The sequence below is a fragment of the Budorcas taxicolor genome, chromosome 5 (genome assembly GCF_023091745.1).
Source record: "Budorcas taxicolor isolate Tak-1 chromosome 5, Takin1.1, whole genome shotgun sequence".
In the NCBI taxonomy this organism is placed as follows: Eukaryota; Metazoa; Chordata; class Mammalia; order Artiodactyla; family Bovidae; genus Budorcas; species Budorcas taxicolor.
In genome coordinates, this window is record NC_068914.1 from 49,306,439 (window position 1) to 49,378,527 (window position 72,089).

Here is a 72,089-nt window from a genome sequence, read left to right on the forward strand (position 1 = left end):
ATGCAGCTATGGTTTATTCATCTGTATTATTATAAAACATTCCACTGTGTGAATATTATGGGTTTTCCAGGTGGCCCAATGATAAAGAATCCACCTTCCAATGCAGGAGATGCAAGAGACGTGGGTTCAATCACTTGGATAGGAAGATCCCCTGCAGGAAGAAATGGCAACCCACTCCAGTATTCTTTTTTTTTTTTTCCACTCCAGTATTCTTGCCTGGAAAATTCCATTTACAGAGAAGCATGGCAGGATACAATCACTGGGGTCAAAAAGAGTCAGACACGCCTAAGCATGCATGTACATGAATGTTACGAATGCGCCACAGGTGTTTTGTCCCTTCCCTTGTTTTTATATACCTAGCTTGTAGCTAGATTTTTGACACATGTAGAATCCTGATGCATGTCTGCAACAGTATTTAGTAGATAATTATCCAGGTAAGGAAGCCCAAAAAGAATAGGAGAAGCAATGCTGAGCTACAGGGTAAGGACACTTTCAACTTTATTACATGTTGTAAACTGTCCAATTTATAACACAAATTATGGTCCTGCCAGAAGTGTAGAAGAGTTTTCTCTGGTGCCTATCTTTACCAACAGTTAATACAGGCATACCTACTGAAAGATATTTCAGTAGGTTTCAAACCACAGCAATAAAGTGAACATTGCCATAAAACAAGACACTTGAATTTTTTGGTTTCTACCTTAAGTAAAAAGTACCTTCCTGGTAAGATTGCTCAACCTTAAACAAGTCATGATGCTAAATCAAAGATTACCTATCATGAATCACCATAATAAATATAATATTAACAAAACACTTAAAATATAGTGAGAATTATCAAAATATGACACAAACACAAAGTAGGCAAATGTTCTTGGGAAAACAGCACCAATAGACTTGTTTGATGCAGGATTGTCATAAACCTTCAGTTAGCAAAAAAAAAAAAAATCATTATCTGAAACTTGATAAAGACAAGCACAACAAAACCAGGTAGGCTTATATATTCAAACCTTTAATTATTATCAAACTAGTGGTTATTGCTAAAGGTAAACCAAATTGAACACTAATTAGAGTGATGAGACAGATTTATATATTTATATATATATGCATATATAAGAACAGATTTCAATCAACACAATACTATGGCAACAGGGAAGAAACTGTCCAGTGTGAACTGAACTCAATTTCAACTTGTAAAGAGAAGAATGGGCATTATAAAGGAAAGATGAAGGAATGGGGAGGCAGGTGAATGGAGTTTCCGTAAAGTCAGGGAAGTGAGAATTATGAAAAGCAGGAAGGGCTTGTTGGACCCTGTGAAACCTATGTGCTAAATAGCATTTATCTAAGTTAGACTGGCACTCTGCCAAAGAGACTGGGAGAGGGGATGTTATCTTCTCCAGTGTCCTCTGAAACAAACAATCATTTCCTTTGGCAGCTTTGAGTTTTCTCAGGCAAAACACTGTAAGGGGGACTAGAGTCATCCTAGAGATGTGGCCTTGAGCTGTTAGAAACTATGTTAGAATAATGGATCAGAAACCCTGCTTCTTTTGGAGTGAGAAACTGCAGTTCTAGATCTTGACTTATCGGCTGTGTGAACTTGGGCAATTCTTAAGAACTGTCTGAATTTCAGATTTTTAGCATAAAATGGGAATATCATATGCCCTTCAAAACTCAAAGAGTTGCTGCAAAAGTCAAATGAAATAAGGTGAACAAAAGTAAATTATCAACACAAAAATATTTTCCAGTTTTAATAGATTGTCTTTCTTATGACTACAAATATGCGTGGTATACAAATATGCAATATGGAATACAAATACAAATATGGAAATAAAGAGTTGAAGAACAACAAGGAAAAAATACTAATATTAAAAAAATAAAACCTTGTTTACATGGTGATATAATAGGAATGAAATGAATTCTGTAATTATTTTGCTACTCTCTTGTTTTCAGTCCACAGTTTACATATTGCAATTACATATAATTCCTATTTCTGTCAGATTCACAGATGGGTGAGATTCTTGGCCCAGTGTAAATATGAATGACATTTTTTGGCATTTAAAATTGGAAGCGTCAACACAGTTTCACTATCATATAGCTTAATGTTTTCCTCCTAGTAGCCTGTGGGCCTCAGTTTTGCAGAATGTAAGATCTCATTTGCATTTAACTTTTCCCACAAAAGTTGGAACACCAGCTAACTTGAACTCTCAATCCACCTGGTAGATCTTATAACTCAGCATTAGGTATGGGACCCATTTCTCACTGGGAAAACAAACTTCAGAAGCAGGCTATCACCAAGCAGAGTTTTTATATAAGAAGACTTTTGTTTCACTTGCTGTTTTTGTGTGTTTGTTTGTCCAAATTTGCCCAGTGAAGCTAGGAATCAGTACACCTACCTCTTCTATCACCAGTTGGTAGCAAGAGAGAGAATACTATACAACCTCTTGTTCCATCCATAATAATTAAATATATCATTTACTAAGTGCAATTTTTGTTTCAAGCATTGTACCAAAAGCTTACATATTTGCTTTACTTATTTTATTTCTAAAATTCCTCCTTTTCATTAGATACTATTATGAGGTTTGATAAAGTTCACATAGTTTCCCTGGTAGCTCAGTGGTAAAGAATCCGCCTGCAATGCAGGAAGATCCCCTGGAGAAAGGAATGGCTGCCCACTCCAGTATTCTTGCCTGGAGAATTCCATGGACAGAGGAGCCCAGGAGGCTACAGTCCATGAGTTCACAAAAGAGACAGATATGACTTAGCAACAATAACATCAAAGTACACATAAGCAGTAAGTGCGAAAGACAAGTTTTAAATGTAAATCTACATGAATCCCAAATGCATTTTTCTTCCACATTCCTCTTTAGCACCTCTTTAATTTGGCAGACACAGGAAAAAAAAAAATTGGAGAAAGTAATTGCACTGACTGCTTGGCACTCTCTTCATGAAACCCTCCAATTTTCCCAGCTGGGACTACTTAATTCCCACCTGCAAACTCTGTCCCTTAGCACCTGGCACCACTATTTAAAAAGCTCTAGGCCAACAGTTGGTTGTTTAGTATTTCATATTATTAATTCTCCTGGGTTTCTGTATCTCAATAAACTTAATTACTGAGCTGCTTAAGTTCCTTTCCATCTATCCCATTGATTGGTCACTGGGTCCTAATGGAGAAGGATAAGAGGATTATGGGAGCTTCCTGATGGTAGACACTGACTGAGGAGGAAACTGGGTCTTGTTCTGATGGACAGGCCATGCTCAGTAAATCTTTAGTCCAATTTTCTGTTGATGGGCTGGGATGTGTCCCTCCCCGTTATTTGACCTGAGGCCAAACTACAGTGGAGGTAATGAAGAAAATGGTGACCTCCTTCAGAAGGTCCCAAGGCAGACACTGCTCTACTCAGTGCCCCAGCCCTGCTGCAGGCCACCGCCGACCCATGCCTCTGCTGGAGACTCCTGGTCACACACGGGCAAGTCTGGCTCAGTCTCTTGTGGGGTCACTGCTCCTTTCTCCTGGGTCCTGGTGCACAAGGTTCTGTTTGTGCCCTCCAAGAGTCTGTTTCCCAGTCCTGTGTAAGTTCTGGTGGCTCTATGGTGGGGTTAATGGCGACCTCCTCCAAGTGGGTTTATGCCATACCCAGGTCTGCTGCACCCAGATCCCCTGCCCCTGTGGCAGGCCCATACCCCCTAAGGTGACACCCAACCACAGTTCTGTTTCAGGCTCTGTGGGGTCTCTGGGTCCTGGTATACACAAGATTTGTTTGAGCCCTTTGAGTGTCTCTGGTGGGTATAGGGTTTGATTCTAAATGTGATTTTGCCCCTCCTACCATCTTCCTGGGGCTTTTCCTTTGCCCTTGGACATGGGGTATCTCCTCAAAGTCACTCCAGTGCCATACGGCTGCCACTCCAGTGGGATGAATGAAAACCACAATCACAGAAAACCAACCAATCTGATCACATGGACCACAGCCTTGTTTAACTCAATGAAACTATAAGCCATTCCATGTAGGGCCATGGTGGAGGGTTCTGACAAAACATGGTCCACTGGAGAAGGGAATGGTAACCACTTCAGTATCCTTATGAAAAGACAAAAAGATAGGACAGTGAAAGATGAACTCCCCAGGTCTGTAGATGCCAAGTTTGCTACTAGAGATCAGTGGAGAAATAACTCCAAAAATAATGAAGAGATGGAGCCAAAGCAAAAACAACACACATTTGTGGATGTGACTGGTGATGGAAGTAAGGCTGATGCTCTAAAGAGAAATATTGCATAGGAACCTGGAATGTTAGGTCCATGAATCAAGGCAAATTGGGAGTGGCCAAACAGGAGAGGGCAAGAGTGAACATTTTAGGAAACAGCGAACTAAAATGGACTGGCTGCTGCTGCTGCTAAGTTGCTTCAGTCGTGTCCGACTCTGCAACACCATAGACGACAGCCCACCAGGCTCCCCCATCCCTGGGATTCTCCAGGCAAGAACAATGGAGTGAGTTGCAATTTCCTTCACCAATGCATGAAAGTGAAAAGTGAAAGTGAAGACAGTCATGTCCGACTCTTAGCAACCCCATGGACCACAGCCTACCAGGCTCCTCTATCCATAGGATTTTCCAGGCAAGAGTACTAGAGTGAGGTACCATTGCCTTCTCTGAAATGGACTGAAATGGGTGAATTAAACTTGAATGACCATTATATCTACTACTCTGGGCAGGAATCCCTTGGAAGAAATGGAGTAGCTATCATAGTCAGCAAAAGAGTCAGAAATGCAGTGCTTGGATACAATCTCAAAAATGACAGAATGATCTCTGTTCATTTCCAAGGCAAACCATTCAATATCACAGTAATCCAAGTTTATGTCCCAACCTGTAATGCTGAAGAAGCTGAAGTTGAAAGGTTCTATGAAGACCTACAAAACCTTCTAAAACTAACACCCAAAAAAGATGTCCTTTTCATTATAGGGGACTGGAATGCAAAAGTAGGAAGTCAAGAAAAATCTAGAGTAGCAGGCAAATTTGGCCTTGGAGTACAGAATGAAGCAGGGTAAAGGCTAATAGAGTTGTGCCAAGAGAACACACTGGTAACAGCAAACACTCTCTTCCAACAACACAAGAGAAGACTCTCCACATGGACTCCACCAGATGGTCAATACCAAAATCAGATTGATTATATTCTTTAAAGTCGAAGATGGAGAAGCTCTATACAGACAGCAAAAACAAGACTGGGAGCTGACTGTGGCACAGATCATGAATTCCTTATTTCCAAATTCAGACTTAAATTGAAGAAACTAGGGAAAACCACTGAACCATTCAGGTGTGACCAAAATCAAATCCCTTACAATTATACAGTGTAAGTGACAAAGAGATTCAAGGGATTAGATCTGATAGACAGAGTGCCTGAAGAACTATGGACAGAGGTTCATGACATTGTACAGGAGGCAGTGATTAAAACCATCCCCAAGAAAAAGAGATGCAAAAAGGCAAAATGTTTGTGTGAGCAGGCCTTACAAATAGCTGAGAAAGAAAAGAAGGGAAAGGCAAAGGAGAAAAGGAAAGACACACCCACCTGAATGCAGAGATCCAAAGAATACAAGGAGAGATAAGAAAGCCTTCCTCAGTGATTAATGTAAACAAATAGAGGAAAACAATAGAATGGGAAAGCCTAGAGGTCTCCAAGAAAATTAGAGATACCAAGGGAACATTTCATGTAAAGATGGGCTCAACAAAGGACAGAAATGCTATGGACCTAACAGACGCAGAAGATATTAAGAGGTGGTGGGAAGAATACACAGAAGAACTATACAAAAACGATCTTCATGACCCAGAAAATGATGATGGTATGATCACTCACCTAGAGCCAGACATCCTGTAACGTGAAGTCAAGTGGGCCTTAGGAAGCATCACTACGAACAAAGCTAAGGAGGTGATGGAATTCCAGTTGAGCTATTTCAAATCCTAAAAGATGATGTTGTGAAAGTGTTACACTCAATATGTCAGCAAATTTGGAAGATTCAACAGTGGCCACAGGACTGGAAAAGGTCAGTTTTCATTCCAATCCCAAAGAAAGGCAATGCCAAAGAATGCTCAAACTACCGCACAATTGCACTCATTTCATATGCTAGCCAAGTAATGCTCAAAATTCTCCAAGCCAGTCTTCAACAGTATGTGAATGTGAACTTCCAGATGTTCAAACTGGATTTAGAAAAGGCAGAGGAATCAGAGATCAAATTGCCAAAAATCCACTGGATCATTGAAAAAGTGAGAGAGTTCCAGAAAAACATCTACTTCTGTTTTATTAACTATGCCAATACCTTTGACTATGTGGATCACAACAAACTATGGAAAATTCTTCAAGAGATGGGAATAATAGACGATCTGACCTACCTCCTGAGAAATCTGTATGCAGGTCAAGAAGCAACAGTTAGAACTGGACACGGAACAACAGACTGGTTCCAAATGAGGAAAGGAGTTCATCAAGGCTGTGTATTGTCACCTTGCTTATTTAATTTATATGCGGAGTACATCATGAGAAATGCTGGGCTGGATGAAGCACAAGCTGGAATCAAGATTGCCAGGAGAAATATCAATGACCTCACATATGCAGATGACACCACCTTTATGGCAGAAACCAAAGAAGAACTAAAGAACCTCTTGATGAAAGTGAAAAAGTTGGCTTAAAGCTCAACATTCAGAAAACTAAGATCATGACATTCGGTCCCATCAGTTTATGGCAAATAGATGGGGAAACATTGGAAATAGTGAGAGACTTTATAATTTTGGGCTCTAACATCACTGTTGATTGTGACTGCACCCATAAAACTAAAAGATGCTTGCTCCTTGGAAAAAGAGTTATGACCAACCTAGACAACATATTGAAAAGCAGAGATATTACTTTGCCAACAAAGGTCCATCTAGTCAAAGCTATGTTTTTTCCAGTAGTCTTGTATGGATGTGAGAGTTGGACTATAAAGAAAGCTGTGGTAGTTAGTAGTTTGTTGCTCAGTCGTGTCCAACTCTTTGTGACCCCACGGACTGTAGCCCACCAGGCTCCTCCGTCCATGGGATTCTCCAGGCAAGAGTACTGGAGTGGGTTGCCATTTCCTTCTCCAGGGGATCTTCCTGACCCAGGGATCGAACCCGGGTCTACTGCATTGCAGGCAGACGCAGCTGAGGGCTGATGAATTTATGCTTTTGAACTGTGGTGTTGGAGAATACTCTTGAGAATCCCTTGTACAGCAAGGAGTTCCAATCAGTCCATCCTAAAGGAAATCAGTCCTGGATATTCATTAGAAGGACAGATGTTGAAGCTGAAGCTCTAATACTTTGGCCACCTGATGCAAAGAACTTACTCATTTGACCCCGATGCTGGGAATGATTGAAGGTGGGAGGAGAAGGGGATGATAGAGGATGAGATGGTCGGATGGCATCACCAACTCTATGCACATGAGTTTGAGTAAGCCCTGGGAGTTGGTGATGGGCAGGGAGGCCTGGTGTTGGTCAGTCCATGGTGTCCCAAAGAGTCAGCCACAACTAAGCGGCTGAACTTAACTTAGGTCCTAATACTCTTCTCTCTTCTAACCGATACTTCTGAAGCCTGCAGGCTCTTTTTCCTTTCTTTTCTTTTTTTGCTTTGTTTCGTTTGTTTGTTTTAGCTTTCATCACCATTGGATGTCTATTAATTTATTCCAAATTTATCTGATACTTACAACTTAGTCTGGATCCCTTTGAGGCTGTTTCTTGACTCCCTATACTATGTTTTGCTACCTGTTGGAAAACTATCCGTATCGCACATTAGCTTTTCCAACACCACCATTCTGGGTATCTGGATTGTTGTCTCTGATCATGTTCTCTGAAACCTATGCCTGTCTAAAACCTGTATAGTCAGCATTGTCTTCTGTCAACTTAGTCAGTTAATCCTTGTTTCCATCCCAGGGTCTGCCAGTTTATCTTTGGCCCACCTTTGCAGACAGCATGTACCCATTCTGACAACTTCCATCTGTGTTCAATCCTTCTGTTAGTCTTTTTAACGACAATTTCCACTTTACGATCAACATCCAGCTGTCCCAAATTTAATTGTCTGTTAAATGATTGAACTGTTTCTCTACCTTCTATTTATTTATTAAATGCAGTCCTCATGTGATATATAGAAAGCTCAGGTTCACAAGAATAACTAATGAGTTAACACTGTTATAAATGAAGATCAAATATATACATATTTATGTACATAATCCTTTGCAGAGGTTTTATTTTAATTTTGTATTTTGATATAATTTTAAACTTACAGAAAAATTTCAAGAATCATCAAAGAATGCCTATATGTCTTTTACAGAAATCAGTCAGTTCTTAATATTTTGACATAGTTGCTTTGTTTTTCTCTCTACGTACAAATATTTTTAAACTTTTGATAGTAGGTTGTGGTCCTCTTGCTCTGTGACCCCACTATACTTCAATGTGTATTTTGAAATAACAAAGATAATCTCTTGATCACAGTACAGTTATTAAATTCAGAAATTTTAACATCAATATACTTCTATCTAATTTTCAATTCATATTCCAGTTTCAACAATCATTCTAGTAATGTTCTTCATAGCAATTTTTTTCTGGCATAGGAGTTTGTTGGGGGTTTCTACTTTCAAACTTGACAATTGTAGAAGTATTCACAGGATGTAGAAAAGCTATTATGTTTACGCTTATAGTTGATATAAGCTTTTGGGTGTCTCTTCCATTTGAAAACCATTGAAATATGCAGAAAAGAACATATTAATCATGCTTGGAAAAAAACAGGTATAAATTGAGATATATTATCCCTTTATTGCTATTAAGGCCATGGCTAAATACAAGTAGTAGTCATAGGGGTTAAATCTAGGTTAAAGATAAATTTATTGGTGGCAAAAATCTAGTTACATTCATCTTTATTTCTTCATGTTGAAAAAACATGCTTCATTCTTTTTTAAGATTCAATAGGCTGCAATCAGTTAATTTTTCCACTGGACATATAGCTAAGATTGTCAAGAAAAAATAATGTGATGCTTTCTGCTAACCAAGAAAAATATTGTGACAAATAGAAATGGGTGTTTTAGAGGACACAGACAGAAAATTAATCATAATAATGCTGGTGTGTACTTTATAATTTACACCATGTAAATTCAATTTATTGCAACAAATATTATTTATCAGTCATAATTTTCTTCTTAAGATGAATAAAACAGTTAGGATGAGTATAACACAATTCCCTGCAACAAACATGTAAAACAAGCTTAGCAGCAATCTTAACCTCAAGGGTAAGATTTAATTCCACCCAAATAACTATTGACTTTGGTAGTTAAAGAAGAATGTACAGAACTTTTCACAGTATTCATCAAATAAAAAATTAGCAAAACAATCCTTTATATACTGCTTACACTGGGCAGGTTCTGTTCTAAATACTTTATCACCATCAATCTTTTGAGGTTTTTTATCTCTTATTTATTCTGTTTTTATCTCCATTTTATAGATGAGGGAACTAAGGGGTAAAGAAATCAACCAACTTGCTTCAAAATCATAAAACTGGTTGGTGGTGAAGCTAGAACTCTGCCCAGGCCGTCTGGCTGCAGTGATCTTGTGCTCTTAACCACTGTGCTTTCTAGTTCTTTCTAACTGCCACCTTTCTATTTATAGCTTGTCAAAGCTCAATTTTACTATCACAAGGGGTACAGAATGCATAATTCTCTCATAAACACTGCCCTCGGGATTGTCAACACCCTCACTACTCTATTTATTTGTTGTGTTTTTATGGCACATGATTTGTAAATATTTTTCAACCTTCTTTTTTGATGCAGAAGAGGATAATGATGATCCCCTCTTATGCATTCTCAAAAGCACTGTGTCAACATTATATTCTGCTCCTTCTTATTTTTCATTATAGTTTTGACTATAATATTGATTAAGAATAAAACTATTTGGAACTACAACTTTCTATTTCCACACCTACAATGTTTACCTCCAATGTTACCTTTGGTTAAATTTCTATATGGCCTTGATTTCCACTGTGGAATTCATAGTACTTATCTAAGTTTTGAGAAGAAAAAGTAATAAACCAATACATCGTGACTATCAAAGTATATCAAGATGTGTGTGTTAATTTCCCAAATGTAAGTCATATAATGCAGTGAAGGAAGGAAATATACTGTCTGTAAAACCCCCATGAGTTCTGTTTGTCCAAAAATTATGTTTGCTTATTTTTAACTCTTCAAATAGAGAGTAGAAACCAATCTGCCAAAACCAATTTGCCATTGAATAACCTCAAATTTGATCATTTTTGCCCAGTAGTTGTATAATTCATCCAGCGAAGCTCTCCCCAAGATGTTCCTCAGAGCTGTTCTGTAAATTGTGGTCAGACTCTTTTGTGTCCATCTTTGTGATAAGAGTTAGAAGATCTAAGGATTCTCAGACATTCACAACAACACTACAGCAGAGAGCTGAAGAGTGTAGGCAAAATACGAACACTGACAGTAAAAACAGAGTAAAAGTCCTGTGACTTTTTTTCTATATTTATTTGTTCTGAGACTACTATCTCATTACATTTAAAAGAATCCAAGAAGGCCTTACCCAGAAAAGGGAGTTACATCTAATCCTGGTAAATCTAATGTGCTACCTTTGCAAAGACTCTATTTTATTAGGTACATACCTCTACTGAGCATGCATGTTGTTGTTACAGTTGAAACCCATTCTGTTTGGTTGGTATTTAGTGTTGCGAGTTAATAAATTATTTTTACTCTCACTTATTTATCACTATTGAGAGGGTAACTAAAAACTGTTTTTTTATTTTGGCATTTGAATTTGGTTGCAGTGTACTTCTGAAAATTTCATTTCAGTGTAGAGTTAATTAAAACTTAGCCAAAGGAAATGAAAACAGGGTAAAGGCAAGTAAGATGAATTTCCTGTATAAGGTGATATTTAAAAACATATATAATAGAAAGAAAGTATATTTCCAGGCACAAACAATATTTCTGAGAGCCTGTGCTATTCAGGTTATTTTCTAAAAATAAATAATTGTTGCAGGGTACCCAGTTGGTGAGGGACAGGAAGGTTGGCATGCTACAGTCCATGGGGTCGCAAAGAGTCAGACATGATTGAGTGACTAACCTGAACTGAACTGAGGGTGCCTATAGCTATTTGAACTTATGAAGGTCCTAATTAGATGATCACATCCAGAATTTTCACTGGAGGAAAGGGAATTCTAAAATTATTTAGAGGGATCTATTTGGCATTAAGTGCTGCACTCAATATGCCAGCAAATTTGAAAAACTCAGCAGTGGCCACAGGATAGGCAAAGGTCAGTTTTCATTCCAATCTCAAATAAGGGCACTGTCAAAGAATGTTCAAACTATCACACAGTGCTATATAAAAGGATACAATTCTCTGAGTAGTTTTGAAAACCAAATTCTTTGCAAATTACATCAGTGGGGGGAAAAAAAGCTGTTTCAATGATACCACACAACAAAATTTTCAGCTTCTATGAAAGAGATAAGGGAACAACATGTATGCTATGCATTTATTTTGATTCAAGATGTAGCATAACCATTTAAAGAATAAAGTAGTTATTAAAATAATTTGTGGTTAAGAACAATATTTAACTTAGAAAATAACTTTACCAATAATCAAGCACTTATTTGCTATGAAAAATTAGACAACTCAGCATAACTTTTAGAGCACAGACTTGGAAGCAGCCTGCTTCAGCCTCTGAATCCTAGCTGTACCACTCGCTAGATGTGTGACCTCAAAATCTCTTAAATATTCTGTGCTGCTGCCTCTGTTTCCTCAACCATAAAATACGGCAGATGAGTACTTATTTTGTAACTCATTATGAGGAATAAAGGGTTTAATGTTTGGAAAATACTCTGGACAGTACATAACACATAGCAAGTTCAGTTCAGTTCAGTCGCTCAGTCGTGTCTGGCTCTTTGCAGCCCCATGAACCGCAGCACGCCAGACCTCCCTATCCATCACCAACTCCCAGAGTCTACACAAAGACATGTCTGTTGAGTCGATGATGCCATCCAGGCATCTCATCCTCTGTTGTCGCCTTCTCCTCCCGCCCTTAATCTTTCCTGGCATCAGAGTGTTTTCCAATGAGTCAGCTCTTCACATCAGCTGGCCAAAGTATTGGAGTTTCAGCTTCAACATCGGTCCTTCCAATGAATATTCAGGGCTCATTTCCTTTAGGATGGATTGGTTGGATTTCCTTGCAGTCCAAGGGACTCTCAAGAGTCTTCACCAACACCACAGTTCAAAAGCAGCAATTCTTTGGTGCTCAGCTTTCTTTATAGTCCAACTCTCACATCCATACATGACTACTGGAAAAACCATAGCCTTGACTAGATGGACCTTTGTTGGCAAAGTAATGGCTCTGCTTTTTAATATGCTGTTTGTTAACTGTTACTGTCCCATATACGGCTTCCCAGGTAACTCAGATGGTAAAGAATCTGCCTGCAAAGCAAAAGACCCAGGCTTGATCCCTGGGTAAGAAGATCCTCTGGAGAAGGGAATGGCAGCTCACTCTAATATTCTTGCCTAGACAATTCCAAGGACAGAGGAGCCTGGAAGGCTACAGTCATAGGGTCAAAAAAAGTTTTACATGACTGAAGCAACTTAGCATTGTTCTATATATATACCACTTCTCACATTTCAGGAGAAAAAAAAATTCAAACAGCAGACTAACATTGAAAGTATATCCATATTTGTAATCACATTTTCAAGAATATAAAGACTAGCTTTAAAGACAAAACAAAAATCACCGTATTTTTCCTTTGATTACTGTACCAAAGTGTATGATCAGAGTCTAACTAAATGGAGAATTCTGCTTCTATTCCTGCTACCACATGATTTTTTTTTTCAATTTGCAAAGAGTTTGATTATTTAATTGCCATAATTTTTTTTCAGTTTAGACAAATGTGGTACATTAAAATGAACATTTCTTTCCTAAAATAAGCTGTCAGAAATCAGAAGTTATAAGGGCCCTTAGGGATCATCTAGCCCAATATTTCTTAAAATTTGCTCATCGTCAGAATGGCATGGGAGGAGGTTTTTTTCCCCAGACCTCTGCCCAGAAGATCCCGATCCAATAGATCTAGAATATGGCACAGAAATAAAATTTGTCCTAAGCGTTTCATGTGATAAGTCACATATGACTTATCAGCACAGATTTGCTCCATTTGCACGGGGACAAAGTAATAAATTTGGGATTTAAAAAAAGTGCTGTATGTGCTGTGGGTTTCCAAGTGATTAAGACTTGCTTCTCATTAAATGTCATTTTTTTAAAGTTTGTGAGAAAATGAACACTTTGCAAACTCTAAGGCCATATATTTTTTTTTTTTTTTGTAAAAGAACCCTTAAGTCACTTGTCTAACATAACCAGTGTATTGGCCAAACTGGGAACATGGGAAAATAATTGCTTTAGATGGAAAAGTAATTGCTTTAGATATGGACTAGTATATAGAGGGTGGATAAACATCAAAGTCCTACTGAATAGCACAGGGAACTATATTTAATATTGTGTGGTAGATAATAATGGAAAGGATTATGAAAAAGAATTATATGTGGATAGCTGAATCATTTTGCTGTAAAAGAAGAAATTAACATAGCATTGTAAATCCACTATTCTTCAATAAAATATAAAAACAGAAAATAATTGCTTTAAAATACTTATTATTTTATGAAATATTCATATTATTTTAAATATGAATTTTTCCTTGTTCATTCAGATAATTATTTTTGAAACAAATTTAGATGATTTTTCAGTAAATATATTTTTAAGAAAAAGCTTCAAATTCATCCATTTGACAAATATTAACTTTTGTTTTCTGATCAAAAACTTCATGCAAATCACTGTGGTAATATTTATTTTAACTTATCCTTGGCAGCATTACATTATTGTTCCCATATTTTATTAGCAAATCTGGGATCCTAATACAAAGTTTTCAGCTTGGAAAGCTGAAACTGTGCTAAGTGACAAAGCAATGCAATTTAATAATAAATTCAGTCTTCACAGGTCAAGATTGGGGGTGTCTACCCAAGTTTTTTTATCTCATTCTATAGAAGGAAAAAATAGCTCTAGAAGAGAGAAGAGAAAAGAGAGAAATGGCTATAGTCTTAAGGAATACAAAGGAGAATATTAGGCAAGATTGATAGATGCGTGAAATTTTGAAGACTAAATTTTCTAATGTTTTATCACACTCTGTATTATAAACACAAGCCACCACCCATTTCCCCTGTCTTTTTATTTCTACCTTTATGTGCGACTTCAGTAAGCACTTGACATTATTTTCCAGTTTGCAGGGAGTCTAATATATATTTCTCTGCAATGTGGTACTTTGCACAGTTGTGCCCTTCAAGAGTGACCTTGAAAGCAAAGATTTATCTTTAAAAAAAAAAAAAAAAAACATACAACAAATTAGCTGCTTCGTAGATGGTCCCCTGGAAAAGAATCCACCTGCCAATGCAGGAGACTCAAAAGACAGGGTTCAGTTCCTGGGTCGGGAATTATCCCTGGAGTAGGAAATGGCCACACACCCTGGTATTCTTGCCTGGAAAGTTCCATGGACAGAGGAGCCTGGCAGGCAACAGTCTGTGGAGTTGCAAAGATTTGGACATGACTGAGCATGTACAAGCTTATTTTTAAGTGCCATAAGTCCACCAGCCTTATCTATAACTCTTGAATGTCAAACAATTGGATAAATATTGTTAAGAGTTTGACCAAATATTCAGATGTTTTCTTTCCACTGTTCCAAATACAGGAACAGGATTTTTGAAATATTTTGCAACATTTTCCCCCTCATCTGTCATCCAAATGTTCAGTGTTATTCAAACACTCAAATCCCAATAGATAGTTTAATGGTCAAAAGTTATCTGTTAAACAGGCTTTTTAAGAAATGGCTCCAACATAAGTACAATTAGTGGAGTGTCCTTGACCATTCCTAATAATGCTTAGTTCAGTCTTTCTAGTTTTACTCACAAAGACAGATCTTCAGGTCCTAAAGTATGTCTGTTCGTGTTCCACATGCATTCTAAAGGCTCTGTGAAGCAAAGCACAGGATGCGGGGTTTATTAAAAGGTGGCAATTAAAATGGGTATGTTTTATGAATTTTTGCTTGTCTCCAGTAAATCAATTTGCATAAATCTATTTAAACCAGTAACTTTATAATCATAAAGAAAGAAAAAACTGCCATCAATTCCAAAACATGTTGTTGGATTGCTCATACTTTTAGGTTATCTCTATTAAAATGCATATGCAGCAATTTAGTGAGTGATATAAAATTTTATTGCAGAGAAGTTTTGAACATAGAGATTGGCTATACACATTCGACTCCTGACTTTTCTAAATTTGCATAGAAATAATCAAAGAAGGAGAACATATAGTTGAAAGTGCCTATTAAAAAACGGTATAATGAACAAGTCCAATAAGTTTAGAAAGTTTTACAAGTATAGGAAAGATGAGGCCAGCTCATTCTAAATTAAATTGGGAAATAAGTGGGCAGAATCACAAATCACAGGAGAGTTCCTCCTAAACCCCATGACTGGAGAAGCAAAAACTGAGGATAAGAATGAGATTTATACGAGTCAGTTAGAGTAAAATCTAAATGCTGTAAGAGACTTCAGGAGATGCAATGGAAACCAACACTAGATAATCAATCTTTCTCTTATCTAGGTGCAGAGTATACAAAATGTGACAGGGATCTTATCATGGAGCTTCCCTGGTGGCTCAGATGGTAAAGAATCTGCCTGCAGTGCAAGAGACCCAGGTTTGATTCCTGGGTCAGAAAGATCCTCTGGAGGGGAGTGGCTACCCACTCCATTGTTGCCTGAAGAATTCTATGGATACAGGAGCCTGGAGGGCTACAGTCCATGGGGTCACAAAAAGTTAGACACAACTGATCAACTAACACACACACACACACACTAAATGTGACAGTCATCTTATCATGGGAGTGGTCCAAATCTCATGGTCTGAAATTGCCTATCTTGTTTTATCTATCCACTGCCTTACAGTGTTGAACCTATTCCTAAAATTTATTATTTTATTATGCATATATAAAGAAAGAGTAGAAGAGAGCTTGGCTGAAGAGAAAAGAGGAGCACAAAAAGTAATTGTTTGAGTCAATATAGATGATAAAGAACTGAGAAAAAAAGAAAGAACAAGACAATGTATAAAGTGACAGAATATTTCATGGTTTTGACAAAAAAGATTTAGGACTGGGGGGATGTGAAAAAATAGGAGAAAATAGAAAAGAGTGTTTAAGAAATGTTAGGATTATGACTTGCACCCCTCTTTAATGTATTTCTCAGTATGGGAACAAAATTACAATTTTTTTTTTTTGCTTTGGTGTAATAAAGTTTTATTAAAGTATAAAGGAGATAGAGAAAGCTTCTGACATAGGCATCAGAAGGGAGTAGAAAGAGTACCCGCTTGCTAGTGTTAGCAATGGAGTTATATACTCTCCAGTAAATCAAAAGAATGTCTGGAGGTTGTAAAGACTTCATCAGAGCTACTCCCACAATTTACATTTTAAGATAACGGAATTAGCCAGAAGGTTTAATCCAGAGACTGTCCTCAGGCAGAATACACTGTTGTTATATAATCCTAAGTAGAGAAGGAAAAAAAAGTTTGTCCTTTCTTCCTCCTTGAGAATTCCAGACCCTTCTCTCCTTGGGGACCCCTAGACTTCTTATCAACCTGCCTAGGAAATGACTCTCTCATTCCCCCCTTTTCTTTTAGGAGAATTATGTTGCCTAGGGAAAAGGGGCGTCGTTCTCGTTCCATAACTGCTTCCGAGCTGAGAAGGGCCATTGTCCCTAAATTGGCGAGGCAACATATTCTCCTAATTCTCCTATTGAGGATATCTCATCCAGGGGCCCCAAATAGTAGTTGGAGGAAGGTGCAGCAGTAGCAGGAGTTTGAGCAACCATTTGTAACTTGAAAGCTTTCATGAGGCTAGAAATGCTGAACAAGCACAAATTAGAAATGTGGTTTTACAGTATTTTTTAAATTTAAAATTTAGATATTAAAATATCAAATTAGATACTGCTCATGAATCAAATAATGTAGATAATAATCTACTTTTGAGTGTTAATCCAGGACTTAATGCATTTTCCAGATAAAAATCATTAATGCCAAATGAACATCTGGATTGCTGACATTGTAAGGAAACATATATCCTTTAAATAAGAGGCATCAGTTCAGTTCAGTCGCTCAGTCGTGTCCGATTCTTTATGACCCCATGAATCGCAGCACGCCAGGCCTCCCTGTCCATTACCAACTCCCGGAGTTCACCCAAACTCATGTCCATCGAGTCGGTGATGCCATCCAGCCATCTCATCCTCTGTCGTCCCCTTTTCCTCCTGCCCCCAATCCCTCCAAGAATCAGGGTCTTTTCCAATGAGTCAACTCTTGGCATGAGGTGGCCAAAGTATTGGAGTTTCAGCTTTAGCATCAGTCCTTCCGAAGAACACCCAGGACTGATCTCCTTTAGAATGGAGTGGCTGGATCTCCTTGCAGTCCAAGGGACGCTCAAGAGTCTTCTCCAACACCACAGTTCAAAAGCATCAATTCTTCGGCGCTCAGCTTTCTTCACAGTCCAACTCTCACATCCATACATGACTACTGGAAAAACCATAGCCTTGACTTGACGGACCTTTGTTGGCAAAGTAATATCTCTGCTTTTGAATATGCTATCTAGGTTGGTCATAGCTTTCCTTCCAAGGAGTAAGCATCTTTTAATTTCCTGGCTCTCGTAGCAATTGTTCAAATAGTGTCGAAAATACAGAAACTTCCCTGGAGACTTCCTGAATTCTGGGATAAAACTAATAGCATGATTGCCTGGACAGTGGATGATTTATTCTGAGAACTAAAGCTACACAGCTCTAATATAAATCTGTTTCATGAAGAGATGTTGAGTATTCAGGGGGAATATTTAATAACCACATATATCAGTTTTCAAGTTCAAACAACTACTGCATCCTAGTCAACAGTGAGGAAAATAATATTTTAGTTTCAAAAATATAAACTGAATTCCAAAGAATAAGAAATTAATATACAATATTGGACATCACTTCTATTCTCAGAAGCCATGGCATTTTAAATAAAGTGAACCTGAGGAAAAGGTGTAGATGGATCAAATGGCAAAATGTGGAACAAGGTGACCTTGGAAATTCAGACCTAAGGCTTTAGGGCTAATTTAAAATGTTAAAAAACAAATGGGGATTATCACTTTATTCAACAATAGGCAAAGATCCAATGGGTAGGAAAAAAATAGAAAGGTACACAAAATATACAAAAGGGGTAAAATGGCAAAACAGTAGAAAGTCCACAAAAAAAAAAAAAATGAAATGGATTCAAATATAAACTTACCAGTGATAAGAATAAATCTAAAAGAGAAATCTATGGGAAAATGGAACTAAAATATAGTCCTAAAATATAATCAAAATGGGAATTGAAATTATCTCCAAACACTTAACATACATTAATTTGACTATATTTTGCTTTATATTCTGCAATAACATGATCTTACTAAAACCAGGGCATTTTTGTCCAGTAAGATAAAGCTGCAAATAACTTTAGTTTCATTTCAGGAACTTTGTAACATTCGCTTATCCAAACAACAAACTATTCAACCTGCCCTCATGAGGATGCCATCTTCTCCATTTTCAGAACAATCAGTCCCTGAACTGGACTTAACAAACAGGTGTTTGCTTGTAAATGCTCTCAACAAAATTGTCACTTTGCTGCGTGCACCCAACTCCAAGTATTATATTACGCTTTTGTTCAATCTCTATGATGTTTCCATATTGAAAACGCATGTTAAACTGGGCCCCCAAAATGGTGTCACACCCCTGATTTTCACTTTTTGTTGCACTTCTCTGACTGTCAAAATAGTGTTCTCCTTAACTGCAGTGAAAGTAAAGATATAAAAAACAACGTATAAAGAAATTTCTAGAAATAGTGATTACACTTCTGGGTATATAGCTGAAGAAACAAAAACACTAAATTGAAGAGATACACACAACCCAATGTTCATAGCAGCACCATTTACAATAGCCAAGATATGGAAGCACCCAAAGTGTCCACCAACTGATGAATGGATAAAGAAGATGTAATTTTATATATATATATATATATATATATATATATATATATATATATATATATATGTAGTGGAATACTGCTGCTGCTGCTAAGTCGCCTCAGTTGTGTCCGACTCTGTGCGACACATAAAAATGGAATTCTATCATGTGGAACAATGTAGATTGACCTAGAGAGTATTATTCTTACTGAGATAAGTCAACCAGAAAAAGACAAATAATCTATGAATGTGGACTCAAAAAAAAAGAAAAACATAAATGGATGAATATAGCAAAACAGAAATAGACTCACGTGTATAGAGAACAAATTACTGGTTACCAGTGGGGAGAAGGAAGGAAAGAGGGGAAAAATAGGGTGGGAGATTAAGAGATACAAACTACCTTGTATAAAATAAGCAACAGGGATATGTTGTACAGCATAGGGAAATATAGTCATTATTTTGTAATAATTTTAAATGGAGTATAATCTATAAAAATATTGAGTATGTTGTGTACATAAAACTAATATAACATTTTAGACCAACTATGTCCCGATAAAAAGAAACTTCTTTAAAAATGGGAGAGAAACACAAAACATACAATTAATGCAAAAGTAGTATCAGTTATAGAAGATTCAACATAATTATAAACTATTCAGTTTATCAGGAAGAAATAATTCTGAATGTGTCTGTGTCTCTCTCTCCTTATAAAGACCTAGAGGAAAAATCCAGAGAAAACACTGAAATTTCACCTGAGATATTTCAAAAAGTGAGATATTTCAATATATACCTTTAATATTTACTAGATCAAATGACATGGAGCATTTTTGAACTCTACAAGTAAAATCTTGGTTTATTACAAATACAGAGAAATTGAACACACATATTAGGGAAGATAAATTTTCACAATCATATATAGAACTTTCACAAAATTGATATTTCAATTCTAAAGCAAATCTCAATAAATTTTAAAAAATCAGTAGCATACAGAAGTTCTTTTCACCTAATGTAATTATATTTAAGACCAATTACAGACAGCAATAATACCTGGAGAGAATGTACAGAGCAGCTACTTTAGCACCCTGAAAAGAAAATAACAAGGAGCTTTGGAAAGAATGCCAGAATTTGAAAGCCAGTTTACCACCAAACTGGTAGTGAGTTTAACATATCTTTTCCCTCACATCTTCATACCACTTAACCCTGGATGCAGGGGTAGCACACAGCAGAATAATATAAATAGAATCCCCAATTTATAGCTGGATGAACAAAAAAGATGGGAACCAGAAAGTAGCAGAAAATACCAGTAGGATTGAGAAGAGGACTTGGGAAAATTATCTGGAAAGTAATATGAATTCCTGGGCTCACGTCTGACTTCCTGATTGCCATAAAGCTTTTCTATGTGGGCTGCTGATTGTGAGGAAGACTGTGAATGCGTTGGGGCAGGGAATATATGGAAATGGTAGCTACTGCTCAATTTTGCTATGTATCTAAAACTACTCTAAGAAATAAAGTCTATCAAAGAAACAGTGGAAAAATTATTTTAAAAAAAATACCTTTTCTGTAGCTTCAAGTACTAACTAAAGAGTGTTAATGAAAAAGAAGAAAAACTCATATCTACAATCGTGTGCATACTATAAATTCAGGGTCATTAAAGCATATTCTCAGCCACATGAAAACGTAGGGATCATTTTACCCCTCCACATACACATTGTAAGAATCTTACTTAAAGGATGTATTATTAATCTGGCTCATTTTTGAATTATATCTATAAATAAGTAACACTTATTTGGAAGAGAAGTTCAGATTTGCTTGCCGATGAACAGAAGATAATATAACACTGCTTCAGCTGGCATTTGCCTATAATAAAACAAAATGCCTGCAATTAGCTGGATTTAGCCTCCTTAGAAGGCAGTGTAGCAACCATCTGTAACTGACTGCTTCCTCCCTTACCCCAACAGCCTTCCTGTCTGGTGTATAAAACATCCTCCTTGAGGTAAGTGCTAGTAAATAATTTTTCACCCTTCTCTTTCCATATTCATGAATGTTTTACTTCTCTTGGAATCAGTGTTCCCAGGAAACTCCCCACCTGCTCTAGCCTTCAATCCAGCAAGATATATAGCTTGTAAACATTACAAAACTTGTCACCAGGTTGCACAAAACAGTACATTATCTAAATATTAAGCCAGTAGATAAAGACTTCCTTCACTTTGGAAGCTTTTTCTTTCCCTTGAGAAAGCAATTTGGCATTTATATTAGAAGAAAGCGTATGTGGACATCAGTCATGTCACAGCGTAGACTCCAGACGAGCAAGGCTCACTGCTGGAGATGAAGCCAGAGAACACTCCCCAGCCCTTGTTCTGGTGTCTGACATTATGTAGAAGAGAAGTAAACTGCAATTGGCAAACCAGAAGCTGCTTCCATTTCCTAGATTTTATTTTAATGAAGTTATATAATTTAAAAACTTGTTTTATCAGCTATGTTTAAGATTGCTCCCTGATAGACAAGATTGGATGATATGTTTTTTATTACATTGTTATGATCCAATCAATATTCATATATAATATTTCAGTCCTCAACTCTAATGCTCTTTTGGTTGACTTAGATAGTCAATTTGTTTAAATTCTCATTTAGCACCAAGGATTTCTGCCAATGGAACCATTTAATCAAAAGCACATTTAAATCTAAACTTAAATTTTAACAATAATTAAGCACATTGGAGAATGTAGCCTATATTAAGCTGAAATGAAAACCCACTTCTGTGCATATTCATAAATTTATGTTTTTCATATTGGTAAAAGTTTTTAATCAAGACTTTATGTTAACTCAGAATGAGACTGAGACTACTTTTTGCTTAGATAAATAATTTAAATTAAGTCTAATAACAGAAAAATTGACATATTATATATTAGAATGAAATTAACGGTTATTATACTTTAAGGACAAGCAAATAGTTGAGAATTCCAACTATAGGGAAAAAAGAATGGGGACAAATAGTTGATAAAGAGAGAACAATTAAGCATGATATCCAACTAGGAATTTCTCTAAAGGAAAATAAACTAGAGTACATAAACCATGTATCAAGAACAATGCCTCTGCATTTATTTTTTGTTATTGTTGTTGATAAAATACAAAATATTAAGAATTCACTGTATGTAAGATATATTAGCTTCAGTGCTTTTTGTCTCAAGGAAATCAATTGAGAATATAGCAAGGAAAATGAAAGACAGGAATAGGTTTAAAAGTTAAAGCTAAGAAAAGATATGAGAAAAAAATTCTGGTTTTGAAAGCTACTAATAGCTATATGACTAAGAGCCTATATAATGATACTACTAAGTATTTAAAGACATCTACTGAGTATTTTTTAAAAATCTACAAAGTATTTTTAAAAATTTATAAATCAACAAAAGTAATTAGTAAACATTCCATGACCATTTTGAATCATGTCTGAACATAAAATAGACAAGGATACAAACCAGAAAAACAATCAAGTACCCTCTCTCCAGACTAACAGGACTGAGGACTACTTTACCAGTAACAACTCTAATCCTCCATTTTCCTCCCACCTCTTAGAAAAAACAAAAAATGTCCTGTCACTAAATTTTTGCTGCATTCTGAAAGAAAAGTTTTCCTGTTTCTGGAACTAGTGTCAAATAATAGTAAGTGATCATTAGCAGGAACTGAGAGTTTGATATTCACCCCTGATTTAGAGGCTGAGCTGACATCTTAAGTCCTGACATTTCCAGGGAACTAGGCTCCTGTGGGGAGAAGGCGATGGCACCCCACTCCAGTACTCTTGCCTGGAAAATCCCATGGACGGAAGAGCCTGATAGGCTGCAGTCCATGGGGACGCTCAGAGTCGGACACGACTCAGCGACTTCACTTTCACTTTTCACTTTCATGCATTGGAGAAGGAAATGGCAACCCACTCCAGTGTTCTTGCCTGGAGAATCCCAGGGATGGGGGAACCTGGTGGCTGCCATCGATGGGGTCTCACAGAGTCAGACACAACTGAAGCGACTTAGCAGCAGCAGCAGGCTCCTGTGGAATGAAGACAGCATTGGACAGACTACTTGGTAAACAAGCATGGTTGACTGCAGTAAGTCCCCTAGCCAAGTCCTTAACTCTGGAACTATACAAAGCAATTTATTATTTATCCCGTTCTTCAGGACAACAGTATGAGCTGATATATTCCCTTGTAATGGATGAAATCTGGGTCTTTAGTTAAGTTACTTTCCCAAAGCCAGAAAGTAAATTCGAGGTGCATCCTCAGTAAAGAGAACAAACAGGGCATACTGTCACTTCAGTTGTGGTGGACTCTGTGTGACCCCCTGGACCTTAGTCCACCAGGTTCCTTTGTCCATGGGGTTCTCCAGGCAAGAACACTGGAGTGGGTTGCCATTTCCTTTTCCAGGGGATCTTCCCGACCCCGGTGCCATACCTGAGTCTCTCATGTCTCCCGCACTGGCAGGTGTGATTTTTTGTTTTGTTTTGCTTTTTACCACTAGTGCCACCTGGGAAGTCCCCAGTCAAGAGAGATCATGATAATTATTACCTCTACAGAGTTCCTACAAAAAAGGATCACACTTGCTGAAGACACAGTGCTGAGATCAGGTTTCTGAATGCCTTCTGCGCCAAGGATGCCCCAGGGAAAAGGTACATCCTTTAAACTCAGTCCTAAAAGTCTGAGAGAGGTATGAGAATCATGGGAAGAATCCCTCAAGCAAGGCAGGCTGAAAGGCCCCTCACATGTTCAGGCATTTCTGCCTGAAGTTCTCCTGCAAGGTTAAACCTCCAAATTGTGTTGGAGACAACATTCTATGATGCTGAATTGAAGACTGGCACAGCCATCAGTAGAATGTTTCTAAAGCCCCACTCTAGACACAGCTCCTCTCCCAGAATGCGCTATACAGCCCTCTTCCCCAGAAATCCCTCAGGTCTCTGATTCGTTGACGTCAACAGTTCTCATGCACCCACCAGATGCTAAGCATTAGGTGCTGGGGCTAGGCAGTGAGCAAGATGACACAGACCTTTTCCTCAAGAAAAATAATTCAGCCACAAGTTACAACATAAGGTGATACAGTGCTATAACGTGGTGAATCACTGCACCTGTGCCATCTGAGAGACCCAAGGAGAGCCTCCAAGACACCATTTTCACTGCAACAAGGTAGAAAGGAAAAGGGTAGGAAATGTTTTTGAAGGTATGATGATGAAAATTTCCCATCTGATGGCTTCAGGTTCTTCTGTGAAGTTAGGGTCCAGTGCTTCTTCCAAGGGGATAGGGTGGATGTTGATGGGATTTATGGAAAGTGGAGAAGGTTTGAAACAGTTTCAAATAGGAAAGGAATGTTGAGTAAGGAAGCAATGATGTAAAAGTGTAGATTCTCTGGACCAAGGAGCTTTGCCTGTTTGGTTGACTTTATGTACCCCATGTACTAGAACTGTGCCTAACATACACTAGTTACCTAATCAATATTTTCAGAAAAATGACTAAATGGTTTGCATGTAGTTCCTGAACTGAGAAAGATTTCCCTTTGGAACCTTTGTCCAGTTCAGTTCAGCACAGTCGTGTCCAACTCTTTGTGACCCCATGAACTACAGCATGTCAGGCCTCCTGTCCATCACCAACTCCCGGGGTTCACCCAAACTCATGTCCATTGAGTCGGTGATGCCATCTAACCATCTCATCCTCTGTTTGTCCCCTTCTCCTCCTGCTCTCAATCTTTCCCAAAATTAGGGTATTTTCAAATGAGTCAGCTCTTTGCATCAGGTGGCCAAAATAATGGAGTTTCAGCATCAGCATCAGTCCTTCCAATGAACACCCAGGACTGATCTCCTTTAGGATGGACTGGTTGGATCTCCTTGCAGTCCAAGGGACTCTCAAGAGTTTTCTCCAACATCACAGCTGAAAAGCATCAATTCTTCAGTGCTCAGCTTTCTTTATATTCCAGCTCTCACATCCATACATGACTACTGGAAAAACCATAGCCTTGACTAGACAGACCTTTGTTGACAAAGTAATGTCTCTGCTTTTTAATATGCTGTCTAAGTTGGTCATAACTTTCCTTCCAAGGAGGAAGCGTCTTTTAATTTCATGGCTGCAGTCACCATCTGCAATGATTTTGGAGTCCAAAAAAATAAAGTCAGCTACTGTTTCCACTGTTTCTCCATCTATTTCCCATGAAGTGATGGGACCAGATGCCATGATCTTCGTTTTCTGAATGTTGAGCTTTAAGCCAGCTTTTTCACTCTCCTCTTTCACTTTCATCAAAAGGCTCTTTAGTTCTTCTTCACTTCCTGCCATAAGGGTGGTGTCATCTGCATATCTGAGGTTATTGATATTTCTCCCAGCAATCTTGATTCCAGTTTGTGCTTCTTCCAGTCCAGCATTTCTCATAATGTACTCTGCATATATGTTACATAAGTAAGGTGACAATATACAGCCTTGATGTACTCCTTCTCCTATTTGGAACCAGTCTGTTGTTCCATGTCTAGTTCTAACTGTTGCTTCCTGACCTGCATACAGGTTTCTCAAGAGGCAGGTCAGGTGGTCTGGTATTCCCATCTCTTTCAAATTTTTCCACAGTTTATTGTGATCCTCACAGTCAAAGGCTTTGGCATAGTCAGTAAAGCAGAAATAGATGTTTTTCTGGAACTCTCTTGCTTTTTCCATGATCCACCGAATGTTGGTAATTTGATCTCTGGTTCCTTTGTCTTTTCTAAAACCAGCTTGAACATCTGGAAGTTCACGGTTCCCGTGACGGCACAGGAGTGAATGGCGGAGAGGAGCTACGGCGCATCCAAGGTCAGGGGTGGCGGCCAAGAGGAGCTACCCCCTGCCCAAGGCCAGGGGCAGTGGTCAGGAGGAGCTACCCTACGTCCTAGGTCAGAGGCAGCAGCTGTGCTTTGCTGGAGCAGCCGTGAAGAGATACCCCATGTCAAGAGAAACCCAAGTAAGACAGTAGGCACTGAGAGAGAGCATCAGAGGGCAGACAGATTGAAACCACAATCACAGACAACTAGCCAATCTGATCACATGGACCACAGCTTGTCTAACTCAATGAAACCTTTGTCCATGTGACATGCAAATTTTACAGAGCCCTAGAACTCTGTCCTGGAATGTATTCTATCTTCCGTCTACACTGACTCCCTTTCAAATATCATTCAGTCATATGTCTTTAATACAAACCATAACTGCTGACTTTTAAAGGCATATAACCAGGTAACCTTCTGAGTCATTCAGAGTTATTCTAAGTGAAATGTTATCAAATCTGAAAAACTACTATAAGACTGTAAAACTATGCACAACATGGTAACCAATGAAGAATTATCTCTTCTTGCATTGTCTTTTATTCAGAATAAATAATAGAAACCTATGGAAAAGTTTTTATATTATAAAAGACAGCATAAAAATTAAAATAATTGAAACTCACCATTAGTATTTTATCCAGAAACCATCTGATATTAATATAAATAGGCATTACATATGTTAGGATTATTCTAATTATAATGTCATATTAAATTATGTTTATTATATTTTAAAAATTATGGCAACAAAAACAGAATTGAGTAGAAGTGTCAGAACAGTGGCAAATCTGTAAATCACATCAGATAAAAAAATGATTGATGAAATAATTAGAATTTTTTGAAAAGAAAATACTCATGAGAGCATGCCATAAATCTGAACTTGCTCGAGTTGCAAGAATAAATAAATTTCTGTATAACTCTGGAAAACACAATTAAGCCTATTAAGAATTGTCTTTCTGTTTCAACAATAAAAAATTCTATACAAAAGTAAAGAGTCTGGTTTAGAAAGGCTTTAACAGGTAACTAGTATTTTATCTCTCTAGAAGTTTCAACCAAGGGTGATTCCTTGATCAAAAAGATATTCTTGCATTGACAGAGAGAGTTTGGATTGCCAAGTCAAAATCTACAAATCAGTGAGACAGGTTATAAAGCATAAGTAGAAAGTGAAAGTGAAGTCGCTCAGTTGTATCTGACTCTTTGCGACCCCATGGGCTGTAGTCCACCAGGCTTTTCCATCCATGGAATTTTCTAGGCAAGAGTACTGGAGTGGGTTGCCATTTCCTTCTCCAGAAAGCATAAGTAAGGAAGCTACTATAATTTGTCACATTTACTTATAAAGAATAGATATTTTCATCTGAAAACACTTAGTGATATTGGAATTTTTAATCGTTTTGAAAGGAAATATCTACATTTTTAGGCCAGTTTCTTCAGTTAAGAAATAATTGTGGAAGATCCTACTGAAAATTCAAAGAGACTGTGGGATAATGCTGACTCTGTCCATACCCTTTTCTTATAGATAGGAGCCTGGAAATTAATAAATAAAAGTACCTATCTTGTTATTCATTCAAAAAATGTCAATCCAAACAATTTCAATCTACTCAGTAAACAAAATATTTTTATTGTAGATTTTCTTTTTATTGTAACTTGTAACATTTCAGAAATGAAAAGAACCTATTCTTGAAGTTACTTGAGGACAACAAAGCCTTGGAAGACTCCCAATTTAACTCCATAAAAAGTGAACTGCTTAGAAGAAAGGCAATATATTTCTTGGATAATTGGATGAGTGCCAACAACTTATTAAGAACAGATTCTTTTCTTTGGGATAATAAAGGATGCGAGCATTCCTTAGTGGATCATAAATATAAAAGTGATTGGCCTCAGTGTCCTGGGTTGATCATTTCCATGGGTTTCATTTTACTTATTTTGTATAAAAATAGTACAAAAGGAATAATTATGTTTTAACTTTTATCTTATATTGGAGTATAGATGATTAACAATATTGTGATAGTTTCAAGTGTACAGCAAAGTGATTTAATTATACATAAACATGCATCTATCCTCTTTTCAAATCCTTTACCACTTAGGTTACTACATAGTATTAAGTTGAATTCCTTCTGTTATACACTATATCCTTGTTGATATTTTATTTTTGTAATATTTTTATTTCCTTTATTTTTTAAAGCATCCAGAAATTATTTTATTTATGTATTTATTTTGGCTGTGTAGCATGTTGGATCTTAGTTCCCTGACCAGGAGTTGAACCGATGCCCCTTGCATTAGAACTGTGGAGTCTTATCCTCTGGATGGCCAATGAAGCACCTGTTTATGCATTTTAAATATAGCAGTGCATACACACCAATCCCACACTCCCTAACTATTCCTTCCCTCCATCCTTCCATTAACTATAAGTTCATTCTCTATGTCTGTGAGTCTGTTTCTGTTTTGTTAGTACGTTCATTTGGATCCTTTCTTTTTAGATTCTGCATATAAGTGATATCATATATTTCTCTTTGTCTGACTTCACTCAGTATGGCAATGTCCAGGTCCATCCATGTTGCTGCAAAGAGGCACATGAAAAGATGTTTCAGTTCAGTTCAGTTGCTCAGTTGTGTCCGACTTTTTGTGACCCCATGAACTGTAGCACACCAGGCCTCCCTGTCCATCACCAACTCCCAGAGTCCACAAAAACCCATGTCCATTGTGTCAGTGATGCCATCCAGCCATCTCATCTTCTGTCGTCCCCTTTTCCTCCTGCCCTCAATCTTTCCCAGCATCAGGGTATTTTCAAATGAGTCAGCTCTTTGCATCAGGTGGCCAAAGGTTTAGAGTTTCAGCGTCAGCATCAGTCCTTCCAATGAACACCCAGGGCTGATCTCCTTTAGGATGAACTGCTTGGATCTCCTTGCAGTTCAAGGGACTCTCAAGAGTCTTCTCCAACACCACAGTTCAAAAGCATCAATTCTTCGGTGTTCAGCTTTCTTTATGGCCCAACTCTCACATCCATACATGGCATAGCCTTGACTAGACAGACTTTTGTTGGCAAAGTAATGTCTCTGCTTTTGAATATGCTATCTAGGTTGATCATAACTTTCCTTCCAAGGAGTAAGCGTCTTTTAATTTCACGGCTGCAGTCACCATCTGCAGTGATTTTGGAGCCCAGAAAAGTAAAGTCTGTCACTGTTTCCACTGTTTCCCCATCTATTTGCCACTAAGTGATGGGACCAGATGCCACGATCTTAGTTTTCTGAATGTTTAACAAAGCTAATTACTAGAGAAATGCAAGTCAAAACTACAATGAGATGTTACCTCACACCAGTTAAAATGACTATCATCAAAAAATCCACAACCAATAAATGTTAGAGAGGGTGTGGAGAGCAGGGAACCCTCCTACACTGTTGATGGGAATATAACTTGGTGTAGCAACTCTGGAGAACAATATGGAGATTCCTTAAAAAAACTAAAAATAGAGCTATTATGTGATCTCACAATCCCATTTCTGGGCATATTTCTAGAGAAAAACACTGTCAGAAAGGATATATGTACCCCCAAAGTTTGTTGCAGCGCTGTTAACAATAGCCAAGACATGGAAGCAACCTAAATGTCCATTAGCAGAGGCATGGATAAAGACAAGGTGCATATATACCATGGAATATTACTCAGACATTAAAAAGAATGAACTAATTCTATTTGCAGCCAAATAAATAATTATTGATGGAGAAACAAAGGTGGTCTACACATTTAACTCTCTTGAGTTCAGGCATAGACTAAAGCCCTCTAGAAGACAGATCAAGGACCAGAAGGAAAGGAAGAAAATTAAAACTGTGTGCTGAACAGATGCACTAAATTAATTTATCTAGACCCAAAACAAAAACTTTGAAATTGAGAACTTGTTGGAGTTAACAATATATACTCTATGTCAACTGTGGGGAAAGTTTCTTGAAGTATGTATTAGATTGGCTTTCAAAATTGTTTAAATGGTTTACCTCAGAAATTGCTCTCATGCTTGGCCTGAAAAAAAGCTAACTTTTAAAATCAGATAGTGTCTCAGATTTATTATTGTATAAAATATGAGCATTCTTTATATATCAGAATGAATATTCAGATATAAAGAGACAATATTGATCTTAAAATATTTTGAATGGAAAAATGATATAATAATTTCACCAAAAGTCACTTGGGACCCAGTCTAGAGTTTATCAAATGTTTTTTTGGGATACATTTAACAGATACTACTTGAATCAGCATACACAAGGAAAGGAAATATTTTTTTAAGAAATTAGGCTTATTTTATTTTTTGAACTGTACAGCAGAAAATGCACATTGGATATCTGCAGTCACTTGGAAATCAATGGCCATGAAGAATAAGAATAAAGTCTCTTGCAAGAATGCTAAGTTGCCTCAGCCATGACCGACTCTTTGTGACCCTGTGGACTGTAGCATGTGAGGCTCCTCTGTCCATGGGGATTCTCCAGGCAAGGATACCGGAATGGGTTGCCATGCCCTCCTCCAGGAAATCTTCCCATTCAGGGTCGAGCCCATGTCTTTTATGTCTCCTGCATTGGAATGGTGGTTCCTTACCAACTGAGCCACCTGGAAAGCCCCCAAATCTCTTAATTGATGTCAAATTTACAGACTCATTGCATTAGCCAGTAATTACCATTCCCTAGCTAAAATATACTGATTAATTTTCACAGCACCTGAAACACTTCTGTTTAATAACCTCCTACCTACATTGCCCCCAACAATTCTATCCATTTACATTTATTAGTATGCTTAAAGTGGTTTGTGTCCCTTCTCTAACCTTTGTATGCTCATTGTCCTTAACTTTTTCAAGTAATTAATAAGTAACTAATAAGCAAATTAAATAAGTAAAATAGCATATACTAAGAAAGACTTTTTCTATTAAATTTAATTTCAATGCTTTGGAAATGCATGACAAAGATACATTACTATTTACAGTTAAATTAAATAAGAATGTGACACTACAAAGGTGATGAAATTTATTTTTTAAAAAGTAGAAAAATTCTTTACTCAGTATGATTCACAAAGGCATTTAAGTTCTTTTTCCATTAAAAAAAAAAATTAATCCTAGGAGTTGCAAGTGGTGCATTACGTATTTTGTTTACACAAAAATATTACAACTAATTCCAACTTGTAGACCTAACTTGCAGAAAAGATTTTGGTCCTCTATGAAAAGACATGTGAAATAACTGTGCATCCACATTAAGAAAAATTAGAATCCTTAGAGGAAGTATACATTCCTTCTAAAAGATTCTTTGCCTTAACCAAAGTTTCAATTGCTGATATTCATCTCATAAAATGAAAGGAGTTTCTTTGAACCATCCTAGTTTCTGTGTCTCTCGGGGATCAAATGGTCACTTGCTCTTGCTTCTCTCATGAGCATTATCTCACTATAAGCTGAATGAGTTCTTATTTGGATGCAAATAAAAATCAAACAACCAACAAATAAAGCACAACACCTTTACTCTTTGACTGATAATGTGGATTGTTGATTATTCTCTACTTTTGATGAAATCTCAGGCAAGCCATGAAAATTATTTTTCATCCTTAGATCATAAAATGCCCTTTAGGCACTTTCAGTACCAAGAAATATCTCCCTTCAGTAATAAATACCAGTCCTGTGTCATAACTACAAAACTCTATACCCTCTCTTGGGCTTCCCCAGTGGCTAAGCAGTAAAGAATCCACCTGCAATGCAGGACATGCAAGTTTGTTCCCTGGATGGGAAAGATCCCCTGGAGGAGGAAATGGCAACCCACTCCAGTATTCTTGCCTGAAAAATCCTATGGACAGAGGAGTTTAGTGGGCCACAGTCAATGGAAGAGTCAGGCAGGACTGAGCATGAGCATGCATACTCTCTTAATTCAAAATTTCTTTCCCTCCCAGCTTTGGACTGAATTCTCCCATTAATTTTCTATCTTACTGCTAGCTATGTAAGGAAAGAGCTGCAGACTATTCATATTGAACACATAGCTAATCTCCATTATGGATATGTTCAACTCAAATGAGTTTCTAGGGAAAGACATGTTTCTCTAAGCTAAAAAAAAATGTTAACCCAGTAGTGAGAATGGGAACTGTCATGTCCATTCCACATCACAAGCCCCATTTGTTTTCTCTCCTTTCTTCTTCCTGCAAGCCACACAACTAACTACCACTAATTACTACTACCAACCACAACCACCACGGAGAGCAAAAAACCCTAACTTTTTGCCAAAACAAAAATAGTTTGGTCAAATGATTTCTATCAAACCTGGTTGCTTAACAGGCAATTAATGGGCTAACAGAACTTTCCTTTAGAAGAAACCAGAAGTTACAAATAGACTTTGATAACTTATTTGGCTGAGCTTACTTAATAAAACCATAACTGCTCAAGGCCTGTTTGTTGGAGCTTTAGATTCAGAAATTTAAGTTCACAAGTTCACTTACTGTGATTGTATTAGTTAGCTGGGAGAAAGGGCAAGGGAGTCAAGCTAACAAAGGAGATCCTTTTGTTGCATGCCATGAAGGATTAGCTTTAATGAAGATGAACTGGAGAAGTTCACTGTTAATTGAGTCTCAGGGGAGACCTCACCAAGTAGCTGAGAGCTGAAGGATCTGGTTACTCGGTCTACTCTACAAGAACCAGAGGTGATAAGGGCTTGGCCTTTTTTCTTTTTTTTTTCTTTTTTTTCAGTAAATGAAAACAGAGCCAAGCCAGGATTTGGGCTCACCAATTTCTTACTCTTTCACTGACTGATTCCTAAGATAGCCATGAGATTTGCAGTATCAGGTCTTCAACTCAAAAATGTCTTGCACTATAGAGTATCAAATATTCCCAAGAGATATGTTCTTCAAGCTATTACACTGAGATGCCTTGTCTTTGAGAAAACTAAGATCATGGGGGGCTCCAAAATCACTGCAGATGGTGACTGCAGCCATGAAATTAAAAGACACTTCCTCCTTGGAAGGAAAGTTATGACCAACCTAGATAGCATATTAAAAAACAGAGACATTACTTTGCCAACAAAGTTCTGTCTAGTCAAGGCTATGGTTTTTCCAGTAGTCGTATATGGATGTGAAAGTTGGACTATAAGGAAAGATGAACACTGAAGAATTGAAGCTTTTGAACTGTGGTGTTGGAGAAGAGTCTTGAGAGTCCCTTGGACTGCAAGGAGATCCAACCAGTCCATCCTAAGGGAAATCAGTTCTGGGTGTTTATTGGAAGGACTGATGCTGAAGCTGAAACTCCAATATTTTGGCCACCTCATGCAAAGAGCTGGCTCATTGGAAAAGACCCTGATGCTGGGAAAGCTTGAGGGAAGGAGGAGAAGGAGACGACAGAGGATGAAATGGTTGGATGGCATCACCGACTCGATGGACATGAACTTGAGTAAACTCTGGGAGTTGGTGATGGACAGGGAGGCCTGACGTGCCGCAGTCCATGGGGTCGCAAAAAGTCGGACATGACTGAGTGACAGAACTGAAGTGAACTGAACTGTCTTTCTCTATCTAAAGGTGTTTCTTTTGGAAGAATAAGAGCCCTCTCTTTCTTGGCCATAGTTGACTAAAGATTTACATATTCTTACTTTCAACTTGATATTTCATGTCACCACAAGTGCCAGGCAAGTCACCACACAATTATGTCAGAGTTGTCCTTTGCTTTAACTAGAGTTAAGTCCTTTGTTACTGATATTATACATCAGTTTCCTTGATTGAAAATGGAATAGAGAGATCTCTATTCACTAACACTCTGAATATTTAATTATGCAGATAATTCATTCACTCACAAGCATCTGTCAAGGGTTCACTATGTGCCAGATATAAGATGGGAGCTGAGCATAGAGGAGTAAATGGCTTAGGCAGTTTTCCTGAGTTTTTTGTTTTTGTTTTTTTTTTTTTTCACAGAGCTTGAGCTTTTGTTTACCTATGTTGATTTTGTTTGTGTTTCAGAAAAACATCCTTTTTTCTCCACCTTGTCTCCAGCCCTATAAACAGGTTTCTGGGGTTCACAACTGAGAAATGACACTTCATTCTAGATATAAACATAGTTCTAAAGGTGTAACTACAAATCACTCAGAAGTGATTAGAAGTCTCTGCAACAAGATCCTGCTGGGAATGCTCTTTTAACAGAGATAAAGTCTTTTTCTTTTTTTTTTCTCAGAATGATAAAAAATAGCAATGATGATCAAAACAAATTTTATCACAACAGTCACAAAATGTGACTGATTTTTCATTCATTTCAAGAAAACAAAACACTTTATGTACATTATTGGGAAAACAAAATGGCGATCCCAACAGTGTGTTTAAACTCACCACAATTAAACAGCATGAATCCACCATGTTTCCTCCCCTACCCCTGCATCTGCCAGCATCACAATAGGTTAAAAACGTGCACAGGCTGCTGTGTCTCTGTTGCTTATAACAAGAGCTCAATGTTTATAAGCAGCTCACAGTAAAGTTAAAGAGAATGAGCGAATTTATGGAAACTCAAAGAGTGCTTATATTCGGTCTGAAAATTTTACATTTTGTGAGACGCTGGTGATAAAATAATCCTGTAATGCTTGCCACCCTTGAAGAGATCCTGGTGTAATACAACAAACCACTTGACTAGTTGCTTTCTGGAGATGTAACTTCATATGAAACTACCCTGGAGTAATCTGCATCTGCAAATAGAGCTGCCTGTGGCCGAGAGGAGAGGAAAATGAGCTGAGGCAGGAAGGCTCTGGGTCTCTGACAAAAATAAGAAAGGGCAGAGCCTGCGCTCTAAAGAGCAGCATTACTCCCAGTCCTGCCATCCCCTGGAGAACAAGCAGACACAAACTCCCGGCCAGTGGAGATGGTCATCCCCCACCTCACCCTCACCAGTGGGAGGAAGGAACAGCCGGCACTGTTCAGGAGACTGTGACCTAACCGCTTACCAACAGAAGGAGAGTTCTCAGCACTTTTCTTAAATATTATGGCCTCTTGTATACTTTTTCCCTCTTAGCTTATTTTGATGAAGGAATGAATTCTGGAAGCTTATAAGGAAACTTCTTAACCAGCTTGTTTACTGTTTGATACCTCATTATTAGAAAGGTTATACTTGACAGACATTTTCACTAAAGGCAAGGAAAAAGAATACAGTGTTACAAAAGAAGCTGTTGAAATAATAATGTATTTAATTTGTCATGAATGGCAGATTAGTAGAAATGCTTTCTATTCTGAAATTTCAGCTAAAAATAGAACTCTGCATTGTATTTCTTTATCTTTTCTATTTTGTCACAAAAGAACAAATTGCATAATGAGCTCCTTTTTTCCCCCTTCTGCCCACTTGATTTACCAATATGGTAATTAATTGGAAATCTTTCTGTTCCTTTATTTTCCCTTCCTGAATCTTGCCTAGAGAATGGCACGAATCCTAATGTTAAGAAATGAAATTCTAAAATAAGAACCTAAATATTTATTCAACCATAATTTCCTCTATGCTCATAAAGGGTAGTTAAATATTATGACAGTCAAATGTCCTAATTTTTGTGATTTCTTAATTAAATGCAAATTTATTCAGATTTTCCAGCAGAGTGACGCATATAACTCTTCATAAAGTATAAATATATTGTTATGTGTAATCCACTTATTCACCTATTCAGTATTGTTAGATGTTACTCAGATCCAATACTGAAAATTTCCTATTTCTATTTTTAAGTGAAGGATAAACAGCTGTATATTAACTAAGCACTAAATACTCAGCATATCTATTTGCAGGGCAGGAATAGAGATGCAGATGTAGAGAACAGGGGAAGGGGGTAGGATACATTGGGAGACTGGGATTGGCATATTTATGTCACCATGTGTAAGACAGATAGCTAGCGGGAACCTGCTGGATAGCATGGAAAGCTCAGCTCAGTGCTCCGTGGTGACCCAGGTGGGTAGGGTTGCGGGGGGGATGGGAGGAAGGCCCACGGAGGGGGTTTCTGTATACATATAGCTGATTCACTTCGTTGTATAGCAGAAAATAATATAATATTGTAAACCCAACTATACCCCAGTTTAAAAAATTATTCTGTGAAAGAGTTGTGTTGATAGAAGTTTCTTCAGAAGTTTAAAATAGAACTAAAAATCCATGAATACTTGATCCACTTCCTTTGAAGTGGGGGGACATTTTGAACTGACAAGAAGGCTCATCAGAGTTTAGGGGCTCAAAAGGCCCAGCCTCATTCAGGGTTTTCCCACATATCCCTAGCCCACCTTACGAGACCTCATTCTTCCCCAATCAGTACCGTCACTTTCAATCATGGTAAACACCCTGTGATGGCAAAAGTTTGACTTAATTCAGTCAATGGCAGAATGAGATCTTATGTTTGATCTTCAGCAATTTCAGTCCTGTGTCTACAAGAGGTAAGACTCTCCTCCAGTGCACACATAGGTACTCTGAGATCATTTACACAGTCCTTGACCTGGGAATCTGAATCCCTGAGCTCACCCCTTTTCCTTCATCACTTTGTTCAGAAATATTAGCAACTACAAACCAACATCATTATATTCCCTAGTTTTCCAAAAATATTCAAAAGTGTCATATACAGAGTCACTTACTTAGCTTCTTATTTCTTATAAGCTGTTGACTAAGGGTCTTAAATGCATATATATTCTGCCTAGCTCTATACACATTTCTACACCCTCGTGATGATCCGGGTCGTGAAGATCGTTTTTGTACAGTTCTTCTGTGTATTCTTGCCACCTCTTAATATCTTCTGCTTCTGTTAGGTCCATACTATTTCTGTCCTTTATTGAGCCCATCTTTGCATGAAATGTTCCCTTGGTATCTCTAATTTTCTTGAAGAGATCTCTAGTCTTTCCCATTCTGTTGTTTTCCTCTATTTCTTTGTATTGATTACTGAAGAAGGCTTTCTTATCTCTTCTTGCTATTCTTTGGAACTCTGCATTCTGATGCTTATATCTTTCCTTTTCTCCTTTGCTTTTTGCTTCTCTTCTTTTCACAGCTATTTGTAAGGCCTCCCCCAGACAACCATTTTGCTTGTTTGCATTTCTTTTCCATGGGGATGGTCTTGATCCCTGTCTCCTGTACAATGTCACAAACCTCATTCTATAGTTCATCAGGCACTCTATCTATCAGATCTAGGCCCTTAAATCTATTTCTCACTTCCACTGTATAATCATAAGGAATTTGATTTAGGTCATACCTGAATGGTCTAGTGGTTTTCCCTACTTTCTTCAATTTGAGTCTGAATTTGGTAATAAGGAATTCATGATCTGAGCCGGATAATCACGATGGTGTGATCACTCACCTAGAGCCAGACATTCTGGAATGTGAAGTCAAGTAGGCCTTAGAAAGCATCACTACGAACAAAGCTAGTGGAGGTGATGGAATTCCAGTTGAGCTGTTTCAAATCCTGAAAGATGATGCTGTGAAAGCGCTGCACTCAATATGCCAACAAATTTGGAAAACTCAGCAGTGGCCACAGGACTGGAAAAGGTCAATTTTCATTCCAATTCCAAAGAAAGGCAATGTCAAAGAATGCTCAAACTACCACACAATTGCACTCATCTCACATGCTAGTAAAGTAATGCTCAAAATTCTCCAAGCCAGGCTTCAGCAATACGTGAACCGTGAACTTCCTGATGTTCAAGCTGGTTTTAGAAAAGGCAGAGGAAACAGAGACCAAATTGCCAACATCTGCTGAATCATGGAAAAAGAAAAAGAGTTCAAGAAAAACATCTACTTCTGCTTTATTGACTATTCCAAAGCCTTTGACTGTGTGGATCACAATAAACTGTGGAACATTCTGAAAGAGATGGGAATACCAGATCACCTGACCTGCCTCTTGAGAAATCTGTATGCAGGTGAGGAAGCAACAGTTTGAACTGGACATGGAACAACAGACTGGTTCCAAATAGGAAAAGGAGTACATCAAGGCTGTATATTGTCACCCTGCTTATTTAACTTGTATGCAGAGTACATCATGAGAAACGATGGGCTGGAAGAAGCACAAGCTGGAATCCAGATTGCTGGGAGAAATATCAATAACCTCAGATATGCAGATGACACCACCCTTATGGCAGAAAGTGAAGAGGAACTAAAAAGCCTCCTGATGAAAGTGAAAGAGGAGAGCGAAAAAGTTGGCTTAAAGCTCAACATTCAGAAAACGAAGATCATGGCATCTGGTCCCATCACTTCATGGGAAATAGATGGGGAAACAGTGGAAACAGTGTCAGACTTTATTTGGGGCTCCAAAATCACTGCAGACGGTGACTGCAGCCATGAAATTAAAAGACACTTACTCCTTGGAAGAAAAGTTATGACCAACCTAGATAGCGTATTTAAAAGCAGAGACATTACTTTGCCGACTAAGGTCTGTCTAGTCAAGGCTATGGTTTTCCCAGTGGTCATTTATGGATGTGAGAGTTGGACTGTGAAGAAGGCTGAGAGCTGAAGAATTGATGCTTTTGAACTGTGGTGTTGGAGAAGACTCTTGAGAGTCCCTTGGACTGCAAGGAGATCCAACCAGTCCATTCTGAAGGAGATCAGCCCTGGGATTTCTTTGGAAGGACTGATGCTAAAGCTGAAACTCCAGTACTTTGGCCACCTCCTGTGAAAAGTTGACTCATTAGAAAAGACTTTGATGCTGGAAGGGGTTGGGGGCAGGAGGAGAAGGGGACGACAGAGGATGAGATTGCTGGATGGCATCACTGACTCGATGGGCATTAATCTGAGTGAACTCCGGGAGTTGGTGATGGACAGGGAGGCCTTGCGTGCTGTGATTCATGGGGTCGCAAAGAGTCGGACACGACTGACTGAGCGACTGAACTGAACTATACACATTTCAGCTATGGATTATCAGATCAAAGAATCATGGCATTTTAAAACCTAATCAGATTGGAGAGGCAATTCCAGAAGCCCCAGAACCAGTTCAGGAAACACATTCAAAAATTCTGTTTATCTAGCTTGCCCTTAGTACCAAAATTGGTAATAGTCAGGGTTCTACAGAGAAGCTGAATCAGTTGGATATATGTAAATTCATATAAGAACAGATTTATTACAGGAATTTGCTCATGCCATTATGGAGGCTGAGAAATTCCATGATCAGCTGTCTCCAAGCTGGAGCACCAAGAAACCTCATTGTATAATTCAGGATAAGTTCAAAGCACTGAGAACAAGAAAAACTGACTCTAACTCCCATCTTGTGTCCAAAAGCCTGATAACCAGGGATGCTAATGTCCAAAACAGGAGAAAAGGTATGTCCAAGGTTACAAAAGAGCAAATTTGCCTTTTCTGCAACTTCTTGTTCTATTCACACCCTCAGTGGATTGAATGATGCCCACCACACTGGTGAGGGTGACCTTCACTCAGTTTATCAATCCAGATACTAACCTCTTCCAGAGGCAGCTTCATCAATATATCCAGAAATAACATTTTACCAGCTTTGGAGGCATATCTTAGTCCAGTCAAGTCGACATATAAAATTAACCATCACAGTGGGCAAATGTATTTTCTTATTTTGTAATGTTTTTCTATTATCTTGTATAGTTCCTGGCACATTGTAAGTATTTCACAAAGAAATGAGGAATGAATAAATAAAGTTTTTAAAAATGTTGGCACAATCTTCCTTACTTTTTTCTTGAGTCAAAATGACATTGTCTTTCATAATGTATTTCATGCAATCTCCTGTCTTTAAGTATCTGAAGCATAATGGTACTCTCTTACATCTTCAAGTACAAAATTCCTAAAGGATTTAATTAAAGTATCTTAAATCATTCAGTAAAAGTACAAAATAAAATATATTTAAGTGACAACTTTTCTCAATTATATGAACATTCCTGGCTTATATATTCATCTTCAGGGTCATGATGTAAGGATTTATGAACTACTAAATATATCCACATGTATGTGGAGAGATACAGGAAAGGAGAAAATAATAATTCTAAAAATATTAGTACTGTTAATTTCAGGTTGCTTTCTGAATGTCAAAAGTAGAGTAATTTAAATATAATAAGTAAACATTTCTGGCTTAGTACAGTTCAAGGTGCTCCTGATACTGTCACAGAATAAATTTAGATGATATTTCTATCTTGCTTACTTGTATATGCTTTTCTAATTCTTGATTGCAAAAGCAGATGGAGATGTTAAAATTTTATTTTATGGAAAATCAGATGTTACAAACATAGCTTAAAAATGTGTTTTACTTATTTATAAATGTACTCTCTTGAAATGTGACCAGAAGGCAAAATCGTTTGCTGGTATTTCAATCTACTTATTACTCTACACATGTAAAGTGATGTAAGCACCACTGCCAGATGTGACCAATTATCACAAAAGCACTTCCTTAATCTAGGATCTGGAAAAGACTAGCTAGGCAGTTCTTATATTTGATATCTCAACCCCAGTTTACATCTGAAGCTGTTACCAAGCAAAAATATAACATAACTCTGAAAAAAGGGGCTCTAAACCTTAAAGGTGAAAGTAATTTGATTGTAGAAATAAAGTATCATAAGCCACATGTCTTTTAGCCACTGCCATTTTGGACTCCTATTTCCTATTCTACCTACCTAACATATCTATAACTCAACATTGGTTGAAATTCAATTTGGGGCTAGAATCAAAAAATTTGAGTAGCAGCAGATTATTAGAATTTTTAAATATATAAGATATCTATTAAAATACTTGAAAAGACTATGGTCTATTAGAAAGAATAAGAGGGCACATATATTATCACAAAATTTAAGTGACATCAATGCTTGCTCTAAATTCAATCATTGAGTCCTCAACTAAGACTATTTATTTTAAAGAATGAAAATACATCTAATATGAGTAACAGTTCTTATGTGCCAGGGCTTGTTCCTTGGGCTTTATCTGTTGTTGCATATGTTTGTAAGTTCCTGGCTTTAGTCTTACTGTCTGACAAACCTAGGACAGTAGCAGCTTCCTGTGGTTGCAATCTCTGGGTGATGTTCCAATTGTTTCTCCACTTCTTTCAATATATTTCCAATCAGTTCCTTGTAGTGATTCTCCCTTCATTTTTTTTTTAACAGACAGACAATTAACATGGTGGGTAATTTGGGGAATTACTGAAACTTGACCTTGGTAGTTTAGTACCCACCTTGGTGACTCAGACGGTAAGGAATCTGTCTGCAGTGCAGGAGACCCAGGTTCAATCCCTGGGTCAGGAAGATCCTCTGGAGAAGGGAATGACAAACGCCTCCACTATTCTTGCCTGGAGAATCCCATGGATAGAGGAGCCTGGCAGGCACCAATTTGTCCAACTCATGGGGTTGCAAAGAGTTGAACATGACTGAGTGACTAAGACACACACATATACACACGCACACATGACTTTCTCTGCTCTTTCCATATATAAAATGTATTTCTCTTATAGTAAAGGTGGGAGCTGATGCCCTAGTGTCATTTTCAGCCAGAATTATTAAATTATGTCATAGCATCTGAGTAGCCTTAATAATCCCTGAAGACATCTGTAGGGCAGAACATTTGATTATTCATCCTTTCATTCCTGGAGCTTACCAAAGACTGTAAAAAACTGAAATTATTTTATTTTACCTAAAATTATTTAGAAAAGCTAAGTAGCCATTGTTATTTTTTTATTTTTGTTTTACTTTATTTTACTTTACAATATTGTATTGGTTTTGCCATACATCGACATGAATCTGCCACGGGTATACATGTGTTCCCAATCCTGAGCCCCCCTCCCACAACCCTCCCCATACCATCTCTCTGGGTCATCCCAGTGCACCAGCCCCAAGCATCCTGTATCCTGCATCAAACCTAGACTGGCAATTCATTTCTTATATGATATTATACATGTTTCAATGCCATTCTCCCGAATCATCCCACCCTCTCTCTCTCCCACAGAGTCCAAAAGGCTGTTCTATACATCTGTGTCTCTTTTGCTGTCTTGCATACAAGGTTATCATTACCATCTTTCTAAATTCCATATATATAAGTGTTAGTATACTGTATTGGTGTTTTTGTTTCTGGCTTACTTCACTCTGTATAATCGGCTCCAGTTTCATCCACCTCATTAGAACTGATTCAAATGTATTCTTTTTAATGGCTGAGTAATACTCCATTGTATATATGTACCACTGCTTTCTTATCCATTCATCTGCTGATGGACATCTAGGTTGCTTCCATATCCTGGCTATTATAAACAGTGCTGCAATGAATATTGGGGTACACGTGTCTCTTTCAATTCTGGTTTCCTTGGTGTGTATGCCCAGCAGTGGGATTGGTGGGTCATAAGGCAGTTCAATTTCCAGTTTTTTAAGGAATCACCACACTGTTCTCCATAGTGGCTGTACTAGTTTGCATTCCCACCAACAGTGTAGCAGGGCTCCCTTTTCTCCACACCCATTTATTGCTTGTACACTTTTGGAATGCAGCCATTCTGACTGGTGTGAAATGGTACCTCATTGTGGTTTTGATTTGCATTTTTCTGATAATGAGTGATGTTGAGCATCTTTTCACGTGTTTGTTAGCCATCTGTATGTCTTCTTTGGAGAAATGTCTATTTAGTTCTTTGGCCCATTTTTTGATTGGGTCATTTATTTTTCTGGAATTGAGCTGCATGAGTTGCTTGTATATTTTTGAGATTAGTTGTTTGTCAGTTGCTTCATTTGCTATTATTTTCTCCTATTCCGAAGGCTGTCTTTTCACCTTGCTTATAGTTTCCTTTGTTGTGCAGAAGCTTTTAAGTTAGATCCCATTTGTTTATTTTTGCTTTTATTTCCAGTATTCTGGGAGGTGGGTCATAGAGGATCCTACTGTAATTCACGTCTCCTGTAATTGAGATCTAATCTTACTGCATTGTGGTCAGAAAAGATGCTTGGAATTATTTCAATTTTTTTGAATTTACCAAGCCCAGGATGTGATCTATCCTGGAGAAGTTTCCACGAGCACTTGAGAAAAAGGTGAAATTCATTGAAATGGGGTGAAATGTCCTATAGATATCAATTAGGTCTAACTGGTCTATTGTATCATTTAAAGTTTGTGTTTCTTTGTTAATTTTCTGTTTAGTTGATCTATCCATAGGTGTGAGTGGGGTATTAAAGTCTCCCACTATTATTGTGTTATTGTTAATTTCCCCTTTCAAACTTGTTAGCATTTGTCTTACATATTGTGGTACTCCTATGTGGGGTGCATATATGTTTAGAATTCTTATATCTTCTTCTTGGATTGATCCTTTGATCATTATGTAATGGCCTACTTTGTCTCTTTCCACAGCCTTTGTTTTAAAGTCTATTCTATCTGATATGAGTATTGCTACTCCTGATTTCTTTTGGTCTCTATTTGCATGGAATATCTTTTTCCAGCCCTTCACTTTCAGTCTGTATGTGTCCCTTGTTTTGAGGTGGGTCTCTTGTGGAAAACATATATAGGGGTCTTGTTTTTGTATCCATTCGGCCAATCTTTTTCTTTCGGTTGGGGCATTCAACCCATTTACGTTTAAGGTAATTATTGACAAGTATGATCCCGTTGCCATTTACTTTATTGTTTTGGGTTCGGGTTTATACACCCTTTTCGTGTTTGCTGTCTAGAGAATATCCTTTAGCATTTGTTGGAGAGCTGGTTTGGTGGTGCTGAATTCTCTCAGCTTTTGCTTGTCTGTAAAGCTTTTGATTTCTCCTTCGTATTTGAATGAGATCCTTGCTGGGTACAGTAATCTGGGCTGTAGGTTATTTTCTTTCATCACTTTAGGTATGTCTTGCCATTCCCTCCTGGCCTGAAGAGTTTCTATTGAAAGATCAGCTGTTATCCTTATGGGAATCCCCTTGTGTGTTATTTGTTGTTTTTCCCTTGCTGCTTTTAATATTTGTTCTTTGTGTTTGATCTTTGTTAATTTGATTAATATGTGTCTTGGGGTGTTTCGCCTTGGGTTTATCCTGTTTGGGAGTTTCTGGGTTTCTTGGACTTGGGTGATTATTTCCTCCCCCATTTTAGGGAAGTTTTCAACTATTATCTCCTCAAGTATTTTCTCATGGTCTTTCTTTTTGTCTTCTTCTTCTGGGACTCCTATAATTCGAATGTTGGAGCATTTCATATTGTCCTGGAGGTCTCTGAGATTGTCCTCATTTCTTTTAATTTGTTTTTCTTTTTTCCTCTCTGATTCATTTATTTCTACCATTCTATTTCACTAATCCTATCTTCTGCCTCCGATATTCTACTATTTGTTGCCTCCAGAGTGTTTCTGATCTCATTCATTGCATTATTCATTATATATTGACCTTTTTTATTTCTTCTAGGTCCTTGTTAAACCTTTCTTGCATCTTCTCAGTCCTTGTCTCCAGGCTATTTATCTGTGATTCCATTTTAAATTCAAGATTTTGGATCATTTTCACTACCATTAGTCGGAATTCTTTCTCAGGTAGATTCCCTATCTCTTCCTCTTTTGTTTGGTTTGGTGGGCATTTCTCCTGTTCCTTTACCTGCTGGGTATTCCTCTGTCTCTTTATCTTGTTTATATTGCTGTGTTTGGGGTGGCCTTTCTGTATTCTGGAAATTTGTGGAGTTCTCTTTATTATGGAGTTTCCTCGCTGTGGGTGGGATTGTATCAGTGGCTTGTCCAGGTTTCTTGATTAGGGAAGCTTGTGTCCGTGTTCTGGTGGGTGCAGCTGGATTTCTTCTCTCTGGAGTGCAATGAAGTGTCCAATAACAAGTTATGAGATGTCAGTGGCTTTGGAGTAACTTTGAGCAGCCTGTATATTGAAGCTCAGGGCTGTATTTCTGTGTTGCTGGAGAATTTGCGTGGTATGTCTTGCTCTGGAACTTGTTGGCCCTTGGGTGGTGCTTGGTTTCAGTGTAGGTATGGAGGCATTTGATGAGCTCCTATTGATTAATGTTCCCTGGAGTCAGGAGTTCTCTGAGGTTCTCAGGATTTGGACTTAAGGCTCCTGCTTCTGGTTTTCAGTTTTATTTTTACAGTAGTCTCAAGACTTCTCCTTCTATACTGCACCATTGATAAAACATCTAGGTTAAAGATGAAAAGTTTCTCCACAGTGAGGGACACCCAGAGAGGTTCACAGAGTTACATGGAGAAGGGAAGAGGGAGAGGGGAGTTAGAGGTGACTCGAATGAGATGAGGTGGAATCAAAAGAGGAGAGAGTAATCTACCCAGCAATCACTTCCTTATGTGCGTTCCACAGTCTGGACCGCTCAGAGATGTCGATGGAGTTATACAGAGAAGAAGAGAGGGAGGAAGGAGACAGAGGTGGCCAGGAGGATAAAAGAGAGGAATGCAAAGGAGAGAGACAGATCCAGCCAGTACTCACTTCCCTAAGTGTTCTCCACCGTCTGTAACACAGGTTATTAAAATGAAAATTAAAGGAGAAATAGAGGACTTAAAAATTAAAAGATGTTAAAAAAAAGAAAAAGAAAAGAAAAAACAACAAAAAAAGAATGATTGTAAAAATAGTAAAGACATATCTGGGACTTTCTCTGGTGGTGTTGTGGGCAGTGTGGGGTCAGTTCATTTTCAGATAGTTCCTTGGTCCTGCTTATATTTCTCAAGATCTATAGGCCCCTTCCTATGTAGTCGGTACTAACTACAGGGTTTTAATCTATCGCACCTGTCACTTCCAAGGCGGTTCCCTCTGTTTTAGCTTCTTCTGTTTGCTGGTCTCTTCAGTGTCTGATTTCCAACCTGACACAAGGGGGGCAGTGGTGGACACTTTTTTTTTAGGTTCACTTGTTCAGTCGCGCTGTGGGGAGGGAGGAATGTTGCAAACAGATAACACTGGTGTGTGTTTGCAGTGTCTCAGCCATGCTGGGCCTGCCCCTGCTCACGAACCACACAGCTCAGGCTCTAGGTTGCTCCACCAGGAACCATCTGAGGCTGGCCCTGGGCTGCATGCACCTCCCAGGTCTAAGCCGCTCAGGCTCAGGCACTCAGGGAGTCCTCAGAGCGTTTTGTGCCCTTCGCAGGTCTGAGTAGCTCAGGTGTTTAGTGAGTGCGGTTGCTGCGACTTATTGCCTCTCCAGTCCCTGCTGCTCAGTTTTCTGGGTGTACAACTGGCACACCTTCTCAGGCAGATGATGACTGTCCAGAACCCCAAGAAGTCTTAGTTTGCAAAGAAGCCTGCTTGCAGTTTGGTAGATAATGTCTCTCTGGGGCTGCTATTGCCCTCTTCCGGCCCTTCCGGCTCTGGCTGCCTGTCACCGGAGGGGGATGGCTTGCAAGTGGCTAATTCTGTTCTGTCCTTTGTTCTGTGCCCGGTCTTGGCAGTGTCTTCTGTTAGAGCTTTTCATGTGGTAGCTATCCCACAGTCTGGTTTGCTAGCCCAAGTTAGTTCACTCTGGTTATACTTGGGGCATTCGGGCCCGATCCTTAAAAAGCAATGCAGCCCGCACCTCCCTGCCCAGCCCCGGCTTGCTAGTGGCAGATGCAGGCGTCTGCGCTGCTTCTCCGCTGGGGGAGTTACTGTTGGGCTCATAATCTGTGGGTTTTACTTATTTATTTATTTTTCCTCCCTGTTATGTTCCCCTCTGTGCTTCCAAGGCTCGCCACAGACTCGGCAGTGAGAGTGTTTCCTGGTGTTTGGAAACGTCTCTCTTTTTAAGATTCCCTTCCCAGGATGGAGTTCCCTCCCTACCTCTTTTGTCTCTTTTTTTATCTTTTATATTTTTTCCTACCTCTTTTCAAAGACAATGAGCTGCTTTTCTGGGTGCCTGATGTCCTCTGCTGGCATTCAGAAGTTGTTTTGTGGAATTTACTCAGCGTTGAAATGCTCTTTTGATGAATTTGTGGGGGAGAAAGTGATCTCCCCATCCTATTCCTCCACCATCTTAGGATCGCCCCCACCATTTTTATATTTTAAATTTTACATCTAAAAGCTTTAAGTTTAAATAGCAGAAAATGATATAAAACATGTGTGTTTGAATATTAGTCACTTAGTCATGTCCAACTCTTTCCATGGACTGTAGTCCACCAGGCTCCATGGAATTCTCCAGGCAAGAATACTGTATTGGATTACCATTCCTCCTCCAGAGGATCTTCCTGACCCAGAGATCAAACCTAGATTTCCTGCATTGCAGGTGGATTCTTTACCATCTGAGCCATCAGGACATAAGTTGACATATCTTTAAGAAAAATTGTTATGCAGTATGTCTAAATAATTCTAAGAGAATCTGATCAAATAGCAATTTGATACACAAAATTACTTATTTAAAACCATATAACTAGATCCTTCTCTAATAGTCATAGAGCTTACATTTATCTTTCTCTATACCAGTTTCCCTTCAGAATTGTACCATACTTTTCTGCAACAAAATATATTACTAATAATTTTAAAAATATGAAGAATGTTTTATAACTATGAGGATCTAAATGTTATAAAAAATACATTGAGTTATCATTCCAGTTGTTACTAACATACGAGAGACCCAAATAATGAATAATATGTTCCATATTTAGATAATTATTAAGCATAAATCAATTTCTTTGATATTATATACAGCAAATTTCTGAATCCTTTCACTAGCTTTTGTATCTTTTCTGTGAACTCTTTGGGATTTTTCTGTATATAGGATCACATTATGTTTGACTAGAATTTACTTCTCCCTTTCTAGTTTATATATTTTCTGTTTCTTACTATCTTCTCTGGCTAGACTGTCTGGCGCAAATTGAATAGCGTAGTAGTTTGTCTTGTTCCTGATCCTCATGGCTTTTGAAATTTTTGTTTTTTAGTTTTTTAATGTGTGTGATTGTGTGATTTTTTATTTCCTGATATTTATTACTTTTGTGATTTATTTTATGGTTTGTTTTGTTACTGATCTTTGGGGGAATTTTTTCAATCTCCATCATTGAGTATGATTTTACCTGTGAGTTTTTCATAAATGCCTGTTAATCATATTGAGTATGTTGCTTGCTGTTCCTATTTTTCTGAGTATATTTTTTATCATGAAAAATATTTAATTTTTTTCAAAGGCCTTTCCCCTCCCATTAGTGAGATATAAATGACATATAGCTTTGTGTAAGTTTAAAGTGTACATGTTGGTCTGATATATGTGTATATTACATAATAAAGTTAGTTAACACTTCCATAATATGATTTTTTTTGTAATGAGAATGTTTAATATATACTTTCTTAGCAACTTTCAACTGTATTATACAATACTATCATGTCAAAGGCCTTGTATGCATCAATTAAGATGATTATTGATTTTTTTCTTCATTCTACTAATATAGTATATTATATTGATTGTTTTCTTTCTTGAATCATCCTTGCATTTCCGGAATAAATCCCTCTTGTTCATGGTGTATCAGTTCAGTTCAGTCACTCAGCCATGTCCGACTCTTTGCGACCCCATGAATTGCAGCACGCCTGGCCTCCCTGTTCAACACCAACTCCCGGAGTTCACTCAGACTCACGTCTATTGAGTCGGTGATGCCATCCAGCAATCTCAGCCTCTGTCCCCTTCTCCTCCTGCCCACAATCCCTCCCAGCATCAGAGTCTTTTCCAATGAGTCAACTCTTCCCATCAGGTGGCCAAAGGATTGAAGTTTCAGCTTCAGCATCAGCCCTTCCAATAAACACCCAGGGCTGATCTCCTTTAGAATGGACTGGTTGGATCTCCTTGCAGTCCAAGGGACTCTCAAGAGTCTTCTCCAACACCACATTTCAAAAACATCAGCTTTCTTCAGAGTCCAACTCTCACATCCATACTTGACCACTGGAAAAAACATAGCCTTAACTAGACAGACCTTTGTTGGCAAAGTGATATGTCTGCTTTTTAATATGTTATCTAGGTTGGTCATAACATTCCTTCCAAGGAGTAAGCATCTTTTAATTTCATGGCTGCAGTCACCATCTGCAGTGATTTTGGAGCCCCCAAATTAAAGTCTGCCACTGTTTCCACTGTTTCCCCATCTATTTCCCATGAAGTGATGGGACCAGATGCCATGATCTTCGTTTTCTGAATGTTGAGCTTTAAGCCAACTTTTTCACTCTCCTCTTTCACTTTCATCAAGAGGCTTTTCATGGTGTATAATCCTTCTAATATGCTGTTAAATTCAGTTTGCTATTATTTTGTTAAGGATTTTTGCATCTGTATTCCTAAGATATATTTGTAATGTCCTTTTTTGTGATTTTTTTTATCAGACTTTGGCACCAGGGTAATGCTGATTTCATAGAATAAGTTAGGAGGTGTTTTTTCCTCTTCTATATTTTAAAATAGTTTGGGGACAGGTGTTAATTCTTATTTATATGTTTAGTAGGATTCACCAGTGAATCTGTCTGTTCCTAAACTTTGTTGTGAAACTTTTGTTTCCTGATTTAATCTCTTTCTTTGTTATAAATCTGTTGAGATTTTCTATTTCTTCTTGAGTCAGTTTAGGTAACTTGTGTATTACTAGGAATTTGTCCAATTCATCTAAATTATCTAATTTTCTAATGTACCATTGCTTAGAACGTTCTCTTATAAGGCTTTTTATTTCTGTAAAGTTAATGTATGTTTTACTTTTATTTATGATTTTAGTTATTTGTGTCTTCTTTCTCTTCTTCATTGCCAATCTAGCTAAAATTTGTCAGTACTAATTTGCAATATATGCTAATTCTGAGTATCTCAAGTAGACTGAATGTGTCTATTTCTTAAGCTATGTTTTGCACTTAAGAGATATATGTATAAGACAGGGAAAAACACAAAGTTCCTCCACCTCACCACATATTCTGTAATCCATCTGAAGTTTCCCTAATGTATTATGGTTTTTCACACCTGTGGAATTTGATATATACTTGCCAAGAATGCCTTTACTTACCCTTCTCATCCTGTTATATACAGCTAAATATACCATCATATTACAAGGCTTTTGAACTCAAATTTCACTTTTTTAAGTCCAAGAGAGGTAAAACTACTTCACATGATAATAAAATTAGCAGCAAAACTTTTTTTCATGAGCTTTTTAAAAATTTTCTTTTAAATTTTTTATCAAATGAAAGATTTTTTAAATTCTATATAGCTTTACAGTAAAATTTTAATTAACTCAAGGAACTATAATGGTTAGAAATCTTATTTTCTTTATCTATTAAATAAGAATAAATCATTAACATCCACTAGTAATTTATTTTCCATTAATTAGAAAGAAAATGACAGGTTTTTACACTATGTGCTTGCTCTTTTAAGCTGAATTTTTATGAAGAATTCATATTTCCATATGGAATTGTCTACTAACAAATGTTTTCATATTCTGGAAAGCTAACTTCAAAATATTAAAAGTTCACAAAATAGACTTTGGTGTTCTTGAAAATATTAGGAATGTCATGGTTAAGAGTGACTTCCATTTACTTCAATGTGCTGAATTTTAAGAAGCTCTAATGAAATAATGTCATAAATGTTTCTTTGAAAAGTACCAAAATAAGAATAATTACAGTGCACACAGCAGGAACACATCTGAAAAAAAAAAAAGCAGGAAGGAAAATTAGCAAAAACACAATGTTCCAGTTCATTTGAGAACCTTCACTGATTGAAGGAAAATGGAAAATAAAACTGAAAGAAATGACTGCCTTGATTATAACCATCATTTTACATGATTGCTTGCCCCTTCTGTCTGCGGTCACACTTAATAACTTGTGAGCAATGAGGAAACATGTTACTTGTCCCTTCTGTCTGCTGTTACATTTAATAATGAAACCAATGAGGAAAGAAGCAACTAAAAGCATATAATATTGTCCAGTGCAAATGACTTACTTTTTGTCTTACTATTATTATGTCTAATTGATTAACTCCATAACATATTAATTCAGATATAAATTAATTGTCTACTACTAACATGCCTTTTCCATCAAATTAATTTTCTAATTTTTAAATAAGGACATGAGAATGTCATTAATCTGCCCGCATTCACTAATTTGAAATGGTTACTGCTTGTTTCCATTATACTGTATATATTCAGCTTAGTTCTAAAGATAATATACAAACATAAGAAGTTCTTTACTCTTGAAGAAACTGAACTTTTGCAACAGAGACATAAAAATATTAACAGTTGCCATTCATTTTAATGTTTTGTGAGCAATATTAATTGGATGATATTAATAAGTGTGCTGCAGTTCCTAGGATCACAAAGAGTAGGACACAACTTAGTAACTGAGCAACAACAACAATAGCTACAGTATAGAGTGTCTTCTTTGTGTCCCAAACCATACTAGGCACTTTACATATATTATTTCATTGATTATTTTTGACCATCTGTTGTATAGCATATGTTATTTCTAATGTCCGGAGAAAAACTAAGGCTGAGAAAGTTTAAATAGAAGGTTCACAAGCAAGAGATAGTAGACACAGGATAAAAAGCCAGTCACATTTGATTTCAGAGAATGCATGTTTTGTAGGTACAGAAGAGAGACACCTTATCTAACTAAAGAGGTCATCAACTAACTGTTGAAAAAAGTCAAATAAACATTCATATGAAGCAAAGTGAGGTATATGGTGCACCTGGGGAACTACATTTTATTAAGGTTCTAAAATGAGTAATATCATAAAATGATAACTGGAAAGAGAGGTGGGGGTCTTTTATGCCATTGCTTTTGCATTCACACCTGTTTTACTATTTAAACTGAAATTCCTGAGCATTGCTATATTTGGCCATGTGATATAAACTTTCTCTTTTGTGCTTTGCCACCTACATATGAAATTTTAGTACATATTTTTCTTGATGATTCTAATCAGTTTTAAGTCCATGGTAATTTTGCCAGCTAGCAACTATGGACTGGCCACTCTACATTTTCATTGCTAGTCATATCCATTATATCCATTAAACAACTAAATTTTAAACAAAACATATTCTATTCTATTGAGAAAGTAATATGTGCACAATTCTTCTCAAAGAAAATAGAGGCATTCTATTTTGATCTAATCATTTCTCCATGGTTTTAATAAGTGAATACGTAAGTGATTTTATTTTAAAAAAGAAAACCATAAAATATTTTTAAATTTTGAAAGAGGAATCAATTATTTCAAGTACAGTGTTTTGCTAATATTCTTATCATACTATTCACTTTAAACAGAGGAAAGTTTTGAGATATTAAATGTTGTTTAAACTCCAAATTTATAATCTCACTTATATTGTTTTCTTTTTCTTTAGATATCCAACGGTTATTTAGTTTAGCTAACATGAGTATTCGCCAATTTTTTTAATATCCGAGTCTCCAGTAACAGCAGAGGGAGCCCACAGTATATTCTTTTGAGATTTGTTGCTACATACTTTTATTTCTGTTGCTCAATGAAGGGTTTTAAAACTAAGACATTTATTTTTCCAAGGGAATTTGTGTAAATATGTAATAGAAGATGTAATTTATTGACTATGTCTTTTAGCAATGAAACAGAGAAAACAATTGATAACTTCACTGCATATAAACTCATTAAATTTCATTTTGGACTTTAAACTTGAACTACCTCCAATTGTTATCATTATCCTAGATTTCTGTGCCTCGATCAGATCTTCTTCCTGAATTCCAGACTTTGATATCTATCCAGTATTTCTCTTCAAATGCCCAATAGACATCCCACTCAATCCAAAAGTAAACTTTCACCTCTGCAAACCTATCTCTCTGCAGATTTTCTCATCCCTGCTTAGGGCAACATCATTCTCCTAGTGGTACATGCTAGAGGTCTTGGCGTCATCATGACTTAAGCACTTCACTGATGGCTCAGCTGTAAAGAATCTGCCTATAATGCAGGAGCCACAGGAGATGTGGGTTCAACCCTAGGTTCCCTGGAGAAGGGCGTGGCAACCCACTCCAGTATTCTTGCTTGGAGAACCCCATGGACAGAGGAACTGGTGGGCTACAGTGCATGGGGTTGCAAAGAGTCAGGCACGACTGAAGTGACTTAGCATGCATACCTGCATCTAGACCTACTTCCTCCTCTCAAATCTCAAGTCTTACTTATCACAGAGTCCTGCTGGTTGGTCTCTCAAAGTATTTTCAGAATCCACAATTTCTCGACATTCTTATCCTATCCCCCAACTCATCACTCATTTTGATTACTGCAAGAGCTGCCTAAATAATACCCCGGCTTTTCCCTTTATTAGCCACTTCAAAATTCTCTCCTCAACACAGCAGAACTAATAACCTTTTTAAAACAAAAATCTATCATATTTTTTTCTTCAAAATCTTGCAATTAGTTCTGCATTTCACTGAAAATTAAGCCCACAACTTTCTAATAGCCTACCAGATCTCTTATGATTCCTCAGCTCCTTCCCAGTTACCTCTCTGACCATATCGCCCACTACTCTTCTTCCCTAGATACAAGGCTGCTGAGTGTGTGCCAAGTCGTTTCAGTCTTGTTCAGCTTTTTGCAACTCTATGAACTGTAGCTCTGTCACACTCCTCTGTCCATGGGACTCTCCAGGCAAGAATACTGGAGGTGGATTGCCATGCCCTCCTCCAGAGGATCTTCCCAGCCCAGGGACAGAATCCAGGTCTCTCAGTCTCCTGCACTGGCAGTCAGGTTCTTTGCCACTAGTGCCACCTGGGGAGCTTAATGTACTGCATAGCTTTCTTATTTACTAAATTTTGTCTTCCTTCTAAAATGCAAGCACCAAAGGGCAAGGATTTTAAAAAATCTCTGATGTAGTTCAGGCACTTAGAACAATTTTTTGCACATAATACGTGCTAAAAAATATTTGGTCAAAGAAAATATATAAATCATAACTATTAACTTTGATTAATTTTACGGTATATATGCTGCAGTCTGTTTTCATTATGCTGTAATAGTCTTTTTCTTTTATATATCACACCAAGGTTAAAACTTCAAAATTGATCTTGGTAAGAATTATCAGTTTTATATTTATTTACACATATGTATGTCTAGTAAAACATAATAGGATTTCAATAAATGGAAATTGGTTTATAGTATAATGTACTTGGAGTAGAAGAGTGCCAAAGTCTTGCAACAACTTTTAGTAGGGAAAAGTGAAAGTGAAAGTGAAGTCGCTCAGTCGTGTCTAACTCTTTGCGACCCCACAGACTGTGGCCTGACAGGCTCCTCCATCCATGGGATTTTCCAGGCAAGAATGCTGGAGTGGGATGCCATTTCCTTCTCCAGGGGACCTTCCCGACCCAGGCAGACGCTTTACCATGCGAGCCATCAGGGAAGCCCTTAGTAGAGAAATACGGTGTTATTTTCTCACTTGATTTTATGAAAAAGAAACGGCTTAGATCTCAATATAACCTTTCTCCCAATTTCCTTAAAATACTAATGCTAATGCATTATGTAAATCAGATGAGTCTGCTGATATTTAAGCTGGTATTTATACTTACAGATATCTGATTGCCTAGTATAATTGAAAATCATAACTCTGAACTGTTCAGTTGGCTTAAAGAACATAATTGCACTAAGGTTAAAGTGTGTTTTTATCAGCTTTATAGGCTCTAATAAAAGATGATCAAATATGCCCATTAACCAAAATCATTGAATAGTTCTCCTCCACTTGCCAAAAAACAAAATCAAAAGACTTTTGCATGGCTTCTATCAAACTAGAATTTGTTTCTTTCTAAAATTCATCTGTTCCGTTCCGTTCCGTTCAGTTCAGTTCAGTCACTCAGTCATGTCCAACTCTTTGCGACCCCATGAATCACAGCACTCCAGGCCTCCCTGTCCATCACCAACTCCCGGAGTTTACCGAAACTCATGTCCGTCGAGTCAGTGATGCCATCCAACGATCTCATCCTCTGTCGCCCATTTCTCTTCTGCTGTCAATCTTTCCCCAAATCTGGGTCTTTTCAAATGAGTCACCTCTTCGCATCAGGTGGCCAAAGGATTGGAGTTTCAGCTCCAACATCAGTCCTTCCAATGAACACTCAGGACTGATTTCCTTTAGGATGGACTGGTTGGATCTCCTTGCAGTCCAAGGGACTCTCAAGAGTCTTCTCCAACACCACAGTTCAAAAATATCAGCTTTCTTCACAGTCCAACTCTCACATCCATACATGACCACTGGAAAGACCATAGCCTTGACTAGACGGACCTCTGTTGGGAAAATGATATGTCTGCTTTTTAATATGCTATCTAGTTTGGTCATAACTTTCCTTTCAAGGAGTAAGCATCTTTTAATTTCATGTATGCAGTCAATGTCTGCAGTGATTTTGGAGCCTCAAAAAATAAAGTCTGACACTGTTTCCAATGTTTCCCCATCTATTTGCCATGAAGTGATGAGACCCGATGCCATGATCTTAGTTTTCTGAATATTGAGCTTAAGCCAACTTCTCCACTCTCTTCTTTCACTTTCATCAAGAGGCTCTTTAGTTCTTTGTCACATTCTGCCATAAGGGTGGTATCATCTACATATCTGAGGTTATTGATATTTCTCCCAGCAATCTTGATTCCAGCTTGTGCTTCCTCCAGCCCAGCATTTATCATGACGTACTCTACATAGAAGTTAAATAAGCAGGGTGACAATATACAGCCTTGACGTACTCCTTTTTTTATTTGGAACCAGTCTGTTGTTCCATGTCCAGTTCTAACTGTTGCTTCCTGACCTGCATACAGATTTCTCAAGAGGCAGTTCAGGTCATCTGGTATTCCCATCTCATTCAGCATTTTCCACAGTTTATTGTGATCCACACAGTCAAAGGCTTTGGCATAGTCAATAAAGCAGAAATAGATGTTTTTCTGGAAGTCTCTTGTTTTTTCAAAGATCCAACAGATGTTGGTAATTTGATCTCTGGTTCCTTTGTCTTTTCTAAAACCAGCTTGAACATCTGGAAGTTCACAGTTCATGTATTGCCGAAGCCTGGCTTGGAGAATTTTAAGCATTACTTTGCTAGTGTGTGAGATGAGTTCAATTGTGCAGTAGTTTGAGCATTCTTTGGCATTGCCTTTCTTTGGGATTGGAATGAAAACTGACCTTTTCCAGTCCTCTGGCCACTGCTGAGTTTTCCAAGTTTGCTGGCATATTGAGTGCAGCACTTTCACAGCATCATCTTTCAGGATTTGAAATAGCTCAACTGGAATTCCATCATCTCTGCCATCTTTGTTCGTAGTGATGCTTCCTAAGGCCCCTTGACTTCACAATCCAGGATATCTGGCCCTAGGTGAGTGATCACACCATCATGATTATCTGGGTCATGAAGATCTTTTTTGTACAGTTCTTTTGTGTATTCTTGCCACCTTTTCTTAATATCTTCTGCTTCTGTTAGGTCCATACCATTTCTGTCCTTTATTGAGCCCATCTTTGCATGAAATGTTCCCTTGGCATCTCTAATTTTCTTGAAGAGATCTCTAGTCTTTCCCATTCTATTGTTTTCCTCTATTTATTTCTTTGCACTGATCACTGAGGAAGGCTTTCTTATCTCTCCTTGCTATTCTTTGGAACTCTGCATTCAAATGGGTATATCTTTCCTTCTCTCCTTTGCTTTTTGCTTCTCTTCTTTTCACAGTTATTTTTAAGGCCTCCTCCAACAGCCATTTTGCTTTTTGCATTTCTTTTCCCTGGGGATGGTCTTGATCCCTGTCTCCTCTACAATGTCATGAACCTCCATCCATAGTTCATCAGGCACTCTATCTATCAGATCTAGTCCCTTAAAACTATTTGTCACTTCCACTGTATAATCATAAGGGATTTGACTTAGGTCATACCTGAATGGTCTAGTGTTTTTTTCAACTTTCTTCAATTTCAGTCTGAATTTGGCAATAAGGAGTTCATGATCTGAGCCACAGTCAGCTCCCGGTCGTTTTTGTTGACTGTATAGAGCTTCTCCATCTTTGACTGCAAAGAATATAATCAAGCATGCTCACACTCAAGAACCCTTGCATATGCTATCTGCTATCTTTCCTTTTTTAGAAACATTTTCTGAGGGCATATCCCATTGACTGTCCATCACAATCTCTTCTCCCATTCTCTAGTTCTTTCCAGGGTCCACTGTACTGGCTCTCCAGCCTCTGTGGGCTGAAGAGATGTGTATGGCTTCGAAGTCTGGTCCACAAAACCTTCAGTAAACACCCTTCCATGTTCTTCTTCATTAGCTAAGGCAAGAATTGTAGCCAGGGGTTCTTGGAAGAAGGCATGTGTTAAAAAATGCCAAGTAACCATCAACCAAATAACTGTGTGCAGAGACTGCTTTGCTATATGAAAAGCTGTCCTCATATGCTTACATAGAAAAGAAATAAACTTGCTGTTTTCACTGAAATGGAAGGGAATGCTACTTGTTCAGGATTTTTAGCCTACCTTAACACATGACTAACAAACACCAAATATCTACATCTATTAAGTAGATGTCTTCTGTAATCTTTACCCTACTTTCAAGGCAGAATTGGAATCCATTATTCCAAATGAAATGTCTACATTTGTTCCCTTGAGGAATTATGACATGAATATTACTTTATACATTTGTATTCCTCTTACACTTCAACTTTTAAAGGATAAGGAGCTTTTTGAAATTTCCTTCCTTGGAGTCTCTGTTATAGAATATCAAGAACACTGAGTTCTGAATAAGTATTTATTGCTTTATTAAATTAATACCTGAGTGAATGAATCAGTGACCTCAGAAACAGTGCATGTGTCATTCAGCTCAGCAATCCTTCCTTTGTTAAAATATTAGATACTCAGATCTTTAAAAATTATAGAATGATTCTGTTTCCTTTCTCTTTCCTCATCCTCCTGTCTCTAGTGATATTGTTTCAGCCACATCAGTCGGAGGTAATGCCAACCTTTTAGAAGGAAGGTGTCATCATTACTATTAAAACTATTAACAACACTATTACAATTAAACTATTGCTATTAACAACAAAACAGAAATCCTACACTGATATATCCAGGTGTAAACAAGGGCTTTTAGAATCCATATGGTCACATTACAAATTATGAAAGACTTTTAGAAGTTCATTTTGTCAAGCAACGGTTACATCTTATAAAAATTTATCCTTTGATACCAGATACAAGAGAATATAGTAGAGTACAAACTCTAATGGAAATTATTTTATTCAAACTGCCAATTTTCTCCTTGAATTACATGCTGCTGTTGCTAAGTTGTTTCAGTCGTGTCCGACTCTGTGCGACCCCATGGACTGCAGCCTACCAGGCTCCTCCATCCATGGGATTTTCCAAGCAACAGTACTGGAGTGGGTTGCCATTTCCTTCTCCATTACATGAAAGGTGCTTTAATTTCTGTTGCAAGCACGTATCAGTAGGGTAAAGACATAGCCTTCAAAGGGTCAGTTGTTATTGTGTACATGGAAACCTTAATAAAACTGAATTGCTCATTCACTGGTAGGGGTTAATTAGCTATATCTTCAGCCCTGCTTTGTAATTTTCACACATGTCACATAGTCAAGTTCACACAATACAAAGCAATTACACAGCCATAGAAATTTGACAAAAGAAAAGCTATATCAAATTCAACAATGCTTACCTCTTTCCTCTTAAAAAAATATAACTTTGGCTCAAAGTATAACTTGTGCCTATTAAATTACTCTATGTTGGAAAATAGAGAATCAAAAGAGCAAAGAGAAAAGATGTTATACTGAGAACAGAACTAGAATTAGCCACTGCAGAGTTCAATGATTTTAGAGTATCATAAATCACAGAAAAAATGTTGCATCAAAACAGAACTGTAAGGCAATATAAATGTGGAATGAGTAGTTAAGTTAGGAAACAATTTGATTTTTTTTTTTTTTCTGTCTCATGCATTGAAATTTTTTCTTAATCTGCAAGAGCTCTTCTTTGGAATAATTGTGTAATATTTTCTAATTATTTGTTTTCAAAAGTCACCTCTTATATTTAGAATTCCAAAAATCTAGGTCATTTCATATCAAAGAAAAACAATTCAAGAATTATACATATTTTTGTTACTCCTCTTTATTTCCCCCTTTTCCAAATACCTACTCTTTCTGTCTGCTTGCCAGAGTTCCATTAGAATGCAATATTTCAACAGAAAAGCACTTGTTCTGTCTGTTTATTATGAGAGGGAATATTTATAGGTTCACCTGTCTTAGGTGATAAGTTTTCTATGAAATTTACATTTTAAAGAATTGTCTTATAAGTTTGCAGAACTATTGTATATGTAATTTTCAGTGTGTATAAAACAAATAACTGATTTACACAAAACTAGAGAGGGAAATATCTTCAACAGGAGACTGACCAATATGAACTCTGTCTTGTATAATTGGAAACCTAAATAAAATTTATTTCACACATTAACATCGCATTATATTTCCCGTCTAACCTCTGATTTTTTTTTTTTAATAACAACTCAGAGAAAAAAGAAGGCTGATAAGATGTATAAGCTACTACATTGTTTGGTACTAGAGGGTTCATGGAAACATAAGATAAAATCCCTTCATTCTATGGCTTGAGATAAATTAAAATGAAAATTATAATGTGAATATAGAATGAGATACCTGTAATGAAAATTGGCAGAACAGAGTGAGAGCAGATTAGTCTCTCTCAAGAAAAAATTGAGGCAGGGCATGGAAATATGAATAATATGTCAAGGGCATCTGAGAAGAAGCACAGAGAATGATAATAGCAAAGCCATAGGTCAGGTTCATTAATTTTAAATGCTATATTGCAGCAAGTGAAGAGATTGAAGGTTTATATAGAAATATTACATTGGCAGGAATAGTTGGAATTTTCTGGCCCCATCGAGTTCTCCCATATGCTATGCAGCTGACAGCTCATAAATCATATACCCAGGTTTATCCCCTCATACAAAAGTGTAAAGCTAAAACTGTCTACCTGGACCATATAATGCTCCCCCACTTTCTCCAGTTCCTCTCTGTCATCTAATTTGTCATCTAAAATCTATTTATGATCTCATTTTATCACATGGAACACATACTCCATGGACCTCTCACCACATGAACTTACACATCTACCAAAGAAAATTTTACTAGCTTCACTTTCTTTGACAAAATACCTGAAAGATCTGACCATTCTTAATCTCACTGCTTCTTAAACCCCTTTCCTCTCTGTGCTGAAGTACATGGGCTATTTGTCTGTTTGCCTTTGATCCTTTATAACAAAGTGGCTTTGTCCAAACTGCAGCTTGCTTTTGCTCTTTGCTGCATCCTCAGAGCACAGAATAATAGGCATATAACAGGCATGCAATACATATTTGCTTCCTGAGTTACTGTGGTGCCAAATAAACTGATATTCTTCCCACAGGATATTTAATTTCAATGATTTCGAAATACAGTCTAATCAGGAAACATTTTTGGAAGGACCTTCATTATAAGAAGTGGAGGATAAAATTTTATTTAAGCAGGTAGGTTTTTTAAGCCTGTGAAGGGTACACTACTCAATTCCTCCTCTTAACCACTCTACTTTATTAAATGCTAAAATGAAAGGTTTATCCTTGAATACAGACTATTACTAATATGAAATCTTGACAAAGAATATAACCTAGAACTCTGTAAACTAATCCTTAGGAAAATTCTGGTTATAAGAAGTACTATTGATAGCACGTTTCTTGTAAATTTTGTAGTTGGATGAAGTCATGACATTAAAGGGCTGTTAAGCTGAATCAAAACTATTGGGTTCCTGGTGAAATACCTTAACTCACTTGTACTTTGTTGCTATGCTATTCACCTTATAGTTTTCTGGGCAACATTATAAGAGCACTATGTAAAATCCACTATCGTATTTAATTTTGAGAATGCTGTCAAATCCATTTTCTGTTATATTATGCAGAGAAATTATTGTTCACGAGGCTCTACTGATGAGAATTTCAAGTGTAGCAGTTGTACCACCATTTGCATGGTTACTTTATCAGTTTTAACTTTTGATTTATTTCTCTAGGGCTTCCCTGGTGGCTCAGATGGTAAAGAATCCACCTTCAGTGCAAGAGATCTGGGTTCAAACTCTGGGTTGGGAACATCCTCTGGAGAAGAAAAGGGTTACCCACTCCCATTTTCTTGCCTGGAGAATTCCATGGACAGAGGAGGCTGGCAGGCTACAGTCTATGGGGTTGCAAAGAGTCACACGCGACTGAGTGACTAACAAACACAGGTTATTCCTTTAATGTCTTTATTCTTTTGATCAGACACCATAAATTCTATCCATCTATCTGTCCATCCATCTTGCATGAAGTGAAGTGAAGTGAAGTCTCTCAGTCGTGTCCAACTCTTTGCGACCCCATGGACTATAGCCTATCAGGCTCCTCTGTCCATGGGATTTTCCAGGCAAGAGTGCTGGAGTGGATTGCCATTTCCTTCTCCAGGGGATCTTCCCGACCCAGGAATCGAACCTGGGTCTCCCACACTGCAGGCAGACGCCTTACCATCTGACCCACCAGGGAAAGCCCCCAGTGAGTCTTTATGGAATAAAGCTGTAGTATACATAGATGGATAAGTAAGGAGTACAGAATTCTCTGTGTAATATCAGGCCACTGGAAATTTCTCATCAAAAAAGTGAATCTATAATAATAAAAATAATTTTGATAGATTATTTTAGAAGGTAATATGATTCTAATTCCTTTTCTTCACCATAGGGAGGAGAAGGATCATTGCCTATGGGGGTAGGAGAGTTATCTTTTGGGGAGTTATTTTTTCTCATTTAGAATAAGTCCAATGTATAGCAGCAAACTCATTTGGGGAAAATAACATCTTTCTATAAATATGACAACTGTAGGAATAGGCCATATTATTATAGCTGATGCAAAGATTTTCACATTGTAATTTATCACCCCATTACTTGCAAATGGAATCAATGTCAAGTCATTATTTGCTCTTCATCTTCCTTAAGTACCAACCTTCCAACCTCTGTTCCAAACTTTACTTTTGTATGCACAAAGATCAAAAACATTTTAAAATCATGAATTAAAAAAAAAAATGTCCACAAGTAAATCCGTTTTAAAGGTCGCATATTTGTTATTCTTGAGAATAAACAGCATAGTTATTGCTTAGTTGTATACACAACTGAGGCCACTGTATACACAAATAAGGCCACTGAGGTTGGCCTTAGTGTAGTGGCCTTTTATGAAGAAATGTCATCCAATTTATCATAAAATATGTTCCCAGAAAGTGCAAGCACTCACTATATTACATAATTTATTTTTTTTTATTAAAGCACTTCGGTCTTTACTACTCTCTCCTTGGAAACTTTTAAATGTATTTTCAAAGAGTATCCCACTAGACTTAATGCAGAGAATATGGGACATATAGACTTGATCTTGATCTTCCCTGCTTGATACGGTTATAAATCCTGGCAATAGCATAAGAGATAATTAAAAGATAATTCAGGAATGTGGAAAGAGGAAGGCAGGTAGTTAGACTTTAGCAAGTATCATAAACATGCTTCAAGAAGGAATTACAAAATAAATATACTTGTTTATGATCAATCATCTCTTGCCGGGGGCCAGCGTGAGGAACTCCGCCCATGGCAAAGGTCATGAGGAAGGAGGCTTGGCATACACAAAGGCGTGATCAAGCCTCAGGAAACCCCCTGTTCCCGAGCATCTACCCCAAAACCAGAGTCTGTTTTATGCTCTCACCTACACCTCTGACTTTACGGGGGGCTCTCCCCCATAACCGTTTCTCTTGGAGAAAGAGTAAACGTGCAGCTCCAAGGCAATAAAAATTCTTGGGCGTGACAAGAGTGTTTCAGCTTATGGACTCCTCTGAAGTTTATCTAGCCCGCCTGTATAGGTTCATCCGGCCACATGTGATTGTTTATAGCCTCCCAATCTGAGAGGCATGAGATGTTTTAGACTTACTAAAGGCAAATTCTTTTGGGTAGTTAGAAATTATTAGTATAGTGGGTTGGTTGGGAATTATATTGGTGAAGGGTTTTTCATTTGTTGTGTCAATAATTGCTGCTAATTCTCTCCCCTGGGTGGGACAAGGATGTCTCAGGTCAAACCTCTCTGCTGACAGACTAGCTTGTGTGACAGGATTATCCATACTCCTGCACATGATTGTTTACTACCTCTTAACCATAAACAGCACAGAGAGTTTTGGAGTATTTTGAGAGTCTTAATTAGCATAGGGCTTTTTCTTCTTGTTGAGTTAATGATTGCCGCCAGGCCTCCATATCCTTAGGCACCTGGGAATATATTAATCAATGTATTTGGACTATAGAAAAGGAAATATAGTAGTTTGATGTTAGCAATACTAGACTTTTTGAGTTAATGGATTTTCTCTTTTGTAATAGATCACTGTACTTCGTTATAAATCACTGTGTCCTTGCTATGTAAAAATGTAACTTTATCATATATTAAGACTAAATAGATCTTAAGGGGAGCATTGGTGAAAGGATTTTCATTTGTTGGGCTGATGTTTGCTGCTAAATCTCCATATTCCCTACCCTTATAATGAATATAACTAACATATAGAAGAAATAAGTATTAACCTTTAAGCATATAGGAGAAATAAGTATTAACCTTTAAGACTAATCATGTTAACCTTGGGTTAAATAAATTCCTTTCTTGATTGTAACTCATTACACCCTCACCCTATAAGAATGTAACTTTATTTGGAGGGTGGTGCCTGGTTTAAGAAAAAAAACCCTTGGAAGAAATAAGTTTTTTGGTTATCAGAAAGAAAAGATCATAAAATGTCAGCAGGTCTCACTCACGGCCAGAAGATGATGAACCTTTTTTATACATTTATGTGAAGCACCTGATTTTGATAAAGGTCAGGACTGCTGACTCCCGCGTGACTCTATATTCATCCCTATGTGTAACAAAAGGTATATAAGCAAACCCAAAAATAAAGAAATCGGATCAGTTTCCGGAAAGACTGATTCCCCCATGTTGCTTTTTTCTTGCTCCCGTTTTTCTGGCTGAATTCCCATCTGGAGCATGGATGCTATTCCACGTAATCCAAGTTATTCAGCCTCTTTTTCTCCACTAATCTTCCTACTACACTATCCATTTCTAATCTCTCTATATCTGTGATTAAATATGTATTTTTTGGGGTCCAGCCCCGGTAGATCCAGGGTGATTCGAAGGTGGGGATGGAGTCGGCGTCTTTGGAAATCTCTCTTATTTATATTTGCATATAACATTTCTATACTTTTGCTATTTTTCTACAAAATATATTTTATTTCCAAAAATTGTTCTGGGGAGGTAAATCTAAAGGTAAAAAATAAAATTTTATTCTGGTTTACTTTTTAATGAGCATAAGACTCCCGCTAGTTTGTATACCTGATTTTTTTCCCAAGAAAATGACAGTTGGGTTTTATAACCCATGAATTATGGCTTATTTTGAGAAAAACCTCACCCTTTTTCTGAGGGGATTAAAAAAAATGTCCAAAATTTAGACCAGTTGAGCACCAAACTTTCACTATGAAGAAAAAAATGAGTTTGAAACTTCAAATGCCTAGAAAGGATAAGATTAGGCAAATCCATGAAACAAGTTTAAGCACTTGTTTTCTTTGTTGTTGTTGTTGGTTTGTTTTTTCTTAATCATGGATAAAAGGAATATTTGCCTTTTAAAAACAAGAGACTCTACATGAAAATATTTCCTCTTTCATTTTTCTTAAGGTATATAGTTTCTGTTTATCTTTCACTCGTGTCCTGTTGATAGAACCATAAGTGTATAGAAGTACCTCTTTATTTAAGAGAAATAGTGCGAACCCTATAGCAAACACTGATAATTTCCCTCAGCATTGGGAGAAATGTTGGGAGAAACAGGCAAGTGATGCAGACACTACTCAGCCCCAGATCATCGTTGCTTTGAGGAAACATGGGACAAGCATTGCAAGTCTTCCGTTATTGATGAAAAAACAACTGCAGTATTTTAAAACGAAATTCACACTTGAAGAGCATTATGTAAACCAAACAGAGCTTGTCTCCATCCTGGGTACAGCTGTGGGCCCAGTAATAACTTCTCTGTGAGGTATTCATCTTTTGTCCTCTGAATTTATAATGTCAGGAAAAGTCCAAGACACCCTAATTTTCCTTTAAATCTCATGTGATTACCATTTTTCCTGTCTGACTCCTGGCCAAGATACCTATAAAGTTTTAAAAATACCACTGACATTCTAAATGTTTGGATCTCTGGGCTTGAATCCCTTTATTCTTCTTCCATGGTATATTGTGAGCGTTATTTTACTTATAAGTTTAAGTCTTCAACTCTAGAACATCTTTCTATTGTACTGCTGCTGCTGCTAAGTCGCTTCAGTCATGTCCGACTCTGTGCGACCCCAGAGATGGGATTCTCCAGGCAAGAACACTGGAGTGGGTTGCCATTTCCTTCTCCAATGCATGAAAGTGAAAGTGAAGTCACTCCGTCGTGTCCGACCCTCAGCAACTATTGATATTTTAAAATTTCATTTGTTTTTTCATCTTTTCTAATATGTAGGCAGTTTTTTGGTATTCTATCCTCTATATTCTAGAGCTGTCATTTCTTTCCACATTTTTAAATGTTTTTGTCTGATTCCCTTGCACTTGGAGTTTTCAAAGGTTCTCATTTCCAGCACAGCCTTTCCCCTAGTCATCCCTTTTTTTCACTTTGCTCAGTAGAAATGAAACTAGAAATTTCTTGGGATAGGAAATTGAGGATTGCCTAATTTTTGTACCAGGTAGGACAAAGCTATCTTATTTAAGTGGTTTCCAACATTATCTATCTATCTACCATGCATCTACATAATACATTGGATTCTTGTTGTTGTTTAGTTACTAAGTTGTGTCTGACTCTTTTGCGACACCACAGACCATAGCCCGCCAGGCTCCGCTGTCCATGGGATTTCCAAAGCAAGAATACTGGAGCGGGTTGCCTTTTCCTTCTCCGGGGGATCTTCCCAACCCAGGTATCAAACCCGCATCTCCTGCATTAGTAGGAGGATTCTTTACCTCCAAGGAAGCCCAATATATTGGATATATAACATATATATATATACACACATATAGTTGACTCCAATACTTTGGCTACCTGATGCTAAGAGCCAAACCGTTAGAAAAGACCCTGATGCTGGGAGAGATAGAAGGCATGAGGAGAAGGGGACAACAGAGGACCAGATGGTTGGATAGCACCACTGATTCAATGGACATGAGTTTGAGCAAGCTCCAGGAGGTAGCGAAGGACAGGGAAGCCTGGCATGCTGCAGCCCATGGGGTCACAAAGAGTCGGACATGACTGAGTGACCAAACAACAATATCATGATTATAAAGACTGTAGATAGCTGGGTTTTTACCTACAAACCTAGAGTAGTGCTAACCTACTTTAATGTAGCAGGGAATGCCAGGTGGGAAAGGAGAAGGAATTAGAGAGAAAAAGATGGCCAGGCTAAGCTTTTGCAGGATCCATTCCTTTTAATTATAAGTCTGATGACATGAAATGAAAAAAAACTGAAAGAATATTAAAATCTTCAGTGACTCACCGCTAGATAGAGGGTTCCATGAACGTTCTCAACTTTGCCATAGCAATTCCTTTTTTTGTCAAAAAGAATAAAGAGAAAAGTAGGAATATAAAAATGGCCAGAGACCTTAGATTCCTATTCAGAGTAGATATGCTGGTTCTAATGTTTTTTTAATCATTCATTGTAATCTTAATCCTTGTAAACGCTTCTCTTATTCACCTTTTCTATATTTTGAATGTCTATCAAAGAATTCCTAATCCATCTAAATCTGTTTTTTATCATATCATCTTGTACATCATTATATAAAAATCTGCATTTTATTGAGTTTTCTGTCAATAATTTGTCATAAATATTGTATTACCCTAAGAAAAATACTTTTTGGCAATGTCTTAGTCTTCTGCTTCTTTGACCATGAGTCCTTCCTTTGTTGTGTATGAGCACAATTTCCACAAATTGGGGAGACCAACAAGAAAATACAATCAATTACAACTTACAAAACCAGAAACCCATCAGTAGCATCTTCTGCAATAACCGGTGCTGCGGTAGAAAAACCTGAACTTTATTGACAAATTTCTAGAGGCTCAGTGTGAACAACTCGGAGAGTTAAAAACTCCAGGGGGCTACTCACTTTAGTGACATTTAACTCCCTAAGTTCTACCAAGGTTCTCACTGAGTATTGGACAAATATTCCCTCATGCTTCTGAAACGGGGAGGGGAAAAAGAACCATTTTAAAATAACACCAAAACATTCTGTTCTCCTAATCAAGCCTTGCCCTCAGGAGAAACTATTTAATCAGAGTCTTATCTGCTAGCATTTTATCAGAGCCTCACTGAGAGAATGGCAATACCCAACTCCAACCAGTTCTATCCATCCTGTTCCAGTTAAGTATGTGTAAGGGAATGCAGGGGAACAAAAGACATATGAAAGGTCCAAAATCCAGAGTTGGGCTCACTGGAACACTGAGATCTAATCATAGGACTATAGACCACTTCTCTTCCCATATCTCACCACAGTATTACTAATGTCTTTATAGCAGTTCCTTTTGCCCAGTACACCACGCCTAGATATCAAAGAAAAAAATTGCAAAATATACTAAAAGGCAAAGAAAAAAAAATCTTTTGGAAAGACAGAGATGATCAGATTCTAATAAAGTAGAGATGTTGAAATTATCTAACCAGGAATTTAAAACAACTAGGATTACACTAGGGGCTTCCCAAGTGGCTCAGTGGTGGTAAAGAATCCACCTGCCAATGCAAGAGAGACACGAGTTTGCTCCCTGGGGGTGGGAAGATTCCCTGGTGAAGAAAATGGCATCCCACTCCAGCATTCTTGCCTGGGAACTCCCATGGCAGAGGAGTCTGGTGGGCTACGGTTCATGTGGTCACAAAGAGTCAGACACAACTTAGCGACTAAACAACAGCATGATTATACTGCCAAGGACTCTAATGGATAAAACAGACAGCATGCAAGAACAGATGGACAAGAACCAGAGCAAAGGAAATTCTGAAAAGAACCAGAATGAAATGCTAGAAGTCAAAAACACTGTTAACAAAAATGAATGACTTTAATGGGCTCATTAGGACGCTAGACACAACTAAGGAAAAATATCTCTTAATTTGAGGATGTATCAACAGAAAACTCCCAAATTGCAAAGCAAAAATAAAAAAGATCGAAAAGAAAACAAATGCCAGAACAGAATATTCAAGAACCGTGACTCAACTACAGTGGGTTTAATATATACATAATGGGAATACTGTGGGCTTCCCAGGTGGTGCTAGTGGTAAAGAACCTGCCTGCCAATGCAGGATACCTAAGAGACACAGGTTCGATCTCTGGGTTGGGAAGATCTCTTGGAGGCATGGCAACCCACTCGAGTATTCTTGCCTGGAGAGTCCCATGGACAGAGGAGTCTGGCAGGTTACAGTCCCTACGGTTGCAGTCAGTCAGACACAACTGAAGCGACTCAGCTTCCAAGCACAATGGGAAAATCAGAAAATAGAGAAATAAACAGAAGAAATATTTAAAACAATAATGACTGAGAAATTCCCCAAATTAATATGATATGAAACTACACAGCCAGGAAGCTCACAGACTACAAAGCAAGATAAATAACTCCCCTTGCTCCCTCCCCAGTACACCTAGGCATGCAATTTTCAAACTAAGAAAGGAAATACATCCAACATCTCCCAAGAAACAATGCAAATAAGAAGACAGTGGAGTGAGAAATTTAGAGTTCAGAGAAAAAACAACCTGAATCTATGTACCTTGTGAATTATATCCTTCAAAAGTAAAGCAAAAAGTAGAGACTTTCTCAGACAAATAAATTGAGGAATTTTGTTGCCACTACACCTTCTTGCCAGAAAATGGTAAAAGAAGATCTTTAGAAAGAAGAACAATAGTATAGGTAAGAAATTTGCATTTACATTTAAAAAATGAAAGAGCATTGAAAGAGGGATATGTAAAAGTAAAATTAAAACATTCTTCTCACTCTTATTTGGTCTAATAGGTAACAGTTTGTTCAAAATAACAGCAATAATTACTTGATTTCATAATTTTAACATTTCTATGCTTTTGTATGCTTATGTATGAGTGAAATGAATGACAACAAGGACACAAGTAAATGGGGAGGGAAAATTAGAAATTTTGTTATACAGGATGTGTAACAGAAACAAAGCAGCAGAGTATTACTGTACAGTAGACTTGAGTGAGTTGAAAATGTATATTGCAAAGTGTAGGGCAGCCATAAAAAGAGTAAAAAAAAACATGAAAATGATATACTAAAAAAGAAGAGAAAATGTAATCATATAAAATACCCCATTAAAATCACAAAAGATAAATAATAGGGGACAACATAGACAAAAAAGGAATTATAACAGCAATAAAAAGTAAGAAATATGATAGATATTAATCTGATTATATCAGTATTCACTTTAAATGTCAGTTAAACTGCACCAGTTAAAGGACAGATGTCAAGGCAGATAAAAAAAAAACATGACTCAAATCAAATCTAAACATTTTATAAAAGACCCATTTTAAATATAAAATCATAAAATTAAATATATGGAGAAACTTTCACTCTGTATCATTTGAATTCCAGTTTTTGCAACAAATTTACTAAAGAGACTATATTTTCCTTTATTGAATATTCTTGACTCTCTTTTCAAATATTAGTTGACTGCCACACATGGGTTTATTTATGAGGTTTTAAATCTGTTCAGTTGGTCTCTATGTCTGTTTTTATGGCACTACCATATTGTCTTGGTTGCTACAGTTATGTAATATAGTTTGAAGTTTTAAAAGTTTGATGCTTCCAGCTTATTCTTTCTCAGGATTGTTTTGGTTATTCAGGCTCTTTTGTGTTTGTATATGAATCTTAGAATTGCTTCTTTTTCTATTTCTATTAAAAAAATGCCTGTGGAATTTTGATGGAGATTGCATTGAATCTATAGGTAGCTTTGGGTAGTATGGATATATATATTCTACTTTTACCAGCTTTCTTTTTAAATTTTTTTTAATTTTTAAATAAAATTTTATGTATTGAAAGATAATTGCTTTACAGAACTTTCTTGTTTTCTGTAAAACCTCAACATGATTCAGTCATAGGTATACATATATCCCCTCCCTTTAGAACCTTTCTCCCACATCCATCCCCATCCCACCCCTCTAGGTAGATACAAAGCCCTGTCTGAGTTTCCTTAGCCATACAGCAAATTCCCATTGGCTATCTATTTCACATATGGTAATGAAAGTTTCCATATTATTCTTTCCATATATCTGACCCTCTCCTTCCCCTCCCCCCAGGCCCATAAGTCTACTCTCTATGTCTGTTTCTCCATTGCTGCCCTGTAAATAAATTATTCAGTACCATTTTTCTATATTCCGTATATATGCATTAGAATACAATATTTATCTCTCTCTTTCTGACTCACTTCACTCTGTATAATAGGTTTTAGGTTCATCCACTTCATTAGAACTGATTCAATGTGTTCCTTTTTATAGATGAAGCATTTGATCCCATCACTTCATGGGAAATAGATGGGGAAACAGTGGAAATAGTATCAGACTTTATTTTTTGGGCTCCAAAATCACTGCTGATGGTGACTGCAGCCATGAAATTAAAAGACGCTTACTCCTTGGAAGGAAAGTTATGACCAACCTAGAGAGCATATTCAAAAGTAGTGACATTACTTTGCCGACTAAGGTCCGTCTAGTCAAGGCTATGGTTTTTCCAGTGGTCACGTATGGATGTGAGAGTTGGACTGTGAAGAAAGCTGAGCATCAAAGAATTGACGCTTTTGAACTGTGGTGTTGGAGAAGACTCTTGAGAGTCCCTTGGACTGCAAGGAGATCCAATCAGTCCATTCTAAAGGAGATCAGTCCTGGGTGTTTATTGGAAGGACTGATGCTGAGGCTGAAACTCCGATACTTTGGCCACTTCATGCAAAGAGTTGACTCATTGGAAAAAACCCTGATGCTGGGAGGGATTGTGGGCAGGAGAAGAAGGGGACGTTAGAGGATGAGATGGCTGTATGGCATCACTGACTCGATGGACATGAGTTTGGATAAACTCTGGGAGTTGATGATGGACATGGTGGCCTGGCGTGCTGCAATTCATGGGGTCACAAAGAGTCAGACACAATTGAGCGACTGAACTGAACTGAATATTACATTATGTATATATTCCACCACTTCTTTATCCATTCATCTGTTGATGGACATCTAGGTTGCTTCCATGTTCTAGCTATTGTAAATAGTGTTACAAGCAGCAGTGGGATACATGTGTCTTTTTCAATTTTGGTTTCCTCAGGGTATATGCCTAGGTGTGGAATTGCTGGGTCATGTGGTGGTTTTATTCCTAGTTCTCTAAGGAATCTCCATACTGTCTTCCATATTGGCTATATCAATTTATATTCCCAACAACAGTGCAAGAGCGCTCCCTTTTATCCACATTCCCTCCAGCAATTATTGTTTGTAGACTTTTTGATGATGACCATTCTGACCAGTGTGAGGTGGTGTCTCACTGTAGTTTTGATTGGCATTTCTCTAATAATGAGCGAGGTAGAGCATCTTTTTATGTGTTTGTTAGCCATCTGTATGTCTTCTTTGGAGAAATGTCTGCTTAGGTCCTTTTCCTACTTTTTGATTGGGTTGTTTGCTTTTCTGGCATTGAGTTGTGTGAGCTGCTTGTATATTTTGGAAATTAATTTTTTATCAGTTGTATCATTTGCTATCATTTTCTCCTATTCTGAGGGTTGTCTTTTCACCTTGCTTATAGTTTCCTTTCCTGTGCAAAAGCTTTTACATTTAAACAGGCCCCACTTGTTTACTTTTGTTTTCATTTCCATTATTCTAAAAAGTGGGTCATAGAGGATCTTGCTTTGATTTATGTCATCGAGTGTTATGCCTGTTTTCCTCTAAGAGTATTATAGTTTCTGGTCTTACATTTGTGCCTTTCATCCATTTTGAGTTTTTCCTTGTGTATGGTGTTAGGAAGTGTTCTAATTTCCTTCATTTACATGTTGCTGTCCAGTTTTCCCAGCACCAATTATTGAAGAGGCTGTCTTTGTCCCATTGTATATTCTTGCCTCCTTTCTCAAAAATAAGGTACCCATAAGTGCATGGGTTTATTTCCGGGCTTTCCATCTTGTTCCATTGGTCTATATTTTGGGGTTTTTTTGCCAGTACCATACTGTCTTGATGACTGTAGCTTTGTAGTATATTCTGAAGTCAGGAAGCTTGATTCCTCTAGCTCCATGCTTCTTTCTCAAGACCGCTTTGGCTATTCAGAGCATTTTGTGTTTCCATGTGAATTGTGAACTTTTTTGTTCTAGTTCTGTGAAAAATGTCTTTGGTAATTTGATAGGGATCACATTGAACCTGTAGATTGCATTTGGTAGTATAGACATTTTCACAATATTGATTCATCCTATCCAGGAACATGGAATATCTCTCCATCTGTTTATGCCATTT